General features: G+C 38.1%; 3 protein-coding genes and 1 non-coding gene across 5 annotated transcripts; 2 read left to right on the plus strand and 2 right to left on the minus strand.

Moving 5' to 3' along the window:
- Positions 1 to 292: 292 nt before the first annotated feature.
- LOC149066970 (activator of basal transcription 1-like) lies at positions 293 to 9094 on the minus strand. The gene is made up of 3 exons (XM_089252968.1): positions 8837 to 9094; positions 2539 to 2710; positions 293 to 699 (listed from the first exon to the last, which is right to left on the minus strand). The coding sequence occupies exons 1-3, from the start codon at positions 8973 to 8975 to the stop codon at positions 360 to 362; spliced, it is 651 nt and encodes a 216-aa protein (XP_089109094.1). The 5' UTR covers positions 8976 to 9094; the 3' UTR covers positions 293 to 359.
- Positions 9095 to 10713: 1619 nt separating this feature from the next.
- TRNAA-GGC (transfer RNA alanine (anticodon GGC)) lies at positions 10714 to 10785 on the plus strand. The gene has a single exon. It is a non-coding gene; the product is annotated as a tRNA-Ala (tRNA).
- Positions 10786 to 12511: 1726 nt separating this feature from the next.
- LOC149066972 (uncharacterized) lies at positions 12512 to 54905 on the plus strand. 2 transcript variants are annotated; one of them, XM_089252882.1, is made up of 5 exons: positions 12512 to 12645; positions 25142 to 25326; positions 33720 to 34607; positions 36462 to 36656; positions 54598 to 54905. In XM_089252882.1, the coding sequence occupies exons 1-5, from the start codon at positions 12611 to 12613 to the stop codon at positions 54708 to 54710; spliced, it is 1416 nt and encodes a 471-aa protein (XP_089109008.1). In that variant the 5' UTR covers positions 12512 to 12610; the 3' UTR covers positions 54711 to 54905. The 2 variants fall into 2 exon arrangements, with proteins under 2 accessions (XP_089109008.1, XP_089109007.1); XM_089252881.1 differs by lacking the exon at positions 12512 to 12645 and adding an exon at positions 19342 to 19546.
- On the minus strand, positions 39570 to 52524 carry LOC149066973 (uncharacterized). Its single transcript, XM_089252883.1, has 2 exons — positions 52331 to 52524; positions 39570 to 41497 (listed from the first exon to the last, which is right to left on the minus strand). The coding sequence occupies exon 2, from the start codon at positions 41494 to 41496 to the stop codon at positions 40711 to 40713; it is 786 nt and encodes a 261-aa protein (XP_089109009.1). The 5' UTR covers position 41497; positions 52331 to 52524; the 3' UTR covers positions 39570 to 40710.
- Positions 54906 to 72089: the final 17184 nt, after the last annotated feature.

Consider the following 72089-nt stretch of genomic DNA (forward strand, 5'->3'; position numbering starts at 1 on the left):
AAGCAGCATGCATCGAGATTTTGTAAATTTTTCAAAGGCTATACCAGTGATTACCAAGAAAAAAAGAATAGACGATTTCAAAGTACTTGCTGTGGTAAAACTGCAATGCTGTAAACACTTCCATGTGCCTCATCATGCCCTATTTCTATCAAGGTAATGCATGCTTACAAAAACAACCACATTAATGAGTGGCTTCACAAATTCTAAAGTTCTCGCACCTCTCCATAGAGAAAAATCTCACCATTTGATAACCTGCAAGAGTACTTGTTCAAATGCACAAATGAAAAACAGATTTTCCTTCGAGAAAGATATGTACATTTATTGGGAAAATTTCACTTTTGTGATCGCAAAAATTTACATCAACTTTTACTACTTTCCATGAAAAGCATCTTGAACATGTCGATGCTGTTATTATTTTGAGCGGGTCTTGATTCTACTGGTACATGCGTGCTTTCTTTTTTAGTTCTTTCAGCGGTAGAAACAGTTGTTGAAGAAGTATCAGCCAGTTCTCTGTTGCCAGGCTGCTGAGAACTTTCGTCCAACTTCTTTCCTTTCTGCCTCTTGGAGAACTTGTTCTTCTGATAAACATCTTTGTAATAGTGTGCCTCACGTTTTGCCTGTGCTATTTCCGCCCTCATCCTCTGTTCCCTTCTTGCTTTCTCAAAAGCTGTTCGCTCACTGAGGTGGGCCCATCTAAACCTATTGTTAGAAGAAAACTCGCTGTTAAAAATTAATTTTAATATTGGGACACGTGTATGAAACTAATAAGAATTTTTTTTACAATATCTTCAATTCATATTTGTGAATTTGTTGCAGTTATAAAGAAATTTAAAGGAAATTACCAATAAAAATAGTCCAAGTGTCGAAAACCTTGAATTTTGGCCACAGTCTGTATTGAAGAAATGATTCAGACTTGGGCCAGCCATTCCACGAAGTGGCCAGAGATCCCTGGCCAAAGCATGAGTTGCTGATGTAAGACATCTTAGTAGGAGAAAAATCCATTTTTTTAATCGCCAACGTATCATACATGTTTGTACATAGCAACTGTATTGGATTGGCTTTATGTGACGAGAAAAAAAAAGTGAAATTTGAGAGAAAAAACTATAAAAATAATTATATAAACATATAGCTTTTTCTAGCAAATTTTAGAGAGAAAAAATGATTACTGCATCCTGACTGCGGTTTCCTAGGTTGCCATAATTAACATGGGCATAATTATCACGAAAAAATATGCCAACTTGACGATGATCCCAAATCATATCTTTTGTTATCAGACTTTGGCCAGGGATCACAGGCCACTTCGCAAACTGGCTGGGTCAATATTTAATAAAATTGGCTAATATGCAAAGTGGCCAGCCCTGTTGTGAATTGTGTTGCTCTCCGAAATCAATTTAGTACCCACATGTGGAAAATTTTAGGCACCAACATTGATTTTTTCTAGTTGCCATGGTGGCCTGGCACCTGAGATTTGTCAATCCCTGCCTTAGAGCACCTCTGAATCCCAAAATCTTGGAAAATAATGCATATATTATAGAAATATAATCCATTAATTTATAATACAATAAGGATACTTGCCCTTATCTCAAAAACCTGTTTTGATTTTGAGTGGATCAGAGCAGAGTAAGCGCTGCTGATGTGGAACCGACTTTACAGAATAAAAGTGTCTGATGGGATGCATGAATTTCATTTTTACTTGCCCAAAATTTTAGGTATTTGATGTTCTGGGTATAGTAAAACTTCTCTTTTAAAGACACCCGCAGGAAAACAATTTTGTCCACAGAAGGGGGGGGGGGGAGGTAACCGTTAACCAGGGCTTTGAAATGCATACTTTTATTATACAAGGGGAAATTATGTGGCAAAAAAAAAAGAGCAGTGATTGCATCTGAGGAGTGTCCGCTAAGCTGGAGTTTTTTTTTATTATAATGTGTGTCAGTGTACTTTTACTCTGGAAATGTGACCCTGATTATTCAACAACCTAGGTTCTGGGACCGAGGCAAGTTAGAACACTTGTGACCACTTAGAAAATTTTAAGAATATAGAATGCAAAAACTTGCAATGAAACATGACGATATTCCCACAACTTAAGAGGCAAATGCAGAAAAGGAAATTTCAATTGGAATTCGGTTCATAGTAAAATGAGCTTAATGGTTCCCATGGGAAAAAAAGGTTTGCCCGATGTCTTCTGAGACTGCTAGTTCTTCCTATATAACCAATTCCAGGCCTTCAATGTTAGAGGAAGTAAAAGGCCATCTGACAGAAACCAAGGGTGGTGCGTGCTGCTGTAAGAGGGCACAAAATACAAGTTGAAAGGGGAAAAAAAAGCTTTGGTGACGAAAAAAACATGATTGGAGGGTGCCAAAAATAGGGGTCCTGCATGGATAGAGATTTTTTTCTCGAGCCGCCTGGACAGGAATAGTCAAGATGGACATATATGAGCAAACCACAAAAGTGGCCTGGCTTTGCATCATGGGAATTTAGAGGCAAATATCAATACCTTATTCAAAAAAAAAAGAAAAGTGAAAAGATGGTGAGACTCACTTGCTCAGATATTTCATATTCCATAGTGATTCATAGTATGGCGCTCGTCTTTTCCCTCCAACTTGAGATCCATTCAATACTCTGGCGATTCGTTTAGCAACTTTCTTATTTGCAAATTCCACCCAGCCTTCTGTGAAATGTTTGGCGGGTTTACCCGGCTTAGGAGGTTTCCCTGAAAATAATTATGATAACAATAGTGCATTAAGCATCAAACATTCACTCATAATCAATAATATCAAAACCTCTAAAAAAAGAACTTGAATTTGCACATTTATACCCAGAAAAGAATAATCTATATGGTATGATCAAAAGCATGATCTAACACTATCATGGCATTGGATATGAAATTAAAAGAAAATTTTTTGCTCTTCCACTTCAAACTGGGATCAAACTTTACACATTCACAATGATGAATAGGTACCGTATATACTCGTGTATAAGCCTAGTTTTTTTGGGGAAAAATTCGTTCTTCAAGTGGGGGGGTCGGCTTATACTAGGGTCAGTTTTTGATGAGAAAATTTCGACCCCACAATCAGTAGTCATTTTTGTAGCAGTGTTCGAGAAACCGCCATTATTGGTATGGGATATGTTCAAAACTCTGATAATGTCAAAGACGAGGCAAAGGAATCAAAAACAATATTGGCTTTGATACCAGGTGGGCTAATGTCGATTGGAAAGCCTTATGTGAGCATCAACAAGTCTTTCAAAGATTATTTGAGGAATTTGTGGATCGAATAGATGAGTTCCGATGATAAAGAAACTACAAAAAAAAAAGTGGTCGTCTTGGAAAAATAACCTGACATTGGCCTAGTGTGCCAATTGCGAGGCGTGGAATTCTGTTTCCACCGAAATTATCATCCGATCCTTCAAAACGTGTTGCATCAGCAATGCAATGGACGGAACTGAATATGATATCCTCTTTGAAAGTGGAAATGCCGATGACAGCCCAGATGAAGATGAAAACAAAGATGCCGCACCCCTATGATGATCTGATGGATTACGATGAGCTTGGAGACTCAGAAGAAACGGATTAAAAGGTTTTAATCGTTTTCTATTGTAAATTTCTGTAAACTAATTTTTCATGAAAATATAAGAATTTTTCTTATACACAGGTTTTAAATTTATTTTGATTTTGGTGGGCCTGAAGTGGGGGAGTCGGCTTATATACGAGTATATACGGTATATCTTTCTCCAAGTGTTTATAGTTCTGCCGCAAACAAAGACCTGAGCTATTTTTAGCATTAGAGTATTATTTGGTAAAAATTCATTCAATAGCAAAAGAATAGAGATGTAGAATGCATGGCGTTTCTAGTAAGCCATGCCAACAGCAGGTGAAAAACTGACGGTCATCAGTGCCAAAAACGATTGTATAAACTAGTTCAAACTGCATAACAATAACCTTCCCATACCTGAGGTCACTTTCATACTGAGGTTGGCGAGAGAAAATCCTTTCAAAATTGGCAAAGTGTGAAGTGTTGAGCTTGGCTTGGCATCGAGAAAGAAGACACTTCAAGATGTGATTCTAATGAAAAAAGACCTGTTCTTGGGTCTCAGAAAGTTATACTTAAACTTTTACATCAATGTATCCTCAAGTTTATCTTTCTTGTTACTAACATGCGATTCAAGCATTTAAATTAACGCATCACGTCTCCATCCTGGATGGTCATGCCCAATGTCTCTTGTCGGTGATTCATTGTGCTCCAGGTTCAATGAAAAAGACTTAGTAATCGCAATTTCAATAACATCTTTGTGAACTGCTCATCTTTCTATCGTGGCAAGCTTGCATACATCCAGCGCTTCATCTCTGTCCTTATCATGTCATTTAATAGTCATGGACTTGTCCATCATTAACTTCCCAACTTCAGTATACACATGACGACGTCCATTGCTTCATCTCTATCGTCATCAAGACACATGAGTGTCACAGACTTATCTGCCATCAATTGCCCCACCACCACAGTATATAAGGTATTCATTTTTGTGTTATTAGCGCTACATTTCCTTTATGATTATTATTATTTCATAGGCACATTACCCTTAGAATAATATATTCATTACGTGAGCAGAACCAATATCGAGAGCAGATTTTTATTACAAGCTTAAGTTTTCATTTCTTGTTTGCACATTTTTAATTCCTAATTTCATGCTGCATCATTTCTATTTATCTGAAAAGCGCAAGCAAAATTATTCCATCCTCCCAAGTTTGAATAAAAAATAAACGTAATATACTTCCACTCCCACGATCTAACTTTCAATTCTTTGCATTGTTTTATCATTAATTTGTCATTTTAGCTCTTCCCTATTTACAGATACCAAGGGTCAGTCCAGCCAAAATTTGGGTCTGTTTTCCAGACACTTCACAAAAATCTGGATCTGAAAAATGGACTTTCACAAAATACAAATTAATGAAACAAAAATTTGACATTTCATTTCTTCTGTGATAAATTAACTAGATTATTTCACTTCCTACAAAATTAACGACCTTTTTCGCAAAAATGAGAGAAATTTTCCCAAAAACAGACCACTGGATACATATCTGCGTAAAACCTGCCATAAAATAATTTAATTTTAGGTGTTTATTCCATAATTTTGCATTTAATCTCTCATAATGAACATGTGCTTTTCTATTGTGCCACTTGGACAAGACTATTGGAGAACTGGCAACAGCAACAGGAATATCTACGCAACCAGCTGACTGGCAACTTGGCATGCTAGTCCTCTCGTTATTCTGGTAATCATCATCTGCTGTAGGTGACATCACCCCCTAGAGGTAGCTAGTTTATTATAGGCTTTGGTATAGACTGCCGCATTTGAATTAAATCCGTTAGCATTTTAGAGCTACTTTTTTTTTGTTCGTTTATATGTGTATTGTATATACCATTTTCCAGCATATTACATGGAATATGTAATTTCGGATTTGTTTTTATCAGGATGTAAATTTAACACTACAATTTTTTTGCATATTAGCCGTTATAATTTTAATCTTGCAATCGTGTTTTTATTGAATGTAGAGAGTTTTTTTTTTGCCCCGGCCATTGTATTATTTAAAAGAGAGTCCGGGTTTTTTTATTTATATTCCAGAGAATATTCATATATCAGGAGAGTGGGCTTTTTTTTCCAAAAAAGTTGGTTTTTATTATTTAAGATGTTATATTTTCAATCTCGATCCCTGATTTCAACCTTTCTAAACCCAAGGACCAGTAAAATATGTGAAACAATTCGACGGAATACTTGTGTTCCATATTGAAAGACATTCTAGTATTTTCAGTTGTTCCGAATTGTTTTATACATTTGTCCAGTTTTTTTAACGATGCTTATTTAAATTTGTAATGTTTACTAAAATCTTGAATAAACAGCGTTTTCATAATTAATATGATAATTATGGCTATAAATACAAATATTCATCTTAGTATTTGTCAGACTGAATGTTTTTTTCCTCAATTTTAATGACAATTAAGGGTTTTTCAGACTTATAACAACGTTTTTAATATTTCAATTGTCCCGTATTTTAAAGGATAATAAGAGATCCTTGTTCCCCTTATTTCTCTCAATGAAATATGTTAATCAATTGATCTGAATGTCTTTTTCGTGAAATATATTCTTGTTTATACTGCGATTTATAGTAGCCCTTTATTTCCCCCACCCCTTGCCTATTTTTGCAGTAATTAGCAAATTTGTCACAAATTACATCTTTTGGCTAAAATCAGTGGCATCCCGTATTTAGGACCACATTTTTCTCGATGAGGTACTAAAGAGTATGATTTTTTAAAACCCCATATGGATATTAGTAATATAAATGATAACAATTTAATGAATAATTTTTCATTCAGTTAGGATCAAATTATCAAGTCTGCCTGCAGACACCTATGCCATCGTCACATACCACCACCGATCCATTGACCATAGGTTGAGAAACAGCGCCTAATTTAGTTCTGGGAATGTTATTGTTGTTCAGTTTTTTTATAGACATTTTTCGTTTTTTTTAACAGTCCTAGTATTAACCTTTTGGCAATATTTTTCTTCAGCAAGAAAGACGTCCGAAAGCATGACTTTGTTTCACTCTTGGTGACTTCTCATCATGCTTTTGGATATGTTTTTCTAGCCAAAGAAAAATATTTGCACCACATTGCCAAAAAGGATTATACTATAGCTTTTCCACAACTTGAGTCATTCAGTCAACCTATCTACAAAGCTAGTGGTAAGATGCTGGTCTTCCACTGTGAAGATTGTGGCCAGGGTCCACGGGTTTGATTCCGAGGGAAAGAACATAGAGAGAAAACAAGTTCTTTTACCTACCGAGCCTGGGGCAACCACAGATACAGTCGGTTCCGGTTTTTAACAAATATTGTTATAGCGCGAAAATCTTGTTTTAACAAAAAAATTTCTAGTCGCCCAGATAAGTTCACATAGGAACAATGTAAAAATTTGGAATTCCGTTATAACGTTCAAAAGTGATTTCTCTTGAAGTTTGTTATAACAGGATTTAACTGTAGATGGTGCTTTCATTTCCCACCAACTCCATTTGATGGAAATTACCGTTTAACGATACGACCAGAGTTGGTGTGTGGTAAAGTGGTCTATAAAGTGGGTGGGAATGGACTTCAGATATCCTTCAGAAAGTTGCCGAATGTGACACCTTGGAAACATTTATTTTCTCTGTGCTTGCTTGCTCCAACTAGATTATACTGCCTTTTTTCTGTGCCAAGGCTTTAAACCTGCTTAGTGAAATAATAATAATCGTGAATAATAATATAATATAAAAAAATACACTTTTTTTAATTTAATCAAATGCGCTTCAGGTGCTTGAAGTTGACATAATGGCTTACAAAACTGGGCCATGCTAACATTTATTGATTTACAAATATTCAAATACATTTACATTGCAGTACACTGCATTTTTTATTAATTTTTTTATATTCAAGGGTGAACTCCCTATTACATCTCATTTGCATATTCACGTATGTCAGCACTTCGATAAAACGTTTGCCGCAATATTACAACATTAAACTTTGTGTCTTTCAGCTTTGATCGCGTGGTGGGGCTGTTGCTGCATATTCTGCTCACAGTTACTTTTCAGCATCAAGTTTTTTTTCCATTATCGATGGTGTTAAATTGCTTCTGTTGGGCCAAGGTTTGAAGTTGTCTAACAACTTCAAACCTCACAGAATTTATTTTTTCTCTGAACTTTAATTTTGCATTTTCGTGATTTTTTTTAAAATTCAGTAATATCAGTGTACCGTCCGTTCAATTCCACGTGGAGTATTTCAATTTATAATGCAGGTTATTGATTATTACACATTTGCATATTAAAGCATGTGTGTGTGTGCCCTAAGGATTCTTTTCGATTCCTAATGTGGATTACTGTGCCATGGAAAAAAAGAAGAGCAGTAAAAAAAGCTTTATTCCCCTACATTATGCGCCCGAGGTCTTGCACCCAAAAAAATAAACTGTTTTCACTGATCATGATGTAGCAAATGTGTAGTAGCAAAATATAGTAAGATTTGGCAAGATTACAGCTGCCATTCACTTGTCAATACTTGTCATGTCACTTGTCATTCACTTGTCAATTTATCCTCACACGCTGCCATAACAAGAAAGTACTTTCTAGTAATCTCTTTGGGTAATTTGCTAAAACTTTTTTAGCGCAAAGTTTTTGACTATGCCAAAACAGTGAAATGCCACTAACACCATTCACACTGACGTTAAAACATTGATGTTTTGTGTGTTCCTGTCGTCACGTTTGTAACCTTAAGCAGCGTTTTCTTGGAGCAGGTTTTCTGTGCCGCATGAATCACACAGCACGATACACCATTCACTCACCAATAAGAAAAGCAGCATGACCGTTGTTCTACAGAGCGCAATACGGCTCACAACAGAGCTTTACGTCGGACGTTATTGGTCGACTGCTTCTGGAAGAGTCAGGTGTGTCGTGCGTTTTGCTGATGTTCAACTCTTGTGTGCACACACTCTTGAGTGTTTTCTTTCCCTTCCCTTCAAACCGGACCATGTAGATGACAGAGTAGCTGATGCCAAAGCCATATACTATAATAAAGCTGCCCTGATCTGATGCGCCACGTTAAGAAAACACAAACGCGTAGCGTTATTATGTAACACGTTTCTGCCGGCGCAAAAAACTTATTCCTAGGAAAACCCGGCTTTAGCAGCAAAACAAAATTGCCAAACAGCGGTATACCGTACATTGATGCCGCCATGTTCGCCATTCAGGCATGAAAGTGTACCTGTGGGATAGTATATTATTGCGGGGGAGGGCATATTGACATGAATTTATACACCGTACCTGGCTGTAAATAGATCCTCTTAACCTCACCAAAGTTTGACAGCAATTCACGGACTTTAGTGACGTTCATGAAAGGTGGGATGCTGCTCAAGTAAACGACGCCTGGCTCGATTTTTGGCTTCTTTTCGTTCGAATCCATCGCCAACAATGACTTACCGAAATGACGAAAAATAAACGGCAAACGTTTGGCGTAATTTTCACAACACGCGGACGTAAATATCAACACAACATTTTTGGATACGCGAACCAGTTTCGGTCCTTCCGCCCGCTAAGATATATTTTTTGAATGTTGCCAAACATAAAAAAAAAAATTGGAAGAAAAATCTTGAAGGAGATATTGAAGTAGAGAGAGAGAGAGAAAAATTTAGGAGCACCTGTAAGGTGATCTTAAAGGCGCATTTCCATGCCAGCATTCCTATTGACTAATTATGGTCACGTCAACTAATACTTGTGCTGTTATCTAGCGTTGTACCAAAACAACATAGTTTTCCAAACTTGCCACTAGGTAGCAGCATTCGTTCTAATTTGATTCGGAAATAAATTTTAGCGCGCAATTTCAAACATTCTAAAATTACACGGGAATTGAAAAATCCAATTTCGTCATCAAAATTTCCTGTTTCCTCGTGCATTCAAGAGCTGAAGTGTGGAAGTTTTTTGTAATTTTAAAAATATTTAATTGAATTGTTTTTAATTGTTTGTTAATTTTTTTTTAATGTTACCTTTCTTTTTTCATTATGAAGTTATTTTACCCGACAACTCATCAGTTATTTTACCTGACCTTACGGTGTCCCATAAAACCGTAAGTAGTCACGACCACCTAGATAACCTCCTATATAGGTTATATAAGAGGTCGTGAAGTAGTTCGAAAATTCAAGGAATCGGTACATTTGAATGCGGTTTGCGAAAAAGTTATTCTCGTGAAAGGGTTTTTCTTGGAAAAAATTTTTCAAAAAAAGTTCAAATTTTTGTCGTTAGAGAGCGCTGTACGAAAACGAATTTTCACCCTTTTGTCTCCCTTTTCAGGTTTCAAGAATCATTTTTCTTTTTTCCTTGGGGGAAATTTTTCTTTACTCTGAAACTTATTCTTCTTTCTCAACACATTTTTACACGCTATCAACGTTTTTACACGCACGAATCGCAGTCGAAATTCAAAGAATGCTAAAGACGCTTCCACCATGAACGGTTGGATGATCCACGGGTTCGAATCCGGGAAAGAACATTGTTAGCAATTTCTCTACCTACTGAGCCTGGGGTGACCACCAATAGATGGCGCTTTCATTCCCCACCCAACTCCACTGGTTTGACATTGTCTCGTATGGCTATTACTACTGTAGATTCAAAAAAGGAGGACGCTTCAGTGTGCACCCTGAATGACGTCACTTATCGTAATTTCTACATTTAGAGAGAGAGAAAAATGGTGCCACAATTCCGACAAATAAAACCAACCACAACAATTATTTTTCCAATACTAAAACAGAATCGTTAAAAAGAAGCAGAAGCAGAAAAAATTCTGCGAATTTCGACGACTGTTGGTGAATGCGTGGAGTGGGGGCCGCGCAAAAACACTCATATCAAAGAAGAAATATATAAGATTCATCGAAAGACTGGTTATTTGTGGAGATGAAGATTACAAGGAAGAAAATTCATCACTGCCCCCACGGGGACTCGAACCACTCGGTCTCTCGCTTGCCGGACGAGTGCTCTACCATCTAAGCTATGGAAGCAGATAGAATATTTCAACCTTGGAGCGTATATATATGTTGAAAGGCCATCTGGTTGGCCTTTGTCAGTCACGAGCTATTAGTTGATTGTTGACGCCGTCCATGTACGGTGCCTTTCAACATATATATACGCTCCAAGGTTGAAATACTCTATCTGCTTCCATAGCTTAGATGGTAAAGCACTCGTCCGGCAAGCGAGAGACCGGGGTTCGAGTCCCCGTGGGGGCAGTGATGAATTTTCTTACTTGTAATCTTCATCTCCACAAATAACCAGTCTTTCGATGAATCTTGTATTGACAAGTGGAGAGGACGTTTCTATATGCAAGAAATATATGTTTCAAAGTGGAGAAAAAAATTCTCTAGAGGAAAAGAAAAGGAAAATAATTTTCTGGATACCTGAAAAAGGGAGGATAAAAGGAGAAATGTTCCGAAACTTAGATAGGAGGACGCTTGCAATGACATCAAAAAGAAGGACGTGCCCTCCTAAAGATTGACGATTGGTAACCGTATGGTGATATCACAGTTTGTGTGCGGTAAAGTAGCTCTGAATACGTGCCTGCCTTTGCTATTTTCGCAGATGAATATGTCTACCTCTACTTCATTAGCAGATGAAGATTCCTGCCACCGCTTCATTCGCGGCTGAAGTTCTTCATTCCTCAGCTTCATTCGCGGCCTCCGCTAAGATATCTGAAGTTGATGAAGATGTCTGCCTTCGCTATATTCGTAGCTGAAGATGTCTGTCTCCACTCCAATCATAGTTGAAGATGTCTGTCTCCACTCCAATCATAGTTGAAGATGTCTGTCTCCGTTTCATTCACAGCTGAAGATTTTTGCCTCGGCTTCATTCGTGACTGAAGATGTCTGCATTCAGTCCATTCGTGACTGAAGATGTCTGCATTCAGTCCATTCGCGGCTGAAGATGTCTTTATCCGCTTCAATCACAGATGAAGACAGGGCCGGAACTAGGGGGTAACTGCCCCGGGCGGAAAAATTTAGGGGCGACAATTTAAGGTGGAAACAAAGAACACTATTATAAAATTATTGAATTTTAAAGTTGTGGGCAGGGGCGGTTCGAGCTTACTTGCCGCCCGGGTGCGAATTCTCATATTTGACAGGACTTCAGTGAAGACCTCGAGATAAAACGGATTTTTTTTCGGAAGAAAGCCGCACATTATTGTTTACTGTGCAAAATGTGTTCGTCCGAAGCTTTTGAATTAGATTTTTTTGTTTCAGAATTATTTTACCGTTCTTAATAATGCCAAATAACCCAATCCTTGAAACAGCACTTATTTTTGTGAGCTATAATCACTTATTTTGTAAAGGTGATTTATAACAAAGTTATTTTTTTAAGAAATTTCTTTCAAAGGTGTTGATGGTACTCCACGGACCGAACAAGTGAGAAGCCGAATTTTTCCTTTGCTTTCATTTGACTATTCTGTAACAGATTCTTGGTGAAGGCATGGCCCCTCCCATATGATACCGGAGAGTGACGTCATCCTTTCATAAGAATAGAATAATATGGAAAAATTTATCTGTGTCCCGTAAAATACGGGATGATCCAACGAACCTACGCAATACGTCGCCCCGCCCGACACGTCGTCCTGTATGCGCGCCTGCTCATTCGTCGGCGATGTTATTTTATGACCACTCTGCATGATGGGAATTATTGTTTCTTTCTCATCTCCTTGATCAACGGGAAAATCTTTTTCACTTCTCCCATCGCTCCGTCCACCCAGGATTGAGACCGAAGCTGATCAAATAATTTTGGAAAATCTTTTCTCTCTTTCTTATTTTGAAATTATCTTTCTTCCACAAAAAAAGTTTTACGAAAATGGAAAAGACGGACAGAAAAGAGAAGAAACGGGCTCGAGTTTCATGGTGTTTTGTCAGCTGCGTAAACAACGCATCACTCTTGCAATGTACGATTATTCCATCTCCTCATTCCCAGCGGCGTATAATAGGGATAAGTATAAAATCCCTTCCCATTTAATTCAGTTATTCCGGTTGGTATCGTGGCTTCGGATCTCTCTCTTTCTCCCTATAAGTGAGTGCCATGGAGTTGGCAGCGATGGAAGAGGAACTCAAAAGGTCGATGGTTTTATAAATATTTGATGTAATCAATGATATTATGTGCGCATGTAATTTTTTTTATTGCCTTTAAAGTAATATTTTATTTCATATTGTATAATACGCATTTATTCCCTCCGCGTTCACTCGAGTATTTAGGGCTGTCTTGACGAGTTCGTGGACCCAGTGCCGTCTTAACGCATGACTCGGGGCATCAAGTGCAGGGGTGGGGGGAAATACGACCCGGTTGAAAATGTTAAAACCTTGTAAATGTATAGACGTACGTAAAGGACCGAGATTATATTGTATTGCATTTTTGCAATTAAAAAAACCCTCAGGAAGAGAAAAAAAGGTTCAATCTTCCCGTCCCTCAAGAAAATTTTACGCTCTACATGATACCGTGTAAATGCGTGTTAAAAATTTCAATTATTTGTAGTCGCTGTTTGACTCTGGGGCCTGAGCATGGACTCTTGTGTTGTATATTATATTAAAATTATTATTAAATATTAAAAATATTTTTTAACAGGTGGTTTCGCAGTGAAACAATCTCCCCTTGAAGGGTTAAGGGAAAGTTTCGTAAAAAGAAAGAAATATTTTTTCATCAGAAAGACACAAATTAATTTGAAAATATCTATAAATTAAACATATGACATCCATATTTTTATGGGCATCTTTTTATCAGCCACCTCGTTGGGCATTTTGCCTGTTGTGGCGTTGTATTTGTATTTGTATAAAGGAGTTGAAGTTCCATCAATGAAATTTGGAGGAGAAAAATTGAATTTTGATGCGTGAATCCCGCATCTAGATACGTATTGGCGAACACTGAGAGATCACTCTCTATTACATATCTATTATACCACTCCATTAATTAATGCTAAAAAAAGGAAAACACAAGCTAAAAAAATGTTGTCTGTAAACATGTGAAATATGATCCCCGTGCATACATAGCAAAGTTCACTACAGCAGTGTCAGACAATGGTGGTCAGACTCACTATGTATATTCTCGAAGGGTAATCCAATTCAGGTGCGTACGCAGGATCGACCTTTGTTGGCTTGGGGGGGGGGGAGGGAGGGAGGGGGCACACAAGGAATTTCTTTTAGAGAAATTTTGAGTTATTAGCCTACAAACAGTATCGAAATTAACAGATACCGATTATGATAAGATATAAAGGTATTTTCTTTCGATATATTTCAAATTTGTTATTGTTTTGGAGGGAGGTGGAAGGACACGAGCCCCTATGCTAACGTCTCTGATTCCAATATGCAGCAGGATGTAGAGAGTCCAGAGCTAACTTAATTTTGCTGAAAATTGGGGGAGGGGGGTGGCTGGGTCAAAAATGGCTAAACACCTGTTGGCGTAACACTTGAATGCCTCAAAATGTGTAAATTGAAACAAATGAATGCCTCAAAATGTGTAAATTGAAACAAATGAATGCCTCAAAATGTGTAAATTGAAACAAATGAATGCCTCAAAATGTGTAAATTGAAACAAATGAATGTCCCCCCTAAATCCTAAGGATGTTTAGCGGGCTCTTCTATTGATTTTCTATAGGTAATTTCCGAAGAATAAAAAAATTAAGGTCAATCACTTAGACCTCCCAGGCTACAGCACTGTCAGCCTCCACCTTGTGAAGACATGTGATTATGGAAAACATTAATGCGATGAGCTACAAAAATTATTATATTTTCAAATGCCTGGTGGACTAAAATTTTTTTTTTCAAATGCCTGTGCGCTGTAATTTTTTTTATTTTTTTTTCAAATTCCTGGTGGGATACAAAAAATTATTATTATCATTATTATCTTCAAATGCTTGGTGGGCTAACTGGTTGCCTGTTCGACACACGGTTTAATGGGCATGGTTTCCTAAATGAGAGATTCAGGTATTTCCAAGCACACTTCGGCATCACTCCTCCGGATCCATAGAGCTCCTCTCAAGAACCGAATAATATGGGAAAAGTTTGTCTGTCCCGTGAAATACGAGACGATCCAACGAACATACACTATAAATCGCGGCTCCCGACACACCTCTGTGAATCTATGCCTGCTCTTGCACCCCGTATCAAACTTCTGTGTCTCGAAAATGCCGTAGACACTCAGGGTAAATTTACAAGGATGGGGGGGGGGGCTGAGCGGACTACTACTACTTAACCGTACATGCACCTCCCTATTTCACATTCTTCTACGGAATTTCTAACGAATTGGTACATGACGGAATGTGCGTGTACGTGTTGTAAGTTTGTTTCTGTGTATAGCTTGTTATGTGTAGTGCCGCCATCTGCCATCAATTTTTCTAATTATGAGTGAAGTGTGATGATTGAATATTTGTATCGTTGTAGGCCTGTTGCTCTCTGTGGCGAGACTTTTTAACGGGGAGATGAGCTCGCATTTGCGCCCAAAGTTTTCTGAACCACAGAAAACCAACTTCAGCCGCCAACTACAGTGGTGGTCGGCCACAGTGGGCTATTGCCCAGGGCGCAAGGCCGTCTTAAGAGCATCATGGGCCCCCGGGCCAAGTGATTTTTCTGAGGCCCAACCTTAGAAATTCTCGAAAAATGTAACTACTTCTTATCTTACTGAGGCCTCTCTCCTTGTGAGGCCCCTTGGCCGTGCCGAGGTGGGCCCATGCGTAAAGACGGCACTGCCAGCTCGGCAAATTTTGAGTAATGAGTGATCGAGAAAATCAGTAAAATAAGGGAAGCGGGATAAAATTTGTTTTGCTTACGGGTGGTAAAACCATAAATCCACCTCTGCTAGAAATCAATTTACTAGGTCAGTGAATGACTAAAGATTTGACCTAGAGTTTGTGATCAAAGTAATATGTAAACATGTGAGTACTCAAAACAGTTTGCAAGCATGTGAGTGGCCGAAAGAGTGACTCGAGAGCAAGTGACAAACTCTGCTAATGATCAATGGAATGACCTAAAGTTTTTGCATGCGTATGAATGACCAAACTAGCGACCAAGAGCTTGGGACCAGGTCGGTTAGTGATCGTAAGAGTGACCTAAAGGAAAGGACCTATTCCCTCGAGGAAATTCTGCGTACGCTACGCCTACAGAGCAACGACCTAGGTCATTGAGTGATCAATAGAACAATGGAGCAAGTTAGGGAACAACCAAAATAGTGGTTATGGGAGAGACCAAAAGAGTAATATAGAGAGTGTGCAAGCATAGGAGCAGTGCCGCCTTAACGCATGGGCACATCCAGGCACGTCCCAGGGACCTCAAGAGAAGAGGGGTGCACTTGGCCCGGGGGTCCATGATGCTCTTAAGACGGCTCTGCATAGGAGTGACCAAAAAATGACCTCGAGAGTGTATAAGCATAGGTGTGACTTAGAGAGCGCGGGACCAAGTCAGTGAACGACCAAAAGATTGACCAAGAAAGAGTGCAAGCATGTGAGTGACGAAAATAGTGATATAGACAGAGGTGTATTTAGTGGGGGTCTGAGTGGGATGCGACCCAGGTCGATAAATTTTAGAAATAAGAAGGAAATTAGACTATAGTCCGTTTCAGGTTAACTTTGCAGTGCAGAGAAAGGTAGAGAGTGTATTCCTTCTCCGCAAAATATAGTTCCCATATACTTACGATGATCATTTATGCAGAATATTTCAATTTTTTTGAATGATTGAAAAGAAATACTGAAAAAATACTGTTCTGAATCGATTTTTATTCGTTTAAGAATTTTAAATTATACAAAAAAGTGGTCACCATTATCCGTAAAAAAATAAAAAATTTCTCAGTGAGATTGGCGAGAATCAGCTATACCTTACTGCCATCGCGCATCGATACATTGGTTGAAAGGCTTTCGTTGTCATAGCAACGTGTGTGATGCGGCTCCCTCATATCTTCCCATCCACTGCAAAGTTAACCTGAAACAAACTATAGAATAGGAGAAGGGCGGTAGAATTTGTGAAGCCCATAAGTGGCAAAGCCCATAGGTGGAGATAGACTTTAAAGTCGGAGGGGAAGGGACACGATGATGATTGCTGGGGTGGGCATGATGATGCCAAATCATATATGCGCTTATACATTAGATCAGTCGGCTCCATCTTTGACACACACACACAGTACATATACTCACCAGTGCCGTCTTGAGGCATAGGGCCATCCGGGCACGGCCTGGGGGCCTTAAGAGAAGAGGGAGTGGCCTCACAAAAATAAGATCCGGTTGAAAAAAAACACTCGGTCATGGGCAGAGATACGGGGGGAGGCGTGAGGGGGCATTGCCCCCCCCCCCTCGGCGTCAAAGGTGGAGTCGACTGATCTAATGTATATATGAATTGATACACCATCATCATTGTGCCCCCCCCCCAGCAATAATGACCGTGCCCTCACAGACTTCCAAGTCTATCTCTGCCTATGCACTCGGTAGTAAATTGCCCATGGCGATAGGACCGGAGTTGTACTTGGTTTGAAAGAAAGCATACTTGCGACGTCCCTGCTTGCATGCATGCGCTATTCGCAAGGACGCAACAAAGGAGGAGCGGGCGGGTCTGGTCAATACCTTCTAAAGCAGCTCTAGAAGGTGTTGGTCTGGAGCCCCGGACGTGAGACCAGAGGGGGAGTGAAGGTTTCCGTCAGGTCCCAGGTTCGAACAGGGGGAAGAATATAGATAACAAGATATTTTCCCTAACGATCTTGAGGCGACCATCGATAGATTGCGCCTTCATTTCCAACCCAGTTCGTTAATAACTGAAGTAAATTGCAGTATAGCGATATGGCCGGAGTTGGTGTGTGGCGAAGCAGCCCTAGGGTTAGGGACGATATATTCATCATTTTTTTTGTTTTCGCACTATAAATTCGCAAAAGAGGGGACTGTCAAAGATCTCAGCCCTGCTACAGGAAAGGGGAGGGCATGCAAGGAACAGGCAGCCAAAATGCATGCTGGTCCCAACTGACCAAGTGTCTTAGTTGCGGCCCTGGCTGGGCTATGCGAAATGGTTTTTGTGATATTTGGTTTTTTTTAAGATAGTTTGTGCTCGAACACCCAGAGAATAAATTCAGGGATCAAAATCCGGCGAAAAGCATAACTCGAGCACCCAAGAGTGTGAGAAATGTAAAATCTTCCGACGTGCTCCCGTGGATCCCTGTTAACTCCTCTTCCTTTTCCTCCTGAAGCTTTTGTCCTTTCAAGAGTCACGGTGGTGTGTTGAGGCACGGCCGACTCAACACATTTAACATGAAGTGAACATGCTTAACACTCAACACATTGATTCATGAATTGAGTCGGCCGTTTATGAGGAGTGCGTTGGAGCCACGGCCCGACTGAATTCCAGGCCAACAAAGCTAGACTTCATCAGCGTGATCCTCGGATATGACCGACTCGATTGGTTTGGTCACACATTCTGTTTAACACGCTGTAGTGGCTCTGTCCTATGGGGATGTGAGCGCATTACCCCGAGGGGGTTGGGCCACGCTGGAGAGAACTGATTGCGCCGGGCCGGAAAGCTCGGATGCTGAGCTCCCTCAGCCCGGCGTCCACAGTTTTTATGATTTGATCTTCAGGCCGTGAGGACCGGGCTCCCTATCCGCCACCGTCCAAAAAGGAACCCACAGCCCCCACACCCCGAGGCAAGCCCAGGAGGGGCCCTAAGGTGTCTGACACGCTGGGAATGAACGTAGGGAATATATTTATATTAGTAGGGAATATATTCCTTTGGTCGCACGGATAAAGTCACGTGATCTCTAACGTCGTTGGCCTTGTGTTGAGTCGGCCGTGACGGAACTCAGTTTGAGAACCAAAAATTGGTCCGAGTCCCTTGTTCGAAAAAACGGTTAAACTGAACTATTGAAATAGTTTATGATCGTACTCCCGTCGATCCCCGGATCCTTGTTTACTCTTCTTCCTTTTCCTCTTCTGATGCTTCTGTTCTTTCAAGAGTCTCCCCCAGTAGCCGATACACCACCGATCGGTGGTGTGTTTGAGGCGCGGCCGATTCAACACATTGAACATAAACTGAACACATTGTATCAAGAATTGAGTCGACCGTGTTTGAGGACTGCCACGGAGCCACGGCCAACTCAAATGAGTTGAGTCCCCCAGTTGCACATCGACATAGAACGACGTAGAGATTTCGATACCGTCCGACGTCGGTAACCGATGTCGTTCTACGTAAAAAGGCCATACATTTGTCGACGAAGTTTGACGTTTACGTTATCACAATATAAAACATATGTCGACACATTTCTATTTCGAGAAGTCGGCCCATTCTTCATTCTGCGGCACACTTGAATTCAAATGAAATAGAAAAATAATTTGTTTTTGATTTAGTCACAAAATTGTTTTAAAAACTATTTACTATAATTGGTCACAAAAAATAAATAAAAATGTAAAACTCAGCCATTCTGCCGTTTATTTAATTTAACGTTAAATCCGAGTAAGTTGGTAGTTTACAATGTCTTCTTTTGCTAGGTTGAATTTTGGGCAGGGATAGGTTTAAATATCTTCTTGTGTGTAAGATTTATTATTTGCAATCACTGAGCTATAAATAAAGTTTACTTTATAGCTCAGCGTTTGTAATAGATTTCTGGCCGCGGCGGTTCGAAAGTTCATCCGAATCCCTCGCTCGAAAAAATAATTGAAATGAATCACAAAAATTCCATGCAGTAATTTTCATTGAGATTTTTTTTTTCATTGCGGTTTGATCCATAATTTAAAAAATAAATTGATGAGTCGAAAAACGGGCAACAAAAAAGGAAGATAAAAACTCTGGTGCTCCACCGAAGATTCAACTTCCCCCCCACATTGTTTACGTCTTTGCGGGACAGGTGCTTGGCCAAGTCAACAACAGTGTTTCCTGAACAATATTAATACTAATAATTATAATCAAGGGAATAATTCCATCGAGATAATTGGTAAAAATAAATCATCATGGGTTCAATGACGGATGAACGCCGCAAGGAAATGGAAGAGGAGATGATGAGGTTTGTTTTGGTGTCCAATCAAATAATAGCGATTTATCCAATGATAAATACTACTTTATACTATGTCCACGTATTTCTATAGTTTTCGTCATGCCCCCTTGACCCCGTACAAACTTGGGGGTAACGGGATCGACCATACATTTAAAAATGTTTACGCATTATGAATTTACTAAAAATTGATATAACAGACTTCTACTGGTCCTACCTTGGGGGCTCCCTCAAAAGCATATTTATTTAATGGCCGCTCTAGACTATAGGCGCTGTAGCCCCCTTCCCCAAAAATATGCCTTTATCCTTAAATCACTCGCAACATTCTTACACACTCTCTAGGTCCTCCCTTGCTCACTGTTTTAGTCGCTACTATGCTTACACACTCTCTAGGTCACTCTTTTCCTCCCTTTCTCGCTGTTTTTGTTGCTACCATGCTTACACACTGTCTAGGTCACTGTTCTAGTTTCTCACTGACGTTGTTCCTTGTCTTCTAGGTCAGTGTTTCCCAACCTCTGGGCCCTGACATCATTGATACCGGCCACAAGTGATTAGTCATTTCATTTTCCCTTATTCATTTTTCGTTGGTTGTGTGTTTGACCAGGCTTTCAACTCACAAAAATAAAAGAAATCAGACCACTGGCTTGAAAAGGTCGGGAACCACTGCTCTAGGTCACTCTTTTGGACGCTCTCATTCTTATACATTTAGTAGGGGGTGCCACTTCCATACTTACACATTCTGTAGGGCACTTTTATGCATTCACACTTTCTGGGCACTCTTGGTCATTAATGGACTTCACTCTTGGTCATTAACTCTTGGCCGTTCACTCTTGGCCGCTGTGGTGGTCGAGTGGTTATAGTGACGGACTCGCGATGCGAGGATCTGGGTTCGAACCCCACAGTGGTGGTCGGCTGAAGTTGGTTTGCTGTGGTTCCCAACTTCAAGGCGCAAATGCGAGCCGATCTCCCCGTTAAAAAGTCTCGCCACAGAGAGCAACAGTCCTACAACGATAAATCATTCAATCATAACACTTCACTCATAGTTAGAAAAACTGGTGGCAGATGGCGGCAATACACATAACAAACATTACAGAGAAACAAAAAAAAAACTTCACGTCAGGTTTCACTACACGTACACGCACATTCCTGCGTGTACCGATTGGTTGGGGGTTCTGCGGAGGGGGGGGGGTGCATGTGTGGTGTAGTAGTAGTAGGTAGGGCCTCCAAAAAATGGCTCGGGGATCCATGATGTTCTTAAGTCAGCCACCTCGTTGGGCAATTTGCCTGTTGTGGCGTTGTATTTGTATTAATGGACTTCACCCTTGCTCTCTAGATCATCTTGGCTACTATTACCTAACCGTACATATTCCTTTACGAAATTTCTAATGTATTTGTGTATGCTGAAATGTGCGTGTACGTAACGTGAAGTTTGTTTCTTCCGTGCAATGCTTGTTATGTGTAGTGCCGCCATCTGCCATCAATTTTTCTAACAAGGAGTGAAGTGTAATGATTGAATATTTGTATCATTGTAGGCCTGTTGCTCTCTGTGACGAGACTTTTTAACCTGTAGCAATGCTAAGGTTTGAACCTGGATCCTCACGATGTGTGTTCATCGCTATGACCACTCTTTTGGTCACTCTTGTACTTATACATTTTGTAGGTCACTTTCATGTATGCACACTTTATATGTCACTCTTGTGACCATTAATAGTACTCATCCCTTGTTCTTTAGGTCACTCTATTGTTCACTCACTGACCTGATTTCTCACTCTCTAGGTCACTTGTTTTGATACACACATGCTTCTAGTCACACCCTGACCTAGCCCCTCATTCCAAAGGTCATTCTGGTCACTTGCATGCTTGCACACTGTTTTGATCGCTCACATGCAGGGGCAGGTGGGTCTGTTGCGCAGACGCTTTACTAGAGGTGGTGCCAAAATGTCTGCTTGCCGGCTGAAAAAGTATTTAGTTGTGGCTCTATTTACATGACTGCACACTGTTTTGGTCTGTGCTCTCTTTAGGTCACTTTTTTTGTCACTTGCCCTTTAGGCAGAGGCAGATTTACGGCCGTATTCGCCGACACAGTTTTAAACTACAACTGCAGTTGACAGGATTGGAGATCGACACGGATTCATTAAATTCAGGATTTTAACCAATCCATGACGATGTCTAATCCTTCAACCTGCGACTGTAGTTTAAAATCTGTCTGTGAATACGACCGTTATAGTTTTACAGCCCTTCTTGCATTCTAATATAATTGACCACTCATTACTCAGATTTGCTGTGCTGGGCTGTAGCAGCCTAGTCCCATTGTAAATATGTTCTTTTGTGGGGCTCCAGAAATCCTGCTATAGGACTCCCCCTCTTGAGGGTGAAGAAAGGCATGGGGTTTTTTATGCATATATTAATAATCCAACACTACTGTTGACTTCAGGTCCCTGTTTTGTGTCTTTGAACTTTTTTTAAAAGCCAAATGTTGTCAAATATTGCTTGCCAATATGACTCTTACTCTATTAGATTGGCGGTGTTGAGGAGTTTTGTCAGGGCCACCCGGAAGTCAGTTTTCTAACATAGTGGCCGTTAAAAATTATTCATTGACCTGATGAATGCACAGAAATATTGTGAAAAACAAAAAATAGAAGGTCCTCCCCCCCATTTGCTACCCACTCATGCTCTACAATAGTTCAGCCAATGAAAATCAGGTAAGATATTAGATGATTAAGATCCATGGCCATAGTGAACTCAAAAGGCTGTTCATATGGCACCAATGCGGTGTAGATTTGAAGTGTGGTAACAGTGACAGACTCAGATATCGAAGACCTGGGTTTTAACCTTACCTGCAGCACAGCAGTGATTGGCTGCAGTTGGTTTTCTGTTGTTTCCAACTTTGAGGCATGAATGCAAGCCAACCTCCCTGTTGGAAAAAACTCGCCACAGGGAGCAACAAACCTAAAATGGTACAAATATTCAATCCTCATACTTCCCTCTTTGTTAGAAGAATAGATGGCAGCATAATAGTGTGAGCCATCTCACATCTTGAAATGACTCTCCACAGATAGAGGGCAAACCTTCAACATGATACTTACATCACCTAAAAATCCAAGCATTTGCTTCAAAATATGGAAGGCAGATGACAGCATCAGTATAGCACTAAAGAAGCAGAACTTTAACAATAAAAATACGTTAGGGCCATGAATATTACACAGGTGTATATAACAAGTCCCTGCATGCACCAATCCATTTGAAATCTCTTGGAAGAATGTTCTTTGAGTTGCATGTACGGTAGTTTTTAAAAATGCACATATAACAATGAAAACGCATTCACTCATGGGGATAAAGTGGAGTTGTGCTCGGATTGAATAAAAGATTTGAAGTGTAACAATCATGTCCAGTAGTCAGTCAAGGAGGTTGCTGTCTGGGCCCAGGTTTGATTCCGGGGGAAGAATGTAGACAATGAGATATTTACCCTAATGAGCTTCTGGCGACCACTGTAGATATTGCCTTCATTTCTATCCCAACCGATTAAAGACAGATAGTAATATTAAATAGCGATATAGCCAGTGTCAGTATGTGATGAAAGTAGTAGTCAATCAAAGACAGTCGCTATGTGGTCATCATATGCTGGACTCGCATAACAAGTACCCAGGTTCAAACTCCACGGACGGCATAGTGATGACTGTCCGAAATTGTTTTTCTGTGGTTTTCTAGTTTTGAGGCGCAAATACGAACTGGTCTCCCATTTATAAAAATTCTCTCTATTGATAGCAATATCAGGCCTACAATATATGAAAATTTGTGCATTGTACGAAACAGGCAGCAAACAATTTGACAAGTTATTTTCTTCCCAGTTTGGACAACAGATGGTAGCACTTGACAAATACACAATAGGCATTTCTCTGATAAAACAAACTTCAAGTTAAGATCTGTTTACACTAGGGTTACCAGATTCGAAAACTGAGAAAGGAGAATGCCTGCACGTGCACCCTTAGTGACATCATGTTCCCGATTTTCATAAGAGATGGCTCCACTAGTGTGACTAATAAAACACACCACAATAATAATTATTCCCAACTAAAACAGAACTGCTAAAAAAAACAAAAACAGAAATTCGATGGCTATTGGTCAATGGGAAAAAACCAGTGGTAAAAAAAAAAGAGGAAAATAATTCTGGAAACCTGAAAAAGGAAACAAGAGGGCAAATTTTCCAAAACGTAAAGGGATGCTTGAAATGATATAAAAAAAGAGGATGTCTGGTAACCACAGTTTTCACGAGTCAAGTAATTTACTAGTTAGCTAAATTTTAATTCGTCAAGTACTTTAGAATGCATAAAGACATTAAGGGCAGTTTACATAGGTTTTGTTCGATTTAGTGAATAAATAGAATACAGAGAGGTCTATTTTTTTCTATTAAGTTGGCACTATGCTTAGCCTTGTGTTATCCAGTGAACATTCACAATTACTTACGTTGTGACAGATTTTAAAACACTGGACGACTTGAAATTTAGTTAACTATTTATCACTTAACTTGTGTAAACAGGCCACTTGGTACAGAACACATATAAAGCATGCTCCGATGCACTCCAATTCGTTAGAAGATCCTCAGGTGAGTATTTACGAGTTGCATGGTGCAGTTTATTAGTAGTAAAAGTTAATCTCGAAGGAAACGATAAGGTCATGTGGGACTTCTGAGATATATATATCCCTTTAAGACTTGAGTCATATGCATTCATTGATGCACCGACAAAAGGGTTTTTAATTCTTAGTTTTATGCAGGAGGTGGCAGACGTATAAAACTTGTGATGCCTGTTACATTGTGTTATGGTCGTGTGAAGGCATCTGCAGCTTCACTGCCCAGTGAATGCTACAGTGTGTGTGCGGGATGTCATCAACTAATACTTACCGTATATGCACTTTGGGAACATTCCTCTGCTGGAACTTTTAATAAATCAGTGCATGCTGGAACAGGTTTTGCCTGGGTACTTATAAGGCCCTCATGTATGTATAATTTCATATATGTTTATTTTGTTCTAATGGTGCTGCCATCTGTCTTCCATATCAGAAGTGAAAAAGACACGAGTCTGAATTACACCATCAATTAACTGTATAAGGGCCAGCAAAATTATTTCTTTGGGGCTCAGTTTGAGGATTGGAAAGGCGCATCCTAGAGAGGCTTCGAATCAAAGCCATTACTCAGTGTTCACCAATATGCATCTAAATTCGGGATTTACAAATCAAAATTCAATTTTACTCCAAATTTCATTGAGAAGTGAAAATACTCCTTCAAATTTTAGGGGTTTTTTAAATAGAGTTATTTCTCTGTTTTTCATAAAGAAATACCAATCTTTCTGTAAAACTACACCTTAAAATTTTGGAAAGAAATTAAATTACTCTCCAAAATTATTTTTTTGGATACCATTGGCGGAATCTACCATAAACGGTAGGTCCCAGTCCATTGTGCATATAAAATTGAAATGTTGTGACAAGAATGTGGGAAATCAAGTATCTGACTGAAAGTAATGGCAAAGTGCACAAATTTTCTCTTATGTCTCATATTTTGCATTTAAATGTGAATGAAGAATTGGTTTTATTAATTAATATTTTTTCCAGGTTTGAGCAGGAAATAGCGTTTCCGGCGGATGAATGTCCTCCTGGCGAAACAAAAGTGAAGCCTCTTCCTCCCCCTCCTGGTCCACCCGATCTGGTCAAGATTGACAAAAATGAAGAGAAAGAAGATGATGTCAAAGCCGAAGAAGTTGAAGAAGAGAAAGTGCTTAAAGATGTTTTACCCGAAGGTGTCTTTTATTCTCCCTTTTTTTCCTACTTTTTATTATGCCATTGCTTTCTTCACTATAAATTTATTTTTCATTTCAACAAAAAATCTCAGTCTCAATTCCATTTATAGCATGCAGAAGCAGCATCATAGGCACCTGGGCAAAGTGATATTGTCGAACTTCCTACCTGGTCAGAGAACCACCTACCAATTTACATACTTATTCTAGAAAATTACCAGATCTCATTATCACAAAGTACTCCTCGAGCCATGTGTTAAGATGCCCCTGATAACGTGCAGGTTTTCGAGCATGTTCATAATTGGGTTCAGAGCCTGACTATTATCCTACCACCTAGGAGACTGTTGAATTAACACTCTACCCTCACTTTACCTTCACTTTACCTTCTCATTGCCTCGGCTGACCAAGTAGATTTTTGTACCATATTGTTTCACATTAGCCAGAATGTCGGCAAACAATTAGGGAGACCAGCATGACAGGAATATCCGTAATTTTCCAGCATGCTGGCAAATTCAAGTCACGGATAATTCTTAAATATCTAGACTTTTAGAATTGATTGAATTGGATGATTTGAACCTTGTCTGTTCTTAGCATTTCAGGATCCTTCATGTTTTACGAACTTGTAGCACTAGAACAATGAACTACCTAGAACGATGGTAGCGGTAAATTTGACAGCAATAGGAAAAAGATTTGACATGATTTTTTTTTCCCAAAGAATTTCATAACTGCTTATATTCATTTTCTCTGTCATATTTTTGTGATGCTGCCTACCAATTTTATGCAAGAAGAGCATAATTCAATTTTTTTATGTTAATTCAATAATTTATGCAACTTTGGACAAAAGGGTTTGTTATAACCAGGGTTGGCAGGTTTTTGACGCATGGCAGTTTTTTACAGTTTAAACCGTCACGTCAAAAACCCTCCTTCAATAACCTCTGTCAAAACCTCAAATATTACTTTTCGATATAAAAATTCTCCATGGAAAATACATCAATTGCATGTAATGTTTAAAGTCACTATATTATACAAAGAATAATTACTTAATATGATTGTAAAATAATTTTCTGTTGTCTACAGAAATATTTTAGACAGTATATGTGTATTTTTTCATGTAACACATATAATTTCAATAGTGCATAACATAAAAGCTGAAGGAAAAACTATGGAACTATTTGATATTTTTCAATTTGACATGATTCTCGATCTTTCAAAATTTCTTCAACTAGTTACAGTATACATGTATTGATATAAACCATCTGCTGTACTTTTTTATATCAGATAAGTACAGTAAAACCTCGTTAAGTCGTCACCCTGATAAGTCGTCACTTCGGTTAAGTCGTCATTTTTCTTCAGACCCTTATAGCTCTCATAGACCACAATGTTATTAAACCCTTGTTTACTCGTCACTAATTTCGGTTAAGTCGTCACTATGAAAAAGTTTGAGAAAGAGGAACAGACTATTTTTATGGCTCCCATTAAAAAAAGAGCTTGTTAACAGCATTGCCATATGCTTAAAAGTCACCATAAAATCCTATATACCCAAATGAAACAGTTTAAGTAACGAAAGTTATGCTGGGGAAGTTCATTTGCCGACTAAGGTTTTTGGAACGTTAGGGACTGTTCAAGCTAGATCTCATTTCTGCTTGGGTTCCATTGGAGAAACTGGACAAAAAACGCGAGACTCCCAAGCTCTGTCGCAAGAAGCAACGTAAGCACCCCCCCCCCCCCCCCCGGGGACAGGGCATCTCCGGCAAAACCAAAATTTATTGATATGCCAAAGATTACATAAAGGAAATCAAAAATTACGTAAATCAAAGAATCAAGTTAATCAAGTTAAAGTCAAAGTGCAACACGGACACGGATAATAAATAATCATAGAAAGCATGAACTCTACTAATTTAGGGCTTGAAATTTAAACAAAATATCTTTGTTGAAAAAAATTAGACATTCTTTCCGAAGTTGAGGTCTTGTGTTTACTTTTCCCCTGCCCAGGGCCCCTCCACTAAGTCAAAAGTGTTCGAGATTACTTTGTAGTTGCATCATGAACTACTGATGAAGAATTAAAACACTAAAATTAAATTTGATATAAATTATTATATATAAAAAATATTAAATTTTGTATACGTAAAATTAATGTGCAATAGAGAGTTCTGCCATGAAGAAAAGCTACTTATTCGAACAGTTGCTCTGTTAGTCTATAAATTAAAAATTACTAGTATAAATCAAAGTGTACAGGACATTTCACCACCATAATTTAAGTAATAAGAGATAAAAAAGATAAAAAATTGCCATTATTTTTTCGTTCGCAATCTATTAATATTGTTATTTTGATTCATACTTTAATAAATGTCATATTGCTTTAAATTTATATGATTTTCATAACATTGCACATTAAAACTGACGGAACTCCTCTTAAGTCGTCACTCCGCTTAAGCTGTCATAATTTTTCGATAACTTGAGGTGACGACTTATCGAGGTTTTATTGTATTTAAAAAGTGTATATAAAATTTAGCAGTGCTGATTGCATATGATGTTTAAGAAAAGCTGCTATAACTTATTCTAAGTGTAAAAGTAAGAATGTCAGTATTGACAGCATGTTTTTGACTTTTTTAATACTGAGTTAATTTTTGAGATTAAAAACCTAATCCTGTGATCTCCTATCACACACATATTTTGAATAAACAGATCTATGTTGCTTAGGAAATTGAACATAGGTAATCAGTAGTTTAGATAACATTGGCAGTTTGGATAAAGTGGACCATAAAAGTATATCTGTTCTATACTCTGTCTGTCAAAGAATTAAAATTGCAAATTAATATTTATTGCAAAATAATATTAATATTTAGTTTTAATTATTGTAATAAATTGTGTGTTTAAAAATAAAACATAATATACAAAAAGTAAGTTCTTCATTATGTTATCAACCTATTGTGTTCAAAATATCCAAAAGCATTCATTTAGGTTTTTGATGGTTTTCAACAGTTTTTGACACTTGTCATGTCAAAAACCAAACCCTGGTTATAACAAAGACTATTCTTGAGTTTTGTTACTTTATAAAGAGAATTGATTATGAGTTTTTAGAGCTTTTGTAATTCGTTACTTCATTTTCACTTTGCAATCTACTGACCAGGCTTGAAGTATAATAAACTTGAGAAATTTGTGAAGAGATTGCATGTGCAGAATGAAAAAACTGTTAATAGTCATCCAATCCTGAACAATCGAAAATACAAATAAAATGTGTAAGACAGTTTTACGATGCCGATTGCATTGTGCACTGAATGAAGCCATCTTATGGGAAACATCAATGAGACCCATTATTAGAGTTAATGAAATTTTATAATTTCTGGTTAATTTTCTTTTGTCTGCGAAGCCTCTCCACAGTGAATTTGTAGTATGAACAAACAAAAAATAATAAGAACTGTTTTGTCCCGACTAGAACCGTGTCCATGGGTAAAATTGCAAAAAAATTAAAATTCCTTTCATCATGTGATATTGTATCAGTTAATGCAGTGCAGTAAAAACGCAAAGATCTAGAAAAACACTAAATGAATTGAATAACGTATGATGACGAGCTTCTTTAAAATTGCAACCTTTGAATGGTAGGAAATGGGTACTAGAGAAAAGCAAACACCATGATAGAAAATTTGCTACATCAATATTAATGTTTGCATGAGAAGACTGTCCATTTCAGCATTTTTTGCAATTATATTAGTTAAATATCTTTACAGCAGCCAAAATGACAACTACCGTCATTCTAGATAGAACTTCTTCTTACCACTGAACAAGAAATCCTAGAACATTTATACTGAAGGAATTTGAGAGCCTAGATCTTATTTTATGAAATTTAAACAACTTGAGATAAACCATTTGGGTGTAATCACATATCAAAGTAGCATTGCATTCAAAATAACCACTTCTGTCGTTCTAGTGTTAAGGTAGTTGAAGCTTTATAAAGCTTTGCTTTTGCTAGCTTAAATCTTGGTTTAGTGCAAATGTTGGACGCACTCCTTTCCAGCAGGGTGTCCCCATCGTGAAACCACATTTTCACAATTCCATAAAAAAAATAACCAATATTTGCACAGAAGTCATTTAATTCCTATTTACTAGGCAGCATCTTTATTTTTATGATACTTGTTTCAAAATTTATTTCCTAATAAAGAAAAAAAAAATTTTCAATAATTGTGGATAATTTTTTATAGTTTTTGCTCGATTTGTTGAAATCGAGCAGTTCAATAAACTTAAGAATAGTTGAAAATCAAATTACGGAAGTTTTGAAAAGATGATTCCATAATGAAGGACACAGCACATCTAGAGCAATAAGATACCCAAAGTGTCTTCAATACGAAACCATCTCTCTGAGGTGAAGTGACCTTGTTTTTCCTTCATTTTGTCCCCTCATTCTTGTTTACTAGAAAATGGGTGATAGCAATATTGTTGAAACATCCCAGATATGTATTTGTGTAGGAGTTTCATGGGTTGGAATGGAATACACAATGTTCTATTTTTTTTTCTCGCACATACCATTCTTTCATCCTAGTGGTATTAGAGTGTCTGTTGATGACTACTTTCTATGCTCGCTCTCTTTCTACTGTTGTAATTTTATTTTCTAGAATTTCTTTTGCTTCAAATTCCTTCCCTCCCTCGAATATTATGCATTTATTACTTTTATTGGTGATGAAATGCCTAAAAAATTCTTTGGTGCAAAGAAAGCAGTATTATACTTACTTCGGAGCTTCCCCATGATCTGGAGTTTAATGTATCCAATCATACCTCAGATGAAGAAAATTAAACAAAGCTGACTGCATACATGAAAATTATGGTGATGAGGAAGATATACAGTCCCCAATGTTTGAATCTTCTCGATAATCAGAGGTAATTTGGGAGAAAAAAATCAAGAAAAAAAGCAAAATACAGATACTGGATTTCAAGGAAGTGGGACCACATCTCAGCAAATTCTAAAACTGCCAGATATATCGCCCAGTTCAATGTTCTTATTCTTTTTTCAGTGTCACTGATGGAAAATTTGGTATTTCGAACAAATTTATACCCCACTGAAGAAGGAAAACCTTACACTGCAATCTCATTGGAAGAGATGTGCCGGGTTTTAGCTATCAGTATGCTTATGTTTATTATTTTGACCTACAAAATATGCGGAAAAGGAATTTTTTAAGCAATGTTGCTTTTTGTGCATTGCAGGAAAACTTTCAGCATTTGAAGTGGGCAGTGTCCTGCTGTGTGACTGCATGTTGCAAAATATAATTATTTACAACACAGTTTTTTTTATATAGTGTCCCTCAAAGGGTCATATTGCATATTCGTTCTTGTACATTAGATGAGATAATTGGAAAAGCTAGCAGACTGCAAAGTATTTTTATATTCTTCAATCATGCATTTAAAATTTGGATAAGCAAAGCAAAAACTAAGAATTAACCTGAAAAACAAGATTTTTCAATAACACAAAAGTGACTGGGTATTTCTTCAATCCATTAGGTTAGAGCGATAAATAAATGCTTAATTTTCGTTATCATTACCAAATTTCTGGACAATACAGATTTTTGCTACAATGAAAACTGTTATTTAATTCTGATTTGCATATTTATTCAGTATTTAATATAGATTAAACCTCGCTTTTCCCAACATGCCAAAAAATTGACCAGACTTCAACATTCAAAAAGCTGGTCTTTATTCATTTTTGTGGCATGCCGGCGAAGGGTACAAACGGGGGGGGGGGGGGGGGCAGATTTCTGGATTTTGACATTCTGCCATGGATTGGTGGAAAAATCTGAATTTCGGGTTTTTAACCAATCTGCAGACTGTCAGAATCAGATAATCTGCTGCCACCATGCTTTAGATGGCAGCATCAGCAGAGCACAACACAGGCACAATTCTGACAGCATAAATAGGTTAGGGCCGTATACACCATCAGAACACACATTCCTGGCATGTACCAATTCATTAAAAATTCTTCAGAGGAATGTGTACAAAGTGCATGTACAGTTAAGTAATAATACCTATGTTTATATCCCAGTGTGGGGAATACAGTATCTACTTGCTGCCATGATTTCTTTCTGCTTCGATTGTACCTTGTGCATAAAAAAGTGAAAATGATGGAACAAATCGAGGAAAACAATCCTTGCTGTGAGATGAAATGGTTGTATTAGGACATTTTTTTTTTCAAGATGAAGAAATAGTAACTTTTGCGAGTCATTTTGTGTCTTTTTTCACTCTCTGCCCAATTCCAACACTAGTTTTCACTGATGATCTCTTCTGGATCATAAGACTATAGCAAATCAAATGAGTACTAGGATTATTGCTTTACCTTGAAATCAAACCTTGTATATTTGGTAGGACATTAAAAATTAACAGTAAAAGTCTGATATAACACGTATAGATTATAACAAGAACCTTGCTGTAACAAGTGTTAAAGAGCTAATGTTAAAAAAGATACAAAAAATATTTGGTTATGGCATGTTCAAAATTAGAAAGCTTTCACTATAATATCAAAAAACTAGTTTTTCCCCCCTTCATCAAGAATCAAACTATGGGTGATACTCATACACATGCTCATCGTAAACATTAATCTCAGGTACAGTGGAACTTTCGTTAATAAGAGATGATTTGCATTATGAGCAAAAATTTTTTGCTTTGTTTATTCTTTTTCACGTTATCGTAATTGAGCTGATGGTTTTTCAATTTTGCCCACAAATGTGCTCTGGAATTGTGGATAATACTCTCCCATATAATCTCCTGTCAGTGTGCCTCACTCACAAAATGATCCCGTGTGCAAGTGTGACTTTGATACGAAAGTAGATGTAGCATTGCAACCATGCGTATGTGCTCTTGAATTTTTTTAAATTCTGCTTGGAGAAAACTGTGGGCTGACTGTACTATTGAACATGAATTTGAAGGACTAGCTCATGAGCAGGAGCCAACATTTGTCAAAGAGATTGTGTGTTCTGGTGGGGGGGGGGGGGAGACTATGGGATTGGAGGCGAATGAGGATGACATTCAAGAACTAGTGGTAGAATAGGGCCAGGAGGTGACTGTAGATGGATCTGTGTTACACGTAGGGGCAAGAGTTTATGGACAGTACTCGTCGGAGGAAGAGAGAAGTGAGGAGAAGTCCCTCATTTCAAATGAGATTATAGAATGAGAAGAGAATGGAAAAAATATATAGAATGTGGGGATCTGTGCCCAATGAAAAGAACCAATTAAATAAAGCTGTAGCAGTTTGGGAGTAACAAATCTGTCCAACGTCAATGGAATTTCTCATTTCCGAGAGATCCAAAAACGTAGGCAAAGGCAAGTGTCATTGGATAGGTTCTTTTTCAAAGTAACACAAAAAATAGTAAGTTTGCTAACAACAGAGATTTGGTAAATAGTCCTAAACGATAGTCCTCATCTCTTTCATCCTTTACAGTGAGTTAATTTGTAAACATTGTATTAAAATAAACATACAATATGAGGTATTGTGTGTTTATTTTATGGTGATGTTGTATTGCATATATTTTATTTTGTATTTATATTATTGTTGGTCGTATTATTGATTGAATGTTGTTTTTATCAGTCGTTTTTGTGTGAATGAATAATTGTGGAACAAATTATAAGAGTTTTCATTATTTTCTATGGGGGAAGTTTGATTCAATATACGAGTGAGTCTCGGGTAAAGAGTACATTGGTGGAATGAATTAAGCTTGCTAACCAAAGTTCCACTGTATTTCTAACAAAGAATGGACACAGAAAAGTCACATTTTTTACCCTCCCCCTCTTATTTTTTCCGTCATACACACAGGGTATGTGACAATTTTATACAAATTTTGTCTCTCCCAGTGACCAAAGGTTATTTTATCAGAACTTAGTTTAAAATCAAAGCTGAACAAATTGTGACCGAGAAACTTTCTGATGAGCAGAAAGTTTGTACATGACCACCTTAACGAGTACGTACCATTATGAAAGTGATCTGCGACATAATAGGGAATTTTAATTTTTTGGTGTGGTCAGCTAAATCGCTTCGAGATGACAAAATTCTATGCAAAACATCTGATAATCAATTGCTGCAAGACCAAAAATCAATTTCACAACTGGAGTTCTATTAATTTGCTAATATTAGAACAAAATAATCTAAAAGACATTCTCAATGCAGATAAAGCAGGTAATTCTCAACAAATCAATTTATAACATGACAGAGTGAAAAACTGAAATTCATTTACAACAAATCCATTATAACAACATTTTTGTTGTTGTTGTGAGTTCTCGTTACTTTTACTGTAATTCAAATATACATTATTTTTAAATGTTTTGTAGTGTTAGAATTAAAAAAAGCAGTCATGAATTTTATGTTATTTATAAAATGATAAATAATGAGAAAAATCTCTTATTCATTTTTTCAATTTCAGTTCTAACAAAGCCACCACCTCCTCCTCCGCCTCCAGATGTTGTTCAGCAAAAGATGCCTGTAAACCAGCATCCAGGTCCACCACCCTCGATGATTGCACCAGGCGTACCAGAATTCCCTCGCATGCAAGCATCACGAATGCCACCCATGCCTGGACCACCGGTACATATGGCAGGCCATATGCAATTCATTCCTCATCAGTTGCACAGACATCCCCCACGGCCACCGCCAGCTCCACCTCGTCCACCAATGATGCAGATGCGACCTCTTCCAGGTGGATTCCCACCTGCTCCATTGCCTTTCCCGATGCATGGGCCCCCGATGCTTCCTCCTATGCACATGCCTCTGCCGCCAATGGGAATGCCTATTCCGATGGGTCCCGGATTTTGTCCTCCGCCGCCTCCTGCTATGTCTATGAGACCAATGCATATGGGTCCGATGAATGTGCCTTCGCAACCATTCGTGCCAACTTCCGCTGTGGTTAACTTTCATCAACCAACACTTTCTTCGTCTAATAAGAGAGAGGACAGAACAATAACTTCAAAAGTGATCATCAAGTCTGAACCGGAACTGGCATCTGCTCCTGCAGTTTATGCTGCTCCACCAATGAAGAGTCTGTCAGACAAAATGGCAGAGAATTCTGCAGTCGTGAATGGACAGAACACTGCTCATAATGTATCAAATAATCCTTCTGTACAGCAGCAACAGCAGCAGATTGAAGAACCAAAGTCTGCTAAAACTGCAGAGGAGTCTGTAACAGCAGCTACGACACCCGTTGCAACCAATACTGAGCCTGTAGCTACAAAAAAGGAGAAGAAAAAGAAGAAGGTTATCCGCATGGCTGGTGGACAAGCATGGGAGGATAATTCTCTCATAGATTGGGATCCAGGTAATCATCTCAACACAGTTAATTTAAAAAATTTTCTTAAATTTTTAAATTAACTTCTATTTTTTTAATTTAAAAATTTTCTGCTGAACTATGACTATCATTTTTTAAGGGAGAGAAGGTTGTTGTCATAAACATATGGTGCTCAGAATCAAAGTTATCAAAGCATTCTTATTTATTGCACCTCGTTTTTGAGGAAATATACACAATATTTTATTTTACTTATTGATTCAATATTGTTTGGACGAGGCCTAAACAAAAGAATGCAGTGATGAAAATTGACATAGGTGATGGTTGAATGTTACCAATAAAATCAGAAATTGTATAGTACAATCAATGATATTTGATGGGAGGTTGTTTCAATCAATTTTCGAGAAAGGAACTAAATATTTGAAACAATTAAAGTGGATGCAAGAAAGGGCTTCAGTTTTTTGGAATGGTTAAGTCTATCGGAAAAGTGTGAAGATTTGATTAGAATATAAAATGGTCTACGTTAAAATGGCCATGGAGGATTTTGAAAAGCAGGGTTAGATGAGCAATATACCATATCTATGTGAGAGTAAGTGGTAGGATATTGAGTTTTGAGGTCTGTGATGGAAACACAGACCCTTGCCTTGGCCCTTGAAACCGGCAAACTGACTGCAGTTAGTAAGGAAGTCTTCCATGCATTTAAGCAATTGAACACGTAGGCCAAAGTTTTGGAGTTTGAGTAGAAGTTTATTATGTTTATTATTCATACAATCTTTGAATTGTAACTTTGGGGGTGCATGAGTGAAAAATTTGCAGAGACCATGTCCACTTTTTTTGGCAATGATAATTGTTATCTATGGTTTATCTTAAGGTTATCTGCCAATTTTCGGTGCATTGTTGCTGGAATTTCCTTGAAAGAGCAGCGGCAAGTTTTGTGATTGATTTAGGATGGTATGGCCTTTCTCCATCTGATGTTTCGATCCATCCCACAGATGTGCAATGGGATTTTGAGTTAACCAGGTTAATTTCCGAACATAATTGTCATTGCAAAGCTACTTCACCAAACACCAACCATATCACTATATTGCAATTTGCTGCCATTAATGAGATGGGTTGGAAATGAAGGTGTTGTATATCGGTGGTCCCTTCAAGCTCGTTAGGGAAAATATCTTATCTATATCCTCCCTTATGTTTGAACCTGGGACTGTGACAGCAACCTTCATGGTAATAGACGAGCATCTTACCACCACTCCACTTGGGCACGTCATTCCAAAGCAGGCACTGTGCGGTCAGAAACAAGATAATGTTGGAATAACAATGGAAGTAAAAGCTGTCATCACCTGGGAGGCAATTTTAAAGTTCAGATAGGGCTGCAGTGTCTTTACTCAGTATGAAACTCTACCGTGCGTGTTTTAAAAAAAGAAAAATAGTTTTTCATGGTACAGTTGGACCCGCTTATAACGAAGTTGGAAAAAACAACAGAACTATTTGTTACTCGAAAACTTCGTTATATCTGTGCCTCTTTTTTTTTAAATGAATCATTCAAGTGAAATGAAGCATAATTTATATACACGACAAGCATTTTCCAATATTCTAAGTATTCTTAAAATAAAGATTAAACTAATATATTTAGAAAAAAATTACATTTCAATCACATTTGCATTTGGGAAGAACTTTTTTTAGTATCAAAAAATGCAGGTCTTTTATTCAAGATATCCCTTCATTTGATGAAGTAAAGGATTTTTCACATCCATTTCCAATACCCTTTTCATAAAGTTGTTCAAACTTGATAAGTATTGATTATACTCTCTTTACTAATCATGTGTTATACTGAAAGTATTCTAGTGTTTCTTGAATGCAATGTTAACTATTTCCTTATCTCTTCAGATGATTTCAGGATATTCTGTGGAGATTTGGGCAATGACGTTACAGACGAAGTATTAATTAGAGCATTTAGCAAATACTCGTCTTTCGTCAAGGCCAAAGTCATCAGAGACAAGCGAACAAATAAGACTAAAGGTTATGGTTTTGTTAGTTTTAAGGATCCCCAGGATTTTATCAAGGCTATGAGGGAAATGAATGGTAGGTTTTCCTGGATTTGGGTAATTTTTTTTATTTTTTGTTGCTACTTTTGACATTGTGTTTATCTATCATTTCTTTTTGCGCCCTCTGTTGTTTGAATATTTTTACTCTTGACACATTTCATTAATATGTGTACACTATGCTGACTAAAGTCACAGAACACTTATTCAAAATCAAATCAGTTGATCTGCTGCTTTCTACTGATGTATAGTATGCCTGCAAACATGTCCCCTTGCCACACAACAAAACATAATTTATCAGTTACACTTATGATTGATATGCAACGGTTAACATAAATATGCAATACATCATTGAGCAGGTAATAGCTTCAGCACTACAGGCCTATTTGATGCAGCAGTCTAATGGTGTTGTCTGGGAATAGAAGCAGCCAAACTGTCTTACCTACCAAGGTGGTGGTACAAAGATTTCTACCGTGACTTGCTGCTACTACTACTACTACTATTCCGGCCTTTGGTCTTGGTCAGCTGATTATCATGGACAAAGCTTTACGAAATTTTGAATTAAATATTGAGTATTTCCAGAATGATAAAGAAGAGGAAAGGGGTGTTTCACTTTTGAATCCTCCCTTGCATTAACACTTAACAGGAGGGTGAATATTTAAATTGTTGAAGACCAATTTGGACTTTCATCAAGTTAATAAAAAAGGAGCTCCGAAAAATGCTTGAGCCTGACCCCCTTAACTCATTAAGACAACCTTGCCCACTGTGAGAGAAAGTGAACCGTCAGCTTTTTTGGCACTTGACAGACAAGATGAAATATACAAAGTTATAGTGCTCATCTGAGAAACTTGATGTACGTACTACTTGTATTGCGACGAATATATTGTTAATAAAATCTAAAGCTGTCAAAAAGTTTAAAATTTTCCTCGTTTTTCAAGACATCGAAAAGATTTTCTTCATTTTTCGTTGAAAAGAATGTGTTTAGCTAACACCTTTTACAACATGAAGTGAACTTTACCAAAAAAATAGGGTTGGTCTGTCTAGACTTTTTGTTTCTTACAGTGATTGAAATGTTGATGCCTTTTTCATATGGTTCCAGTCTTATAGCATTTTTTCAACGGGTGATAGCTACCATGAATCCACTTTTGTTGCACATTCGTGTCAAATGGTGGAGGTAGGAAAGGGGTTAAATTGGTTTGTTTATGGGTGCAAAAACTCAACTCCCAAAAAGGGCCAATTCATGATTCTTATCCAGCCTGAAAGCAAATTTGGAACAAATTCAAATTTATCATTATATATATTTATATTTACCTAAAAGTAATTCCAGTTTTATGATGAACTTGAAGAAGAAGCAATTGAGCTTTTTACACAACCTTCAAAGTAGTAATTCCTATTTCGTACTGCCGTCACAGAAGTTATCAAGCTTTCATATACAGCCTAAAAGTATCGTAATTTTCTGCATATAATAATTGGCAGCTCGTGAAGGAAGCCGTAGGTGCGCGCGCCCCCCTGAAAATTACGCTATTAATTTAATTCTTCAAATAGATTTGATGCCAACTTAATACCATTGAATTTCTTTCTTTTTTTTAATGAATTTAATAAATTAGAAAAGAAATTTTTGCACGGAAGCACTGATAAAAAAAAAAAGTCTGATAAAATACGGGTCATGGTCAACGTTCAGCAGAGCTTTCCATGGAGAGCTACGCATTCTTCTTTCCTCTTTGGCCGCTTTCTGTCGCGTGCCGTATGAGATTCCTTTGGTAGTATGAAAGCCAGAGGAGGGAGAAAGGGGGATGGTTAGTATAGGTTATTATGCTCATTTTGGGCACGCAAAAAAAAAGCGCTGCGGATATATATGTTTTATTGGCTTAGAATAGAGTTAATAAAGTTAGAATATATTTGAATAAAAAATATATGCATATATTTTATGACTTTATCATAGAAATTTGTACACATTTTAAATTACAGTATAATATGCAGGCGTCTGTCCAGACCTTTTTTGTAGGATCCAGTTTTTGTGAAACTTTCCCTTATTTTTGTGAAAAGTATCATTAATTTTGTGGAAAGGATCATTAATTTTGTGAAAAATAAGTAATTTTGCGGGAAGCAAAGTAATCTGGTTAATTTACACTAAAGAAATGAAATTTCAAATTTATGGTTCCATTAATTTTTATTTTGCAAAGGTTCGTTTTTCAGGTCCAGAATTTCGTGAAGGTTCTGGAAAACAGTCTCAAATTTTGCGCCCATCTGTGCACAATGACCCTGATATGTGAAGAAGACAGAATTTTAAAAATTTGCAAAAACCATTGCCGATGGCAACCGCTAAACTTAAATGATGGCTTTCAACATTGTTAAGACATCACTTAAGCTCACTGTGCAAACTATTAACGTAAATGTTGCGTTGATAGTATAAATTGTGGTCGACTTAATCAGGAGAGCATTATTATTTTTGTACTGCATAGGTATACAGATAATCAAAATTAAACGTTTTCAATGCAGTGCAATACTTTACTAATTGTAAATAGTACATGTACTCAGGGCCAGAATAAGAGAAGGGAGGGCAGAGAGGGCGATTGCCCCGGGCGGAAAAATTGAGGGGGGGCAGCAAGTTTTAGGGGGAAACAAAGAACACCATTATATAAAATTAATCCAATTTTAAATTGGGGGGGGGGGTGGCAAAATCATGTTTGCCCTGGGCGGCAGCAATCCTAGTTGTGGCCCTACATGTACTTGACTACATATCATCACCGATAGGTGACTGTATATTTTTGAAAATCTGTGCCCCCCTCCAAAAAAAAAATCCGACCACGAGCCGCCACTGCATAATAAATAAAAGTTTTTACTTTTTATTAAATTAAAAAGTGTGTTTAGAAATTCTTTGAATTTTTAGATTTACGTTGATCTGTATTGCGCAAAATAGTTTGTTAAAAGAAATCATTAACCTGCAGAAAATGGTGCATCACCTTTTTATTAGCAATACAATTAGTCTCATTCACTTTTTTCCAAACATATATATATATATATTTTTTTTTGTAAATGTGTCAGTGAATATATATTGAAAGCTGGAGGGGAGATACACAAAGGGTGTCCTGTTAAGACCACATAAGCTCCGTATAACTCTAATCCTCGCTCAGAGTGGATGCCAAGTGTCCAAAGAACAGTGTCTTCATGATCAATAGTTTTGAGTAAACAAAAAAAAATTCGACCAATAAAAAAAAGTTGGAACCAGTGCCAATTCACTACTTGACAACTGCATGGGTAGTAGAGCATCGAGAACTAGAGGTCCTTCAAATGCCAGACTGACCTATGCACCATTTTTGAGCAAAACCATGATGCCAGTATTATCGCTATAGCAAATCGCTGTTCCCTATCCCGCATTTTTTTAACGACTCGACGTCACTTTGAACAAAACACTGGTTTTTGTCGTACTAAAATGGAGGATGATTAGTCTGCCGGTTATGAAGGTGCCTTAATTTAGAGCGGCAAACCTATTCTTTGAACAAAAATGGATGCGGCAAGCCCGCACTCCTTTATAAGTGCCTTATCGAGAACCAGTTTCGACAAGGACTGGTTCAATTTCCCTGTGACGTCATAATTTTTTTTTTCGCGTTTCATCTGGAAACTGGGATCGTAGAGAGTATTGTTCTTTGGACACACATCTTCATCCAGAGATCCAGAGCCGCAACTAGATATTTTGCCACGCAGAGCAAGCCGGCATTTTGGCGCTTCTTGTAATGTAGAAGAAACAGTTAAAGATTGAATTCGGTGCTGCCTTCTGGTTCAGCGCCCTGGGCACCAGACACGCCTGCTCCCCCCCCCCCCCCCCCCCAGTTGCGGCCCTGTCTTCATCTACTCGAGCCGAGAGTTCGTGTTCCACAGAGTTTATGGCAGCCTTTACGGCAAGACTTGAAAATAAAAACTTGAGGTGCCTGTTGAATCTCTCAGGAGCCAAGTTTGGGTGGAGGCAAAATTGGACTGTAATGAACTTTTAATTTATGGCAAGATCCATTTAACATTCAATTTTTTCTAATTAAAAAATAAATCAAACAGCAAAATAATTCAAGTTCTAATGATGAGGGTGGGGGAGAGGTCAGTCACTTTTTACCATAGGCTGAGGCGTAGTCCAATTTCCTCTGGAAAATCTGGGCGGTAGCCTGTGCATCTTCACCATTATCCTTACCATCACCAGCTGAATCAGCCGCGTTTCTCTCGACCAAGTCCCCGAGCAATATCGATAACAGGCGGGATTCTTGCGTGTCGCGGCTTCTGCTCATCGTCAACTTGCGCTGTTGACTTGCGTCAGTCTTATGTGTGCCGTGGACGTCTTGCTGTCGTTTCGTGGACGTCCTGCGATAAACGGGAATGGACAGGAGGTGCTTGTCGATGTCCGGGAAAATCATGATCTCGTTATCCTCGGCGTTCGGTTCGACCGGCGTCTTTTCTTCCTGGTTACCGTAGATGTCGTCCACCAGCATGTTGTCGTACTCGTTGAGAGGCGTGCGCTGCCGGGCTCGGCCTGGAACGAAAACTTGAGGGAACATCGGACCCACGTCCCACGGATCCGGGAAAGTGGCCTGGACGACCGGCAGCCTTGGGTCCGGATTCCCGGACAGAGCGGACAGGTCGACGAGCTTCATCGATGGCCGCGGCTGCGATCCGAAGCTCCCGGCATTCGTGCTCAAGGCAGAGAGATCGATCAGCATCAATCTCGGACTATTTTCGGAAGACTTCTTCCTGTGCTGTTCCAAGTTAGAACTGTGGCGTTGCTGCTGTTCTTGATCCGGGAATACGAGGTCGAGCGATTGCGCGAATTCGCATGTAATCAGCACGAGGTTCAGCAGAATCAAGTTGACGTTCGTGTATGAATGGAAATGCTTCATTCTGTTGGGTAAAGGAAGAAAAGAATCGAATATGTTATTCCACAAAGAAGATTATCTAGTATAATATATGCCACATGTGTACATTACATGATCACTATTCATTACAAGCAATAGATTACACTTCAAATGTAATTAAAAATTGCCCGTCAGCATATGCCCCCCCCCCACACACACACACACATCTTGCAGCCGGGCGCCTGTGTGATGAGTTTATAGTGTGAAAAACAAAAAATGATAAGAATCGTCCCGGGTTTCAGGGCTAGAGCTCTGTCAGCCCTGCCCTTGTGGGGGCCATAACCATCAGAATAAGTCTCACACTCTCTGGTAGATTGCTAATCATGAAAGGATGCACGTGCTGGAAAGTGAGGGGTTTTAAAAAAAAAAGTGCAGTGGCGTAATACAGCTTATGTACTCGTTGTTGGCTGAAGTGCCAGGATTTACGGAAAATTCACCGACAACAGTTCGACACGAATCAGTGAGCCAGTAAGTGAGTGAGGAATGACTGAGTCAGTCAGTAGTAGTTAGAGGTGCAGTAGTTGAGTGAAAGAGTGATTAGCGTTGGTGAGAGAGTGAGTGACCCAATGAGTGAGCTAGCGTCATTGTGTGAACGGCTCAGTGGTAGACCATGCTATCTAGTGAGTGACAGAATGCTTTTGACCTGGTGATTGAGTGAGCGACTTAATCTGGGAGTAACAGTGAGTGACCTGATGAGTTAGTGATTGAATGAGTGACCTAGTGAGGGAGTAACAGAGTGAGCGACCAGGTTGAGTGTGTAACAGAGTGCGCAACCTAGTGAGGTGATGATAGAATGAATGAGTGACTTAAGGAGTAAATCAAACATTCATTCACTCATTCAGTCATTCATTCAATCATTCGCTCATGTCAAACTGTTGTCAGTGAATTTTCTTATTGCTCACACCGAGGGGCCGTTCGGAATCGGCAAGAAGTTGTAGGTCCCGGTCTAATTAGCCCTCGCGTGAAGAAAATGACCGTGGTATGACAAAAATGATCAAATGGCCAAATTTTACATTCAATGAATTGTTGGTGAATTTCCCGACGGTACATTGCTGGCGGTGAATTTTCTGGACACGAAGTGTGCCTCTGTGGTGATCGAATGGTCATAGTGACGGACTCGCATCGCGCGAAGTCCCGGGTTCGAACCCTACCGTCGCCACAGTGGTGGTCGGCTGAAGTTAATTTTCTGTGATTCCCAACTTTGAGGCGCGAATACGAGTCGATCTCCCCGTTAAAAAGTCTCGCCACAGAGAGCAACAAGCAGTGCAAATATTCAATCATTACACTTCACTTCTGAAATATAGATGGCAGCACCGAAAAATCAGACAACACGAGAGACGTACTCAGACTGTTAGGTACACACACTTACACTTCCGGCACAACTCACTAGGCAGTAAATTGCCCATGGCGATAAACCTGGGTTATGCTCGGTGTGAGAAAAAGAAAGAAAAAAAAGGACACACGAAGTGTTAGAAAGCAGACCTTCAACACGATACTGAAATAGCGGGAATTCAAGCATCTGCCGTTTTCACGTCAAAATATGAAAACAGGTAACAGAACCCCTAGAGCGCGAAACACGCATAATTCTGACAACGTTGTATGCAAGGACCACACGTTCCGGCTCGTATCAATTCGTTAGAAATTTTTACGAAATTATAAGTGGTAGTAATGGTGGGTGCCTCCCCAAAACGATTGTCTGGTAAATTTATAGAGCAAAAAATTGAAACTGGGTTGGGGACGAGGCTAAAAAAAAAAAATACTTGAGCTTAGCCATAGATACAAGAATAAAAGCTGCTTTTTAATTTGGAAGGAAAAGAAGCAAAAATTTACATTCAAATTTTACCACCGATACATAAATTTTGTTTGCAAATAGAAAGGGGGGTGAGAGAACGCCATTGAAACCAATGAGCGTGTCTAATTTTATTTTAAGACTTCGAGTGCATTTCCGTCTTTTCTCTTTCGTTTTTCGGAGTTCACGACTAGGTTCTTAACGAATCATCGGAGAAATTCATTAAAAAGTTTTTTGTCTTTTACGCAACTGTCGTTTTGAAGAAATTCGAACACTTTTGTTAACGAGAGCTGCTTCCGCTTCTAAAACAAAAATACAAATTATTATTCGTCAAGGTTCGTTTGCCCATATATCGTCTTTTTTCATGCTAAAGTTGTTATGAGGAAAAGTCCCTCGCATGAAGTTCATCAGCGGTTCCGAACTTCATTATGTCGGTCGAATAGGGTTCGTCCCTTTTTCTCGTTATTTTCAGCGAGGTATCTTTTTTCTCTATTAGCCTTTACAATAGAAACAGCGTAGGACACTCATTTTATCCTCAGTGTCTCCTTTATTTCAGAAATTCTTGGTATGGTATGCACTGCATATACATATTACGGTGAAAGCCCGAAGACTGCTAAAACCTCGGTGAGACTTAGTTTTTACCAAGGCGAGTTGGCAAAATCCCGAAATATGCATGCAAATGCTTTCATTTCGAACTTTTGCCAAGTCGAAGCCCGTTTTTGATAAATCGATTTTCCATCATAAACTTATTAGTCCCTGATGCTAAGTAATTGTAATGAATTCGCTTATTGATTTAAAGTTCATACTGTTCGGAGTAAATTAATTAATCAATTTACTCCAAACAGTGAAAGACCGTTTTTAACCACTTCACATACGATGTTTTGGCAAGAAATTTGGGGTATCTCTATTCAACGAATCTGTGATAAATCTGGTAACCTTGCGCTGTCAAGGTTTTCTGGCAACCACACGTTAGGAAAAAAAGGAGGCGGGAAGAAAAAAAGATATATATCAAAAGAAAAGTATAAAGAGGTTAGGGTAGATAAGAGAGTTTTATTTTAGTGTCCTCTTTACACCCCCCCCCTTCGTGTTCTCTTTCGCTATGACATGTATAGTAGAAAGATACATTATATGTGTGGAAAAAAATCATTAACAGGAATGTTTTAAAAAAGGTGGGAAAGGAAGAGCAACTTCCATTAGAGATAGGGTTACTGTAAAGCTTCGCGATGGTGAAGAGAGGAAAGAAAACACAGAGAACTTGTTTGAATTTATTCTACTGGCGTTTGGACGCAATATCACGTCCGTGATTGTAAAGGGGTGAACGAATCAATTAACCATCATGAATTAAGTTCTTGATGCTCAGTTTTTCTAGTTATAATTTATGGTTAATTTATTAATTGCAAATATTTTAAAATTATAATTAATTAAAATCACAATGAACGTATTTCTTGACGCTTATTAGCGTCATTGAAATAACCAGCGTTCATGGTGGTTAATTAATTCATTTATTTTAATTATTACTTATTAATTATAATTATTATTTATTTATACAGTATTGTTGGCCCTGGGGCCTATACAAGAGGGATGCGATGGAAAATGACAAAGATATTGTTTGATATTGAACAAAAAACTATTGAAAGTGGGGATTCGACAATAAAGCTTGGGATTTTGTTCCATTCGCTAATGGTATGAGGAAAGAAGCTGTATTTAAAGCAGTCAGTGGAAGCAAAAATGGGTTTTATTTTAAGGGAATAGTCGAGTCATGGATAGATATAGGATGGTTTGGCTAAAATATACCAGAAGTATCTATGTTGAATTGACCATGGAAAATTTTATATAACAATGTTAATCAAGAAATAAGATGAAGAGTAATTCTATTAAGCAATCATATAATTCTTAAACCACCATTTTTTATGGTGGTTCATAGTATTTAATTAATTTGTGAATTGTAATTTTAAACTAGTTTTAATTAATCAATTAACCATAAATTATGATTAAGCGTCAAGAAATGATAAATTCAGGCTTTTACTTTTTGTTTGAAGTAAATTGATTAATTAATCTACTTCAAACAGTGTAAACTTTAATCAGTAAATTAATTCATTAGAAGAATTACTCAGCAATAAGTTTCATGGTGGTTAATAAATTCATTAGTTCATTATTAATTAATTGTAATGATTAATAAGGCCAGGAACTAATAATAATAAGTTCATGATGGATGGTCAATTGATTCATTAAAAACGGGTTTTGACTTGATAAAAGTCTGAAATAGAAACGTTTTTACAAGTGTATTTTGGGCTTTTACCAACTACCCTTAGTAAAACCTAGCAGGTCTTAACAGTCGCTCCAGGGTGCTCCGAGATCAAGTACAGATTGCCCTAAATGTGAATTTTTTTTGCAATCCATGAACTATCTAGCCTTGCATATCGATGCCACGGAAATATTACCTGTGCTATATAAAAAAGGCGCGGAAATCTCATTAATTATTCGCTAACGTTAACTACTACATGCTATTTTTGGTAGAATGAATACGGACTGAATTCCTTACCAGACCATGCCTCCCCCTCCCGGTCTCAAGGAAGAAAGATCATAAGGCAAAAAAAAAACCCCCCTGGGCGGTACTAGAAAAGAACGTGTGTATGTGTTAACTCAACGTGAAGTTTGTTTCTCTGTAATAATATAGTGTTGCCATCTATTTTTCGAGCTATGAGGGAAGTTAAATGATTGAGTATTTGTGTGTTGTAGACCTGTTGCTCTCAGGACGAGAATTTTTAACGGAGCGATCGAAGTTCGGAACCACAGAAAACCAACGTTAGCCGACCACCACTGTGGCACCGGTAGAGTTCGAACCCGGATCCTCGTGATGCGAATCCGTCACTATGAGTACTCGACCACTACGGTGGTAATACAGACTGACCCATAAATTTGAACGGATTTTAAAAAAAAAATTGTAAAATTTACGATTTGTGCCTTTAGACTTGTCGAAGAGTCAGGTTTTTTTCACCGAAGGAAAAAAAAATAATTAAAATTCTCACCCATAGGTAGTGCAATACATCTGGATTATGTAAAGAGCATTCGTTTCCACTTCAGAGTGTGAAAACAACACAAATGTTCGACCAGATGCGAGATAATCATTAGACTTGCGTGCAGCATGCCGTACTCCAGTGATGGGTAAACTTTTCTCGGACCAGGCAAAGAACAAAATGGACAAAGTCGGACATTGATTCATAATTGAAATTTTATAGCTTAGAAGTGAATTGGCGGGATATGTTTTATTTAGCGCTGGTCCGATTAATCGGGTCGGTTAATCGATCAGCTGTTAATCGTACCTACATCGTGCTGTGTTTTTACATTCTCAAGTGAAAACGAATGTTCTGCATAATCTAGATACCAGCTTCTAATTTCATCTGTGTTGTTAACGTTTTCGACGCCAGGACCCATGTTTTGTTTGCGTGTGATGAAGAGCAAATGCGAGTTTTTATGTTATTTATATTGTTATTGAAGCAAAATATAAAATTAGCTCTCTCTTTGTACCAAGTACAATGTTCGGTATTTCTTGATTCGGGGGGAAAAAAAATCTACCCCCTCCCTTAATATCACTTTTCAACACAATTTTTAATTAAAATTCACAACGGACATTTGTGTTCGTGTGTGGAGTGTTTCCGGTGACCGAGATTGCTTTAATCGATTATTTTTGGTAATTTTATCCCACGAGATTACATATTGTTCTCCATCATGTATCCGATGACTGGGGGAAGGGCGATATTTTAAGGAATCCCAGTCGAATTACTCGCAGAGGCATATTTATATTAACGCGAGTCACGTTATTTTTGACATCAACTGCGTCTAGCTAATAAAATAAGGCCCAGGGTCGCGTGTGGGCTGCGTTCGGGCATAAGGGTGTGAACATAATGCGTGCGTATTTCCGATTCTGGAAACCCGCGTCGTCTCCGATTGGTTAAAAACCCGAATTTCAGGCTAAAAAAGTTGAAATTCGGGTTTTTAACCAATTGGAGACGACGCGTGTTTCCAGAATCTGAAATACGGACGCATTATGTTCATAACCTAAGGTAATATAAAGTATTCTGAAAATGCTATGAAATGCATTACTGTTGCAAGATAAGCAATCTATTTATCAGATTTATATATATATATATATATATATATACACACACACCCTCAGTGTGCTCCCATAATCCATGGATGATCAGCGTTGTAGCGCGTAATCCAGAGATGATTACAATTTTTTTTTTTGAGATGAAATTCTTTAAATGACGTATAGATGACGTACGCATATATATATTCTATATAGTTTTATTATTTCTCTATTTTCTGACGGGCTGGTTTTTACTATATTGGACGAGTGTACATTGTTGAGCAGTGGTGCTGAGAGTTGAGAGTGCCTGCTTACAATCGTTATTTTGCCAGTGGGTGTGGGTTCGAATCCAGATTCTCTGTTTAAAAAACCGTGGTTTTTTTTTTCTTTTGATTATATTCAATTTGTAAGTCTGGGTTTGATTGCCATCTATCATTCACAAAAGTCAACTGAAAAAAAGGGATTTTTTTTCACTCAGCCTCACTTAGAGCAGCTTTTCTTGGGCTGTTCCCGCAGGTTAAACAAAAAGATCGTCGTCCATTCAACTGAGATTCATAAGATAAAAGTAACGCTAGTATAATAATAATAACGCTTATAAAAGTAACGTTAAATTTTTTCGCCGTGGGGGGGGGGGGGGTGTTGTGATTTGGTGTTTGTACGTGACTTTCCTCCGCATCCATTGGCCGAACATTGCCCTTAAGTTTCATAAAGTCAGTGAGATACCCACTCTTATCCTTGAATCTGTGTAATTTGTCCTTCGTTTTTTTTTTTAATGACAACAGATTGCATCAAGTTCATTTTTGGGAAAATAGCTGCAGAACTGCTTCGAGATGCTTTTTGGAGGTTTGGAATCACGGAAGGATTTTGCTCACGGTTTTCTTGGTTCGAACGAGGTGACATGCCGCCATTTAACCCTTAAGCTGCGGGACTAGTCGGAGAAAAAATGCTCTCAAAACGGCTTCGTAAAAAAAAAAATTCCTTTTTTCTCAGTCGATTTTTGTGAAAGATAGATGTCACTCAAACTCAGATGCTTCATAAATCCAGCTATAAATCTCAAATCTGATGTCTGTTCACATTTACACAAGTTTATCTCTCACCGGCTCTTGACCCGTGTGATTTTTTTTTTCAGTTTTCGGCACCAGATCAATGGCCAGATTTAGATTTGATGGGATCCTAAGCTATTGAAGGTAATAGGGGGAAGGCAATAGTTGTGTGGCCACCTCTAGCTGTCCTTTGTTAACTACTAATTTTTGCTGTTTTTTGTAGTGAACATTTGTAATGTGAGGTAACAAAATTCTAAACTTCCTGTTTCCTTCTGTTTTAGAATTTGATCTTTGAGTAATTTCTCCAAAAATAACAGTTTTGAGATTTTTGAGGCCCTTTGTCGACCTCGAGGTCCTAGGCTGCAGCTGGTCTAGCTTATAGAGAGATCCGGCACTTGTGCCCTTCGAAGGGTTATAAATTAATTTATAGTGGTGAATTATGAACAAAATTCACTCCGGGAAGGTACACGCTATATCAAGGCGTATTAGTACCGCCCTTACCAGACGTGGGACCCAGTGCGAAAAGAATTTCGGGGCCACAAAAAACCAGATTTTATATATTCGCAGGGGGCATCCTAAAATTCACATATTATTACAGAATATACGGTAATGCAGGCACAAATTTTCCGTATTCTCTTCCTACCGCGGGATCCACGTGATGCGTCGTTTTCACTTTCAACAGACATTTTTCAGAATAGAACAGGAATACGAAGCTGAAATTAAAAAAAAGCAAGAACGTATATAGGCTTACTATCGTCATCTGTACGTTATTTTGTGAACTTCATGCTGAAAAGGAAAAAAATCTAGATCATCTCAGGAATATGGAACACGCTACTACGCTGATCATCCTTGGATGATGGGAGCACAACTATTACTATAAGGCACGTGCACTTCGTAAACATTCCCTCTGAAAAACTTCTAATGAATTGATGCATGACGGAATGATGCATGCGTGTCGTGTGTGTTGTCTACTTTACGTGAAGTTTGTTTCTGAGGAATGTCTGTTTTGTGTTCGACAAGTGCTACCATCTGACTTACGAATTCGGTAACCAAAAAAAAAAAACAAAAAAAACTCAGCAGTTTATTTTGCCTGTTCTGAATTTTTTAAACGTTGTATATCTGGTTGCTCTGCGTCGAGAGACTTCCTAAATGGGAGATCGGGTTCACATCCTTTGGCGAGGGAGAACTAGACCTTTCCTGCAGAATAGTGATGAAAGATGGTCATGTACATGCAAGAAGTGGGAGCACAGGGAAGTATTGTGCTCTCTTACCTCCGGAAAAAAGTTTAATTTTTTTGGGTACACCTTCGTACGTCCGAGCTGCACATTGTCAATCCGTGGACTAAATACAAGACCCTCAAAAGAGATTGACGCGGCCCGCGTCTTTGAATATATGTAATATGATCTGATGATCGATTAAACTTGGAAAACGCCTAGAGATTGAGCGACTGACTGAAAACTGATTCTCCCCGTGAGTCACTTGCCAATATTCATACTTTTGTCATTTATGACTATTTTTTCTTTTATGATTTCGATTTTCCAGATTGTATCCCGATTCCGAATTTTTCCATTATGGTTGCCTACTGAATGCTAACGGTCTTCAGTGAAAGAAGCTGCGTCAGTTCCAACGAAGGAAAGGTCTCATAGAAAACGATGACCCGGACTGAGACTTTATTTAAGACAAGGGTGTTGAAAAGTTTGGCTAAAGCGGACCACTTCACTGTTCTGGAAACGTGTCGCGAGCCACTTAAATGACCTGGAAATGTGCCGCGGGTCACTCAGTTATCGGGAATTATTCCATGGACCAATCGCGTGGTTTGGAAACGTGGTGTGGCATCAAGTGATCTGGAAGTGTGTCGCGAGTTACTTGAGGGTGTTTGCAATCGGTAGGCGACAACTTTATTGGTTTGGAAACATCGTGGACCATTTAAGGGGGTTTTTGCTCGAAAATTAGCCAAAAAACACATTTTCATTAAATACTATAAAATTTTCTGCGTCTAACTGCGATCGAGTTTTTGTTCCACCTGCACTTAAAGTATTTTTTAAATATTCAATATAAACCTGGCAAGCATTATAAATGCTAATGCTTTCCATTAATATGCTCTTTTTTTCAAAACTGTTTTTTATGTCAGATAAGGACAAACATAACTTGTTTTAATGACAGGATTACTCATTGAAATGATTTTGTAACAAAATTATGATACGTATGTGGTAAGGTTTGGGTTTTAAATATGGGTAGATTTTGGTGATTTTTGAAAAAGTTGCATGTTGTTGAAGTTGAACTTCGAAAACTTAATCGGCAACTAAAATCCTAAACCATCGTTAAATTGTGTAAAAATATCCACAGAGTTAGAAACAAAACAATTAAGTTCTTGTATATACTATAACGTGAATAGAAAAATTTTAAATGTTCCTTAACCGTAGGGGATTTTTCATATAAGAAAAGCATGGGAGAAGCGAAGATCGTGCACCAGCCCCCTTAAGGGGTTTGATAACCTTTGGTGGGTCACTTCAGTGGTTTGGTAATTAGTCGTGGGTCACAATCGAATAAAATTTTCTATGATTTCCGATTTATTATACATTTGTTTTAGCAGTATGGGAAATTTTAAAACTGAAAAAACAGTATCTTTTCACATAGAAGAATTGTACAACTTAGAAACTATCTACGTTGAAATTTAATACCATTTTATCTACAGGCCTTAGGCATAAAGTTGCTAGAAATATTGGGGGGGGGGGCGCTCAAAAAATAAAAATAAAAAATAAATATGGGGGATGCCCTTAAACTCAATAACTAGTGCATAACCAAGCAATAATTATATGAACAATGATATCGTTCAGCGTTTGTCAACCTATGGTCTGCAACGAGGGCATACGTGGTCCGCAGGCAGACTTGATAAAATTATCCACCTGATGTAATTGATATTAGTAATTTCAAATATGAGTTCAAATAAAATTATTCCTTCATACTTAGGTTCACCATACATCATCAGGAGAATGCAGGAAAGTGCGATCTTAAATATGAGATGACACTGAATATTGCGAGAAATCGTAATTTATTGTTTTAAATGCAATTTGGTAATTACTACTGAAATCGCTGAAGAGTGTGGAAAAGGAGGCTACAAATTGTAGTAAACAAAAATGTGTTGCACGGAAAAAAATATTCAAACGATCTGATGACCATATTTTATTGAGAACAATACTCTAAACTGAGATCTTGAATAATAATCCGTAAAATATATACGGGACATCACCAATTGCCATCAAAAGCATTAGCAGAAGTAAGCACAATCACCAATCGTAATTAAAATTTCAAAAAATTGCGGACAAAACGTTAAACGTGCCAAATATGTGAGATGAATATTTATAACTTATTTAGATATTTCACTGGTCCTTGTTTTCAGATAGGTTGAGAAACACTGACATAGTTCATTTTCACAAAATTATGTTTGAGGTCGCGCAACACATCAGCTGATTCCGAGGGCCACATTCGGCCTGCAGGGCCATGGCTTAAAACACGTATGCTTTAAGATCATTTCGATATTTGCAATATAAAAATTCGAAATCAGAAAAAATTCACTGGGACTCGCGATGCGTTATTTAATAAGTCATCGATTTGAGTGATGAGTGATTCGACCCCCCCCCCCCCCGCGCAAACATTAAACACTCCTGGTTTTTCCACCATCTATTCTTTGCTATTGCATTATATAATACCAAAAAATAATTATACAAACGCGCAATCCGCAATTTTTATTTGACCTTAAAATTTATTAATGTCCGAGGCAAGTCTGGCCCGTTTCAGCTCCGTTTATTTAACTGTTGGATCAGAAAAAATTTGCTATTATGGTATACGTATTTTTAATTAAAGGAATAAGTTTAGAAGGGAGATTATGACAATTACCTTGATGTGATGACAGAGGAAAATAGACGCGTTGTGTTGGTTCGGCTTTGGGCTCCTCTTTACTCGACGAACTTCGTACGTATTTATGAAAAAAGAAGAAGAGATGCTCTTTTCCGGTGAGATGTTTGTCGTCGCACATACAGATTGGGGGGTTGATGATGTTCACCTGGTTTGGTCTTTTTCGAAAGTGAAGCGCGTTTCGCTGCCTGCGATCCCTTTTTAAACGAGGCGCGCGCGCGCGCAAGAGACCGACTTTTTCATTGTGTGGGTGTGGTGTAATATGTATGTAAGTACCTCTCTCTACCCCCCCCCCCCCTGTATTTTTTTGGAAGGGTTTTTTTTTTTTGCATGTGATAAGAAAATGAAAAGGATTTATTCCGTTTCCTTCCTTATTTTTTCCCCCCACTTTTCTTTGTTTTTGTTGAAATGCTGGAGTTTGGAGATTAGGAAGGAAATCCTGGTGTTATTTTTAATATTTATATTTTCTGTTGACGCGAGAGTGTGAATTTACTTGGAACTCGCTGGTGCTCAGCTTTGAATTCTCAGAATTATCAGGGATTCGTCTCCGTACCTTTCTTGTTTCTTCTCTTCTTCCGTCTTTTTTCTTGGATGACATTTGAGGATTTTTTCCCCCTTTTGTGTTTCTTTTGTATAACGGATTTTATGCGTGCTAAACGGATAAACTAAACGAGCCGAGCACGACCAGGCTCTGTCGCACCAGCGATATAAGCTCTGTAACCCGGAGGGCGCGGTCGGGGAACGGATAACCTGCTTAAACTTCCATTTCGGTTGGTATACGGCGGAAGGGCGGGTAGCGTTACACGTAGTACATTCGAAAAGAAGGGACACAAATTCTACGGTTGATTTGAAAGTTTAGGAGTTAAAAATGATCGACGGAAAAAGGTAAATTTCTGCTTCGATAATTTCACTCCCGTGCAGTTATTAATTACGGAAATGTAAAAGTTAAATTTTTGTGGCCCCTCCTTCCCGAATCAAAAGAAAGGCCAATTTATAAATTTTTTCTGCTCTTTTCGGATGCTGAAACAAAATTTCAAAGCTCCCTTAACCCAGTGGTTCTCAAAGTGTGCGTCGGCTCAACCTCTGTCAGGGGCGTCTTGAGAAGTTGTTGCATTAATGTGTGCCCATTTAGAGCTTTGAAGGGAACTTTTTCTGGACTATTTTTTTGGGAGCCAAAACGGATAAACGACGACAAATGGGAGGGAGCCGCAGGTAGACAAAGTTTGAGAACCACTGCCAAAAACTCTTTCCGATCCTGTACGCCCAAATTTGGAGTTACACGCTGTCGTTGTCGCTGAAGATATATATGTTACGGTAAATGTGATAAATTGGTTATTATGCATACTTACCAATCGTCTTGGTAAGTTTGATGAATTTATCACTTTTTTTTTTACCGACCAATATACATGATGGCATCCAAGTTTAGTTGGTAAATTTGATGAGTACTTGAAATTTATCGCCTTTATCTGCGATTATGCATAATACCCTAGTGTAATTTATGAATTTGATAAATATGAAAAAAATTCCAAACCTATCTGGTATGTGTGATGAAAATAGTCGGACCCCGATACAGTCATAATAAATTTTGTGATCTAACCCCGATATAATGATATCATACAATGCATGTATGATTTATCATGTTTACCAACGACGCGACGCTTGGGTATTTTGCGTAATCTCCGGTAAAAGTGAAATTTAAAGAAATTTATGAAACACACCAAAATGCTCGACGATTGTGCATAATAATCGGATTTATCACATTTACCGTAACATATATCTGAACGGCAGGGAGCTCTGACTTCAAGTCTTGTGGGTGTTTTATAAAATACCCCGATGTTAAAAAAGAAGGGGGGGGGGGATGAAAATTATAACAAATAATCAACTACAGGGAGAAAAAAATATCCCCCACGTTTGTTCTCATCTGCTTTGAAAGAGATATGACATTGGTTCTCGAACTTTTCCACCCGGAGCTCCATCTCTCGCTTACTTAGCATTTAACTGATATAGGGATCACCGACATGATTTAAACTATAGTCTCACAATTTTTTGATAAGAGATCGACACGGATTGGATAAATTCAGGTTTTTAACCGATCTATGTTTATCTTATCCAAAAATTCTCACTACATTTTAAACCATGTCGGTGAATACAGCCCATAGAGACCTACTTGCCCGTTCAGATTCGGTTTTTGGAACTTGTTTGTTTCATGCTTTATATTACGTGTTTTCACGCTAGTGTTATTTTTGCAGGAAGGTACGTCGGCAGTCGGCCGATCAAGCTGAGGAAGAGCACGTGGAGGGACCGAAACATCGAGCTGGTGCGGAAGAAACAGAAAGAAAAGGAAAAACTCGGTCTCCTTTAGACAAAGCATTTGTTAGCCGCCTTGGTGAGGAGAATCATTTCCGAGAATCGACGTGTAAATAAATATAATCGTACGTGAATCGAGAATCATATTAAAAACATACAATGTGTCGTTTTGTACATATATTAGGTGTATCCTCTCCTGATCTTATTGTGTAAGAACATTCGTCTCTCATTAAAGAAAAAAAAAAACTGATCGATCTTCCTGAAATTGAAATTCGTTGTTTTATTTGTAAAATCTTAGGGGTGTTTTTTCCGATCAAAAATGGAAATGTGGGTGGCAAAACAGAAAAAATTTGTAGGGTGAGTATTTTATGCACATAAGAAAGATTTAATGCGTGGTGGAGGGAAGGGGGGGGGGCTTAGATCACGTTGCATTGTGTATAATTTGTAGGGATCCTCGATGCATTGCTCGGCCTGAGACTCGTGATGCTGTTAATATGGCCAACATGGCCTTCCTTTCACAGGTTGCATAAAACCACCTTTGTAGGCCGCATTTGCTTCATGGGCAAAAAGAACTGTTGCTATGGGCTAGTAACAGGCCCCCCCCCCTGTTCCCAAAAAAAATTGTATTAGCATAGGCGTGAAGGTGGAAAATTCGTCTTCCCCCCCCCCCCCCCCCACGTTCGATGAGCCTGAAAAAAATATGAGCAAGAGTGTAAATAAAAAATAAAAACTTTTGGCATTGAAGAACTTACAAAATTTTGTGAGGTTTAAAAAGAAAAAAAAAAGAGGTTCATAAGAATGAAATGCGATGATGAAAAGAGTGACACGACATCTTGTATAAAATATAGTTAATTTATAAATGCACATGGCAGAAATGAACGACTAAAATAAAAGGCTATAGAAAAATATTCGTCCAACAACAAAACAATCGGAGCCAACCAACTAATTCCACATTGTTGACGACCTAGACTTTATGGTCGGCTTTGACCGATTCCCCTCGTACACAAAAAATTACGAGGTCAAAAGAATTGAGGTTCGAAAAAAATTTGCGAGGTGCAAAAAGAAAAAAATAATTATGGGTTTCTCAAAAAGAAAAAAAAAAGTTATGAGAATCATAAAGAGAGAGAGAGAGAGAGAGAGAAAGCACAAAAAGGGAAAAAGGATCAGCGAAATTAGAAATGAATTGCAAGGAAAAAAAATTATGTGAAATTTGACAAGAAAAATTGCAAAAAAATATACAAGTTTATAAAAAAAAAATTATCTTAATTATTCTTGCAAGAAATTAAATGTACACACAATACAAAAAGTTATGAAACTTAAAAAAAATTATTTAAATTATAAATATTTAAAATTATATATGAACCTTTATTGGAGAAGGACGTTCACGAGCAATATTCTCGCATCCGGGAATCACTATCAAAGTGTTTTTCTACTAATTCTTGGGAAATTCGGGATCTGGTAAGAGACGCATCTTTCGCGTGTACTTGGTTCACACACCAATCATCATCGTGGCCTAGAATTGAATCCGTCTTTCTTCATGGAGTAACGGGAATCTGAAACTCTAACGATCCTCTAAATCGATGTCGATCCAATAATCGAGTCGTTCCATCCTCGAATTTTCCACAGGAATGTCCGATTTCCTGCCGCAGATAAAACTGATCGTTTTTAATGCCAAAATCAATGTCATTCATTTTGTGACTTGATTTGATGAAAAGACGTTTTTCTCGTGAATTTTACTGCCGTCCCTCCTCCTTGATCGAAGAGTAGTTCTTGTTTCGCGCATAATTAAGCTGGCGCTCGTATGTACTGGCGTTTAGGAGCGATTTTCCACAGAAAATACGCTCCGACATTTGTGCTATTGATTATTTGCTCAGTTGTTATCGTCGTTCGAAATGGATTTCGAATGATTTATTACTCATCTCTAAGAGAAAATAGCGATATCGCGTCGTTTAAAAATAACTTTCTAATTATTAACATTATCTTGAAGTTTCTCCGATTCTCGATTTCAGCGCTTCCAAACCAGAAACATCTTGCTACATTTGAACGACATTAATGCTTGTAATAAGTGTTCTAGTACAACTGGACCACTCGCTCGTCCGTCCGTGGGAATTTCTGCAGGTCCGCGAAAAATTTCGCTATTTTATGTATTTCCGTTACATATACAAGGATGACGCCACTCTCCGCTACCATACGAAGGTTTTAAAAACTGGCTGTTGCGAAGATATATTGTGGAAAGAAAGAAAATGGTCGGAAAATCAACTGGTCGGCCGTCCATGTACAGTCCCTTTCAGTGTACACGAACTCCAAGGAAAGATTGAGAGATTCGGTGCCTCTGTAGTCTAGTGCGTTCATCCGAAAAGTGAAAGGACGTGGGTTCGATTCCCCGCAGAAGCCGTTGAATTTTCTCTCTTTCCAAAATATATCTTCGCTACAGCCAGTTTAAACCTTCGTAGCCGCTACATAATTTCAGATTCAGAAATATTAAAAAAATATTTCTCTGTTTTTGCTGTCAACCGGCCCGCAAGTTGTTTTTTGCCTGTCCGTAAATTATTCCTGAAATTTGTATCTCTTCCACCAGTCCACAAATTACTTTTCCTTTTCATTTATTTTTGCCGGTCCGTAAATGATTCGTACAATTCATTTATCTTATGCCCGCGTGTTATTCCTCTAATTTCTTTATTTTTTCCGTAAATTATTTTTCCCATTCTTTTTTTGTTGTCCGTAAATCTGATTTGTTAATTTTCTGCTGGACTGCAAATTATTCCCCTATTTATTTCTATTTTTCCTGTCCGCAAATTATCCCCCTCCCTCTTATTCATTTTTGCTAGTCTGCAAATTATTTCTAACAAATTTCCCGGTCGCAAATTTTTTTCGTATTTTTATACTTTTTGTCGGTCTTCAAATTATCTCTCATTTTCACCGTTGGCCAATTATTTCCCCTTATTCCATCGGTCCGTGAATTTTTTAATTATTTTCTCCGGCCCGTGGGCATAATGTTCTGCCGGTCAGAAAATTTATTTATATTTTTCATTTTTTGCCGGTCCGCAAATTACTTCCCTCATTTATTCGTTTTTTACCCAGTCACCAACCATTTCTTTCGGTAGCCGGTCCGTGAAATTATTTCCCTCATTTTTACCGGTCAGTGAAATTATTCAACTCTTTTCACAGGTGTTGGTCGCCAACTTCGAATCGTGAATGCGAGCTGATCTTCCCGTTAAAAAAGCCTCGCCACAGCCCTACAAACGATACAAATATTCTGTCATTTCACTTCACTCATAGTTTGAAAAATGAATATGGCAGCACTAAAATTCCCTCATGCTGTTGGGTACACATACACAATTCTGACACACTTATTCGGTTCGCTCATGGCGGTAGACTGGAGTTGTGCTCGTTTAGAAAGAAAAGGAAAAGGTCCGAGGTTGTAATGTTTTGCCGGTCCGCAAACTGTTTCTCTCATTTTCTCCGGTCCGCGGAATTGTTTTGCTGTTTCTCACCAGTCCGCATTTTTAAGAAGGTTGACAAAATTGTTCTAGAAGTTTTCAGTTAATGCAACCTCTGTTGGTTGTTCTGCCTGTGCGATGGTTGAGCATGAACCGTCGTCTTCTCCTCGACATCTTTTTTTTTACTCGTGGTTTTTTTTCTCTCCACGTGGTTGTTTTCCCCTCGAAACTTTAAAAAAAAAGACGAATTCAATATAAGAAGGTTTCCCCGAAGAACGTGACTGAACGGGACTGACTGTAGGCTTCTCTTCTTGTCACCATTAATTACGCCGCAATTTCTTCTTTTTGGCAGAAAATTACTGAAATTAATTTGGCGATTCTTTTACTTTATACGGGGCTTCTTTCGGCAATAACAAATATTAAAAGGCAATAACTTGGAGGCAGCAACTATCTATATGTGGATCCATACATGTCATGTTTTTTTAGTATTCTAGCTAAAAGTGATCAATATCAATGTAGATTAATTTCTCCTAAGTGTTAAGACTTCAGTTCAACGGTCTATCCTCATGTATAACGATGACACGTGAACCAGCCACACATTCACTTACGATCGGTCAAGGGTAAAACTTAGTCGCCGAATTTCTATTGCTTCGTTCAATGGGCGAGTAAGAATACCGATGTGCATTAGTGGTATTGATGTACAAGTATAATAAATAGCCTCCGAAGAAATCTTGTTTAACTGTGTGCCACAGACTGAACATAATGATACAACACTGTGGACCATTCTTTAGTTCAAACCGTGATTGAACTTATTCTCGGCAATGCTTCATATAGATTATTTTTTTACTATAATAATATGTGTGATAATGATTTCCATACTGTGGTTTTCATGGTCTTCGACTTGGAAACAAAGTTCATTTTATTCATCGTGGAAAAGACTAAAGAAAGTAATCGTGATTGCCATCAAACTGAATAAAATGATCGTCGTTACCACAGGAATAAGAACAGGATTTACGTTCCCAAGTCGACGATCGTCATCGTCGGTATCAGTAATTCAAATAAAATGATAACTATCCAATCGAGTTCAATCATCGTCTATCATCAAATCATCATCGTCGCCACCAAATCAGAAAAAATGTGAATTTCTACCAAGTCAAAGTCGATCATCATCGTCATCGGCATTAATTAGAAAAAATGTAATAAAATCAAAGTAAATCGTCATTGTTAAAACCTATCTTCAAATGATCATTGTCGCCACCAAGTCAAAGAAAATAATAATTTCTACCAAGTCAGAGAAAATGAAATTTCTGCCAAGTCAAAGAATCATCACCAATCGTCAAATCATCATCGTTGTCACCAAGTCAGAGAAAATGATAATTGTTACCGAGTCAAATTCAATACCCATCGTAGTCTCCATCAAACTAAGGAAAGTCATATTTGCTATAAAATTCAATGTCAATTGTCATCCTTAATATAAATCCAATCGTCAAATCATCGTGTTGCCAAAATTATAGTCCATCATTATTGTTGTCGCCACTAAGTAAGGAAAAATGATCTCCGTTGTGAAGTCGAAGAAAAAAAAATCGTTCTCGTCATCATTTTCTGAAGAAAGTAATGTTTGTTACCAAGTCGAGAAAAATAATCTCGTCGTCGTCACCAAAAGTAGTTCGAACGATTTCTTTCACCAAGTCGAGTCGGATCGTCGTCACGAAGACAGAGGAAATCAAATCGGAGGATAAATTCTATGATTTCGATTTTCGAAGTGCATCCTTGTTTTGGTGCATGTGCTCGAAATGAAACGAGCAACTTCAACCACTTCACGTACAAGCGTTTGGCAAGAAATTTGGATTATTTCTATTTAACGAATTGGCGATAAATATGGTAACCTTGTCTCAACCTAACCGCACGTTAGAAAAACAAAGAAGGGGGAAGAAAAAAACACAAAAGGAAAAAGTACAATATTAGATAAGAAGTTTATTCCACTGGAGTTTGGACGTAATATTACATCCATGATCGTAAAGAGGTTAAAAGGTGAATGTTTTTGGATAAATCAGTTTGACAAAGAGACGTGAAATATCCTTTCTTACTCTTTCCAACAGAGACCTCTCCCCCGACTTGTAAAAATGCATGTTTATTCAAGCTGTTTTGCGGAAGCATTCAAACGAATTGCATTTTTTTCTTGTTCTCTTTTGAAAATCCCCCTCCATACCGTAAATTTAATCTCGCCATATCTCACCAATGAAAGAAACTATTTCTTCTTAGTTTATTCTCACTACACAATTCCCAAGTGGTGTCCATTTCATGCGAAAATATGGGACCAGATACTCCCAATGGGAATCGGTGGTTGTTCCTCGCATTTGACGCGAAGTTTAATCAAATGATTTTGCAGTGACTTCCTATTTCTACCGAGTAATGGCGACAATATGCGTTCAATTTGCGTGCAGTATGAAAAACGTAGATAGTACATGCTCGGTGATTGAAGTGAACATGTGCTCGTTTTATTGCGTGAAAAACGGCTTTCGAAACGAGTTCAAGTCTACTCATACATATACAGGGTTTTCAGAAATGCATGCACACACACCTGTAGTTTTAGGACAGGCGCGGATCCAATTGGAGCGATTGCCCCTCCCAAGAGCTGAACAATATGGGAAAATTTGTCTTTTGTTTGCACAGGAAAATTGCACCTCAAACGTCTCGCTACAATTCGTTCCCCGTGGTCTTTTCCCATTTCTGTTGCATCCGCCCACCTTTCAGGAAGGTTTCACATCTCAGAAGTGATGGGAACCTACTACTACTACTACTAAACCACACATGTACCTCGTCCATATTCCTCTGCGGAATTTCTAACGAATTGGTACATGTTGGATTGTGCATGTCCGTGTTGTGAACCTAACGTGAAGCTTGTTTCTGTGTAATGCTTGTTATAGTGCTGCCATCTACCACATATTTTCGAACTATGAGTGAAGTGTAATGCTTGAAGATTTTATCGTTGTAAGCTTGTTGCTCTCTGCGGCGAGACTTTTTAATGGGGAGATCGGCTTGCATTCTCACCTCAAAGTTGGGAACCACAGAAACCAACTTCAGCCGACAGGAACCTGGGTGCATCTGGTTCTTAAGGTTACTCCATCTTATTTTCTGTCGTTTATCTTCTTATCTTCTATCGCTTTAAGATGACGTTTACGATCCGTATCTCCCTTTTTCCCGATTGCCTTTGTAATTTCTATGCCTTTGTGCACCCTACGGCTCTCACACAAGGATACTCATGTTTCCTAGTTACCAGAAGACTCGGTATCCAGGAGACCCAACATGTGTATTCCTACAGTGTCAGTCCGACGATGATAGTGGAAAATTAGCGACTCCGACGCAATGGGTTGACTGGCGACCTACCGAGCCAGTCTCCTGGCCACTCCAGCATCGCGATTCTGTAACATTTATTAAAACTTGTAGTTAGCCTCCGGGGATATTGGAGTGAAATCGACGGGAATACATGCGAAAAGGGTTGACTCTGTGATTTTGCAAGCTGGTCTCTTCGCCACTCGAGTATTGCGATTCTGTTAGGGCCTTCTCAGATGGGGATATTTAAGACATAGTGGACTCGGTATCCAAAGGAACGAACACGTAAGAACCTACTACAACTACTCACGTATATTTCTATGGAGTTCCTCACACGGGGATATTGGCGTATTGGCAAAGAAATATCCTACGCAACGTAGTAACTGTCGACATTTCGTACTAGTCGAACGCAACAAAAGCAACGGGCCTCTTGAAATATTTCTTATTTATTTATTATACATTTTCGTCCGTCGAGGAAGCACGACGGATGCTCGACGCTGAATTTGATAACAAGATAAACACAGTTATACAGCATATTTTATATATAACTGTTATTTTTTTCTAAAGATATGTTGTCTCATGCAACCCTAAATCCCCCTTTTGAATGGAATACGTGTAATGCAAATATAGGTCACGCACACACGTGTGTGTGGGAGTATATGGGAAAACCAAGAGCCCCCCTTCAAGATACACACATTTATTTATTCTTTCTCAGTATGATAGCAGCATAGTCAACTCTTAAAAGGAAATAAAGATTCTTCATCTTGTAGAATTACAATTCCCTCAAACATTGGATATTTACAACAACAATTTCACTTTTCTTAATTAAGGATTATTAGCAGTCACTCATCAGGGCTGACAGGTAATCAGTTGATTTACTACTTCCGAGTAAGTCTCTTCTCTGATTCCGTAGAATGGAAGGGGAATCCGATTCCCGTTGGCCATAACTAATAGTGTACGATTAATATTATTTCCAATGTATGGATGCACCCATAACTTTCTTCTTTTATCCTTTTTTGCGGAAATAATAGTGCAGGATGATAATTATTTATAATTATAATCAAATATCATTCACTTCATCGCTGCTAATATCGCTAAAAATTTTATTTCTTTTCCTACCCCGATTCATAACGTACAGGGAAATAAGAACTGCGGCGTTTTTACTCATTTCCCGGAATTTGAAATTTTCTTTTAGTACCGCCGTGTTAGGGAGCACCGGCAACTCCCTAACAAGTTCAAGTCAACTCAACTCTCAAGTTGAGGCTACTCGAGTTCAATTTGATTATCCCCGTGTGAAGAGACCCTACAATTTCTTAAAACTTGTCGTTTATGCCTTCGAGGATATTGAAGTATTAGCGACTGGAATACCTTTGCAATGGGTCGATTGGTGACTTCGCGAGATAGTCTCCTCGCTACTCCAGCACGTCACTTGGAGCTCAAAAAAATTTTTTTTTTGTATTACTGCTTGCTCATTGCGTCTTTGAGCACTTCTGTAATCTCAACGCAAACACCTCCTCACAATTCGTTTCGCGTGTTCTTCTCTTATTTCTGTTTGTTTGCATTCTTCTACTCTACAGAAAGGTTTGAAATCTCGTAAGTGATTTGAACCTGGTGCGTCTGGTTCTTATGGTTTGGAAATCTTATTTCTGTGCACTAACGGTTGAAGATGGCGCTTGCGATCCATACCCCAGTTTTCCCGATTGTCTTTGTGTACCCTACGGCCCTTCTCACACAGGGATACTTGCATTGCCTGGTTACCAGAAGACTCGGTATCCAGGTGACCCAACACGTGTATTTCTACGGTACCACTCCGACAATGATATTGGAGTATTAGTGACTGGAATACCCTAAGCAACGGGTTGACTGGTGATTTGGCGAGCCAGTCTCCTCGATACTCCATTATCGCGATTCTGTAATATTTCTTAAAATTTATAGTTAGCCTTTCGACATATAGATTGAACCACCTCCTCACCTACTCGTTTGTAGCAACAGTAGTGGATCGTTCCCTGTTCTTGTGTCAGGACGTTTCCTCGTGAATTGTACAGTATAATAGTGTGTGGGGGTATCTGTCTCCTCGTGTCTTCATATTTCGCAACACCAGTGAATTAGTCAAGTTATCTCTCACTTATGCTCTTACTACGTATAATTGACGAATATTCTTGTGGCTGTGTGAAGATAAGAAACTAAAAACTGCATCATTATTACTTGGTCTCCTGGGTTTTAAAAAGTTCTTAGTAGCGTCGTGTGAGGGGAAAAAGGCAACTCGAGTCGTTCAGTCGACGAGTCCCCGGCCAGCGTAGATCGGTTTCAGTATTCATGTTATAGGCATGGCTCCCCACATTCTGCACCTAGGTCCATGGTCTCCACATCCTGCAGCGGGGCCCTAGGGTGGGATCTTTTGCGGGGCTCCTGGTCAGACTTTTCACGGGTCCCTTCTGTAGTTAATTTATAGCGTGAAAAAGCAAAAAATGATGAGAACTGTCTCGGGTCCCAGGGCTAGAGTCCTGTCAGCCCCCCCCCTTTGTGGGGGCCATGTTCAGGTCCCTAGATTGGGATCTTTGACGGGTCCCTCAAAAATGAATTCATAGTGCGAAAAAACAAAAAAATGATAAGAATTGTCCCGAGTCCAAGTGCTAGAACCCTGTCAGTCCTGTCCTTGTTGGGGGTCCTGGTTCAGGGGGGCTACCTCTCCTAAAAGTTTTTGCACTGAAATTACCTAAATAACCTGCAATTATTGTTTTAGACAACGCGCGGAAAATTAAAAAAGAATTTCTTCGAGGGACATCTCTGTCGTATTATAGAGGTTTCCCTGCTGATGACGTCACTAGTATCAAAACATTGTTTTTTTTCCACACTTCCGAGTAAACATGAAACGCGATGGACCTGTCGTGACATTTATTGGTCAACGACCATCATCGTTACTGCGTTGATCGAAAACATGTTCCGTAAACGCACTTCGTCATCCTCTTTCTATTATGTCGAAGGAAAAAATAAGGCTTTTTTTTTTTGTTTTGCTTTTATAAGGTTTCGCAACCGATTGGCTGAGAATAAAGAAAAGTTCAACGGAAAATAGATCCGAAGAGTAGATACAACTGAACTTCTCCATGAAGGATATCCCCGGAAGAGAATATATAAAGGTATAAGAGGATGTAAGGTATATATAGAGGGCGAGTGGTTCCATGGAACCACGCGCCGTGTTGTATTGTACCAACTGTACAATTGGGAAGACATATTAAAGACAACGCGTAACGATGTTGATAGAATAAATCAGGGAGTTCGACGTGAAGGTAATTCAAGGATAAGGAGCCGCGATCGAGTTGAATTTGAGCTTCCAGACACCTACACACTTATGGGATACACCTTCAGTGGTAGTGGCTACTACTACTGAACCGTAAATTAACGTCGTAAACATTCCACTGGAACATTTCTAACGAAATGGCGTACGTAAGAACAGTCGCGAGGCCGCGGGGCACGAACATATTAAATTAAAATATAGACACTGCTCAAGAAGTACCAATATAATTGTTGTGCAGCATAAAGTTCTATTCTTAAATTTTTATATTATATTATTATGCATCAACATCATTATCTCGCTCATCCGTTTGAAATAATCGTTAACAATAAAAAGAAAACATATTTTGGTCACTCACCAACCACCATCTTGAGCGATGGCCTTTTTTACGTCATTTCTCGACCTTTTGTCACAAAACGCTCAGTGTACTTAGGGCCGTTCAAGTATTACGTAAGCAAATTTTTAGCCATTTCTAACCCCCCCCCCCGCCCCATTTTCTTTGTAAAACAAACAATTCAAAACATTTCTCTGGGGAATTTGTAACGAATTGGTGCCTGCCAGAATGTGTTGAATGTGCGTATGCGTAGCCGTGGCTCTAACATATTTATGTTGTCAGAGTTATGCCTGTTTCGCGCTGTCATCTATCCTCCATATTTTGAAGTGAAAATGACGTGATGAAGAATTTACGAGATGAAGGTCTGTCTGACTTCTCCCTACGGAGAGACTTTTCCGAATAGGATACCAGATCACATTCTCGCCTTTTTTGAAGTTACTATTCTTATAGTACTACTATAGTACTACTACTCTTTCTTCTGGGGAATTTCTAATGAATTGGTGCGTAATAGAATGTGTTGTGTGTGAGTGCATGTGTAGCCCAAACGTATATTTATGATGTCAGAGGCGTTACGTGTTTGAGAAGTGCTGTCATCTTCAATATTGGAAGTGAAAGTGACTGATGTCTGAAGTTTCTATAAGTTTCGTGTTAAAGGGGTCTGCCTACTCTTTGTAGCGGAGAACTTTATTTACATAAGGAGACCAGCCCGCATTCATGCGTGGAAATTGGATAACCACAGAAAACCAGCTTCAGCCACTACAACTACCCACGGGGTTCGAACCTGGGTCCTCGTGATGAGAACAAGCTCCTAGCGTGTCTTCTCAGGGCCTCGGGCTAGACTTTTTCTTGGGATCCTCTTGGAAAAGGTTATTATTATGCAAAATAAGTTAACACTTATTTTCGGCATCGGATGGAAGTACGCAATGGTGTATATGAGTGTCCGTTCACTAGAGATTCAGTTGTAAATTCTCGCTAATTTATTAAAGGAGATTGCGTCGTTTCGTAGTCATTTCCATAGTAACACATTCCGTAGTAATTTCCATTTTATTTTACATTTGATTCGCCAATCACCGCGTTATCTGGCGAGAGAGAGAGACATTTTAATGAATTCGGTGACAAATTTGTTTCGAACTGTTTCAGACCGAACCTTAGACAAGATAAACAATCCATTTTGGTTTTTTTTTCTTCCTTCGATGAGCAAACATTTGAAATCGAATGAAAAAAAATCAGAACCGAATTTAAAACGGAAAAAAATATAAAAAATTGTACTGTGTGTTGTGTGTATACACATACTTGCGCATGTCTTATACGTTTCACGAAGTGTCACGAAACCGAGCTCGAACGTCAAGAAAAACCCTCGTTGTAAAGGGTTTTTCTATTTGGATGTTTCTACGGATCTTAAGCGACATTTACACCCACCCCCGCCCCCACACTCCTGTATTCAGTGGCGTAAGTCTGATATTTTCGCGACTTTACTTCGGTTTTCGGATGGAGATCGCCTAGATTTTTATTGCGTTTTCTATAGAACTCAAAAGAAAAGCAATCGACAAATAGGGATTTTTCTATCGCGATTTTTTTCCCTACAGAGGAGAAAATAATAATAATGAAGTGTTTAAATTATTTTCATTCGTATGAATTGGGAAAGATCTTAACACAAAAGAGAGGAGCGTATATTACTCTCAAAAATTACGCTTTGGTTGCGCATCTACCAGAAAGAACACGTCTAGAAAAGAATATTACCATTACGTGTTTAACTGCGAGACATTCAACGTGGAAACTTTTACTTCGGAACAATTTACACTAAATTAAGAATTAACGAGTTTTTCGTCGTCGGCATTTTCATTGTCGGGCGAATTATTTTTCCTCGAGGAAGTGAGATCTTTCTCTCTGAAGCTGTTTCTGCGCATTCATTCGCTTTGCATATTTCGACATCGTTTTTAAGGTTAACTCTAAACATTGTTCAAAGACTGATGCCATTTTAAATTTTCTTATAGAAATAGTTTATTAAGAAAGAAAGAGAAAAAAAACAATATATATAAATACAGTATATTTTCTACTCAAGGGATCACTTGATCCGTCCAGAGTATACAAACATAAATTTTTCTGTTGTGGCAAACACTTTCGTATCTAACAAGTACTAAACAAAATACAAGTATACAAATAGACAAATATTACAGAGGCCTTGGTGTGACAACACTGTATGCTGGGGGCCGAGAAGTACCTTCCTATTGTAGTAAAATATTAATATAATTGATAATTAGTTTTTGAAAGCTCTTAATTCATTTTCATATTTTATTTCATTTGCAAGTTATTAAAATATAATGAAACCAAATATATAAATTACTTTTGGGTTAATGTTTTTTTAGGTTGTATAATATTATATTGAAAACCTCGACGGAGACGTGCGTTTATTGGGCATTGCCTGATTTCAAACCAAGTAGGATTTTTATAAATAAACATTAGACTTCTGATATATATACAGTTTTTCAATATTAAATCTATAGGTTGATTTATAATTATAGGCAGATGGTGTAGGGTTATACGAGAGGAAACAATATTTATAGTTTTTTTCAGAGCACTTATTAAAACATTTAAATTGGACTCATAATCACCTCCCCAAACCCATATAGCATACTGAATAAGTGAGTAGAACCAAGCAAAATAAAGTGTATGAATAAATTGAGGAGATATATAATATTTTTTAAACAATATAAGCGAACATTCATGTATTTTATTTTGTTACCAAGTGCAATTGCATGAGAGTTCCATTTCAAATTTTTGTTTATAGTGACTCCTAAATATTTAAACTGTTCAGTTTCCGAGACAATCGGACAAAAACATTGGTCATCAGAACATCCCAACTCATGGCATCGAATTATGTGTTTCAATATTTCTATTATATAATTGAAAATTTATATATTTAGTTTTGTTGAGATTCGAGGTTAACTTATTATGCCTCAATCAAAAGTGTTAATTTTTGTTAAATCTTCTTCAGTATCAGATTTCAGCATGATATACGTTTGTTCTGACAAAACAATAGCTGTGTCATCGGCATAGCTAATCAAATCACCATGTAGATTCAGATAATACGTAGGTCCCAAATAATTGCATATTTACTGCCAAAGTCCGAAATTGGCCAGTTAGCAAATTGACCCGGCCAATGTTCGAATTTCGTGGCTTTCGCCAGCCAGTTCGCGATGTGGCCGGTGATCCTTGCTAAAATCCGATAACAAAAAACATAATTCGGGTCATGCCAAGTTGGCGTATTTTTTCGTGATAATTATGAGCACGTTAACACGTTAACTATACTTCCCATTAGCTAGGCAACCCATCAAACCGCAGTTACGATGCGCTAATCTTTTTCTTTCTTTTTTTTCAAAATTTGACAGAAAAATTATGAGTCTATATATATGATTGTTTTTTTATAGTTTTTCGCTCAAATTTCTCTTTTTTCCTTCTCGTCCAATACAGCTGCTATATATAGCCATGTATCACACGTTGGCAATGAAAAAAAAAATGTATATATACATTTGGCACCTACCGGACCATCTTAAACATTGAAATTTGGCCAGGGATCTCCGGCCGCTTCACGAATTGACTGGCCAAAGCCCGAATCATTTCTGAAAATCTGACTGCAGAAACAACGTATACACGATCGAGAACTTTTTATATTATCTGTAAAATTTCTTAGCATGATTGCTTCTCATTTCCATTTTTGTTATTAGATAGATAATGTAGATTATATGAGGCTTGCTGAAGGACCTTACAGTCCCTTGTGGCTACATAGTGCATGGAAAGATTATCGTCACAGTAAAAAAAAAAAAGTGTTTTTTTAGTTTCGTTTTTGAATTAATTTTAAAAAAAATGAAGCCAAACACTCAAGTATTATCCATAGCGGAAAAGACATTAAACAATAAATAAAAGACTTCGTAGATATTAATTATTGGATAATTAATGTAATCAATTACTGGGAAAAAAACTCGAATTTTCTAACAGATAAGAAACATATTATCCAAGGTAGTGCGGGAAGTCGCATTGCTCCGGGGGGGGGGGGGGGGCAGGAAAGAAAAAAGGTTGAGAGACACACACTATATTATAGAAGAACACACAATGAGTAGGGATACGTAAATTTCGTATTTACGAAATAACCGCGATAAATGCGAAATTTTGATTTTTTACTACTTTTTAGCCAAGTCTAGGTAATTTACACTTTCTCAAGTGGGAAAGTCGTAATTTTGATTATTACTTGTGAGCGTGCTTCAAAGGGAAACCACACAAACGTCACTTCTTTTCCTCCCGACATTGTGTTAGATGTGAATACAGTCGATTTCGGTTATAACAAAGGTCCTTTGTGATTCAAGAAGTGTTTGTAATAATCAACGCGTACGCTATAAGCAAGGCGTTGAAATTAGCTTACGTAGCAATAGCATATAGATGTTTTTGAGATTGTCGTGGACAAACTAAGCCTTATGTGACACATAATTGAAATACGTAATATTATAATAAATAATATATAGCATGTGAATATAGTTTTTGTTTGATATCTGAAAAGTTATGAAAATTTGTTAGAAAACGCAAGATGTACAACAACATGCAGACATTTTTGGAAACATTAATGATTTTTTTGAGTTGATGCAAACGGTTTTTCCCTTTGAAGTTGACAGTATTGTACAATTTAAAAAAATTCAGAAAAAATAACCCCCTCTGATGTTTATGAATTCTGTATCACCAATCAATAATACACGTGAATTAGCAGAGCTTTTCAACGGTGACTGAGTCGATTTACAACAATTCTCTTTAATCACCGCCGCCAATAGGAAGATCCCAAAGTAATAAAAGCAAGTAAAAATAAAATAGTTCGAAAAGCATAAGACGATACAGTTTTCACAGAAAGACAGGATTTTATTAAATTTAAAAAAAATTTTATTGCCAAAATAGTTATATTTATTCTCGACAGGTAGCGCCAAAGTCTGTTGATGAAGAAATATAACTATTCTGGCAATGAAAAAATTTAGGTCTTTTTTTTTGTGTGTGTGAGAAAACGTCAAGGTATCACCCGATACCTTGAATTTATACGACATCCATATTGTTGTGGGCATATTACGGTTTATGATATACCTGGGTTATATGTTGTAAGCGTACTCGACTGTATATGCAACTTTTTGTAATATTGGAGAAAAATAAGGTTAAATTAGTGGAGATATATAAAGTAGAGATATTTTATTACAATGTGTGGTTAGATTTCAACACTGAGCACTTTAACACTTCCCAGTAGTACGGCCGGTTTTTTTAATGCGAAGTTTTTTATTTCAGCTAAGTTTTATTTATTCGAGAGGTTTTTTTTGTGAACGCGCGAATGTGAAATTTGTCATTTGGAATTCATTACTGCGAATAAATGCCAACTTTCTGATCTGAATGTTTTTGTGAATAAATACGAAATTTTTGATTTTAAATTTTTTTTTTTTTTTTTTTTTTGCGAAATTTTGAATTTTGTTTGGGTGATGAGGAAAAGCAGCAGAAAAAAATTTCATAACTAAGTCGGCAGATGGCAGCAGTGGATGTACCAGATAATCATTTCCATCGTAAAAAGTTCTTGGGAAAATAAGATTTCCTAAAGTTGGGTTATCCCCAGATGTCCTCCTACGTTTCAGAAAATTCATCCTTTTGCCGTCCTTTTCCAGGTTTCCGGAATTATTTTTATTTTTTCTCACTCTTTGGCATATGCTCTGAATACATCTCTTCATTGATATTATTGTTGCACATATTGGCCGATAGCTGTCGAAATTCCCAGAATATTTTGTTTTTGCTTTTTTTAAGCATTTAGTTGGGAAGGTGTATAGACAGATCCGCACACACAGTGCATTCCCGCATGGGGAATTTGGTGACATTTAAGTACACCCACAAACTCTTAAATTTCTTTCCACCCTAATTTCTTTTATTCCCTTAAGTAGATAGGAGTTGTATTGGGGCTGTATCCACATCACATTGTTAAAGTTATGGACACGCATTTCTACATAAAAATTAAATTCAAATGAGTGCTGAAATATTTTCTTCAAATAAAACCAACATTATTATTGATTGTTTTAATGAAGAATTAGTTTCATGTAATATACTGCCTAGAAAAAAATGTAACAAATTTTAATGCACCTACTGTGCAAGCCTAAGAAAGAAGCGCTGTGATCTATGGTTTCCTGTACTAGGGTAAGAATGAAGTGAACATTAGCATACATAATAATGTTTCCACCTATGAGAGGATGTTTCCTTCCTTGAGGACGAAAATGTGACTCCAGAATTGTGACACTAAAGCATATTTGCTTAAAACTATGAAAAATTAGTTGAAAAAGCACGTCATCATTCGGACACTTGGATCGTCATTCACCGAGAAAATCCGGTCGAAATCAAATCCAAACCGACTAAACGCAATCGAGAGCCTTCGAACTTATTACAGAGGTATCTAAACATTATTTCTGGGTTCACCAAGGGTGCAGGTGAAATATTGCAAATTCGACCAAAAAATGAAGTTGAGATAACACGTTGCGGGTTGGTTTTAAGTTTCAAAGCGCGCCTTTCTTTTCTGGAATTCACAAGCAACATAAAAAAAAACCGACATCATAACAATACAATTTCATAAATTTTATCCCTTTACCATAATTTCAATCACGAATATGTATGAAACACGATTTCAGTGGCACAATTTCAAGTGGATACAGCCCCCACATAACTTCAGGCAATTTATGGTAGAGAAGAAAAGAAGGAAGGCAAGAAGGGCCCATGTTTTGCGGAGGTGTCACCATGTGGAGCGGATCTGTGACCAAACCGTTGGGGGAAAACTACTGTTGCGGCCAGCTTTACTTCTCAGAAAACGCCATCTGTTGTGGAAATTGAAAAAAAGTAACGTTATTGAATGCGCGCGCACAGGCGTCCTCCTTTCTCAGTTTTCGAAACTGGCAACCCTATCCTAAAGTATTTCTTATAGTTAAGGTCACCAGATTCGAAAAATGAGAAAGGAAGACGCATAGTTTTTCCAAACATTTC

This window comes from Pholcus phalangioides, unplaced genomic scaffold (genome assembly GCF_987345545.1).
Source record: "Pholcus phalangioides strain wild (caught in Gottingen) unplaced genomic scaffold, Ppha-v1.0 ptg000031l_1, whole genome shotgun sequence".
NCBI lineage: Eukaryota > Metazoa > Arthropoda > Arachnida > Araneae > Pholcidae > Pholcus > Pholcus phalangioides.

Excerpts from the sequence above, each read along its gene's own strand:
- LOC149066970 (XM_089252968.1), bottom strand. The coding sequence starts at position 8,975 with ATGGATTCGAACGAAAAGAAGCCAAAAATCGAGCCAGGCGTCGTTTAC. Across the intron at positions 2,711-8,836 it reads GAGGATCTATTTACAGCCAG|GGAAACCTCCTAAGCCGGGT; the intron begins GTACGGTGTATA and ends AATTATTTTCAG. Across the intron at positions 700-2,538 it reads AATATGAAATATCTGAGCAA|GTTTAGATGGGCCCACCTCA; the intron begins GTGAGTCTCACC and ends TTCTAACAATAG.
- LOC149066972 (XM_089252881.1), top strand. The coding sequence starts at position 19,494 with ATGGGTTCAATGACGGATGAACGCCGCAAGGAAATGGAAGAGGAGATG. Across the intron at positions 34,608-36,461 it reads TCTCATAGATTGGGATCCAG|ATGATTTCAGGATATTCTGT; the intron begins GTAATCATCTCA and ends TTATCTCTTCAG. Across the intron at positions 36,657-54,597 it reads GGCTATGAGGGAAATGAATG|GAAGGTACGTCGGCAGTCGG; the intron begins GTAGGTTTTCCT and ends TTATTTTTGCAG.
- LOC149066973 (XM_089252883.1), bottom strand. The coding sequence starts at position 41,496 with ATGAAGCATTTCCATTCATACACGAACGTCAACTTGATTCTGCTGAAC.